Source organism: Saccopteryx leptura, chromosome 1 (genome assembly GCF_036850995.1).
Source record: "Saccopteryx leptura isolate mSacLep1 chromosome 1, mSacLep1_pri_phased_curated, whole genome shotgun sequence".
Taxonomy (NCBI): Eukaryota; Metazoa; Chordata; class Mammalia; order Chiroptera; family Emballonuridae; genus Saccopteryx; species Saccopteryx leptura.
The window spans coordinates 321,127,721-321,199,809 of NC_089503.1; the positions used below are offsets into that span (position 1 = coordinate 321,127,721).

General features: G+C 37.6%; 1 pseudogene; it reads right to left on the bottom strand.

Annotated features, from left to right (window-relative positions):
• Positions 1-32,424: 32,424 nt before the first annotated feature.
• LOC136388414 (urotensin-2 receptor-like) lies at positions 32,425-33,593 on the bottom strand (annotated as a pseudogene).
• Between the last annotated feature and the right edge of the window lie 38,496 nt (positions 33,594-72,089).

The window sequence follows — 72,089 nt, forward strand, 5'->3', positions numbered from 1 at the left end:
AAGTTTGCCAAATTGGGGGACATGAGTGACATCTATTTGCCACACAGCATTAGGCTGTAAGCCTCGAGGGTTGACACCCTGTGGTTGTAGGGGGTCTAAGGCAGGGGTCCCCAAACTTTTTACACAGAGGCCAGTTCACTGTCCCTCAGACCATTGGAGGGCCGGACTATAAAAAAACTATGAACAAATCCCTATGCACATTGCACATATCTTATTTTAAAGTAAAAAAACAAAACGGGAACAAATACAATATTTAAAATAAAGAACAAGTAAATTTAAATCAACAAACTGACCAGTATTTCAATGGGAACTATTCTCCTCTCACCGACCACCAATGAAAGAGGTGCCCCTTCCAGAAGTGCAGCAGGGGCCAGATAAATGGCCTCAGGGGGCCGCATGAGACCCGTGGGCTGTAGTTTGGGGACCCCTGATCTAAGGGTAGTAAAGGCCCGCACTGTTTACATACATGAACAAGGTGTTTGCAGGTTGCATGAGTGAGATGAGGAAAGAGAGATTTGATAGAATCAGAAGACATATGAAACAGGGCATGAAGTTGTCTGGCTTGCTCAATAGGGGAGACTGTTAAAACTAGATGATCAACTTGTGTGTTGCCTGCCGCAAGGGGGCCAGGCAAGCCAGAATGGGAGCGAAGATGCTGAATATACCAAGGGTGTTGACGCTCCTCTAACAGTTCTTTAAGCTGGCTGAGAGCCCTATCTAGTAATGTCTGCTTGGACCAGAAGGTGGAATGGGCAAGGCCTTTGGCTGTTTGTACTACATAAGCACTATCTGAAAAAATGTTAAGGGGGCCCTAGTCCTAATGCTGCACGGGAAATGTCTCTTTGCTGACACAAGGGGATGTATAAGCTGGTCCATAGGTCTGCAGCAGGAACATGATTTGGAGTTAAAGTTGGGGTAGGAAATGGAGTTTGAGAGACTGGGGTGGGGGGGCATTGAGCCCAGGCAGGGAATGTAGAAGCAGCAACTTTCATTTCTTCAGGTGGCAGAGCTGATGGCACGATTTCTAACTTATCTAGTTTCGTTTCTGCATGCTCTGCTGAAAGTCCATCATACTTGGTGGCCCAACCCTTTTCTTTCTCTACAGGAAGAGGCGAATATGGAGGTAGGGGCTCCTCTAAAAGAGGAATAGCCTGTAGGACCTTAGGGACCAGCAGAGGGTCCTCAGCAGGAGCACTGGTCAAGCAGGCGTGTATTGCCAATAAGGCAGGAGTGAGGCTGAGAGAGAAGGTTTGCCACCCTTGCACCTCGGCCAAATGAATGCAGAGATCCTTTTCACAAACTTTAACTTGCCTACTCTGCCATAGGCCATAGAGGGATTGAGCCTACAGGGCTCGAGAGTGAGGGCAAAGGTTTCCCATTGCAGAGGGTCACTCACCTACCCTTTGAGTGCCGGCTGGGTCCATGTTTGAGGTGCCAGAATGTGGACAAGGCCCACAGGGGGTAAGGACTACGGAGATGCAGAGACCTGACTCCAGGGACCAGGTTCAGTGACACATTTCTGCTTTATTTAGGAAGTAAACTAGGTTATATACACAGGTTCAGCCTAGAGTGTTACAGCATGTTCTTCAAAGCTGATGGCTAAAAAGATCAGGGAGCTGCTTGGTTGGTGCTGAACCACCTCCCCACAGTGGGCGAGCTTCCTCCTGGGTGTGCCTAGTAGGGTTTCAGTTGCTGGAGTGTTCTCACAGCATTGCATCAGCCACAGCTGCTAGGAAAATGCTCTGCACTCTACCTACAAAGATGGTGACCTTCAAGGTGAAAAAGAAGAAAAAGAAGAAAGGAAAGTATCATGGGGGAATGATTGGAGGGGGTTGGCTGCTTCTAGTTGTCTGAGAAAAAACTGAGAGAGTTCATAATTAACTAATATGAGACTTACTTTTGAAAATGGAATAGCATGTGTAGTGGAATGAGAACCTGAGAAACATAAGCAGTTACAGTAGAGTGGACTATAATTTGGAGTTAATATTGCAGAGGTTCCTAAGGTGGATTAGATATACATTGAGACTGGGAATAACACAGACAGAGGTCAAGTAGTGCCAAGAATGTGAAGGTTGGTTGATGGATTGAAATCTCAAGAATATGGCAGGATGTTGAGAAAGGGAAAGAGGTGACATCTTCCAAAAATATAGGGTATGAATAAATAATTGAGAGGTTGGTTGACAGAAGAAGAGGTAAACAATGCAGCTGGATGAGAGGAATCAGAGGACAGAAGATGTATCAATATTTTGCATCAGAATGGTTTAATAGAGGGATAGAGAGCACAAGGGAGCTAGGAGAATATAAACTCACCCTTGTTACTCTGTTAGAATAAAGGGATAAATCAAAGAAGTGAAAAAAAAATAGAGAAAGACAGTTCTATATTTGATTAGATGAAAATTAGATGCAAAGTAAGTAGGTTACATCATCACACAACCCAAGATAGCTAGCTGTTAGTCATCAGATATTTTGGCTATGGGTTTTTTTTTTGGTTTTGCTTTTTTTTTTTTTTTTTTTTTTTTGGTATATGTGCTTATTTAAGATATAAAAATGATCATTCTTAGCAAAATTTCTCATTCTCCCCAAGGTTCTGTTTATGAGCAAGTTTGCAGTAATCTTATCACAATATCAATGCCTCTGACTGCATAGGAGGTCAATTTTCTTCTACACTGCCTGTCTTTATTAGATAAGAATGATCTAAGGTGTTTTGGCCCTTAGCATTCTCTTTGGAAACTGTTTTTAGGTTGGTATACAGCAGCTGGTTTTAATATCTGTGTATGCTTAAATCTTTTATTCTCATAATGCAACTACTATATAAAACATACAAAAATACCAACAGAATAGACAATATTTGGATCTACAGCTTCAGACAAATAAATAATCGCTTAACAAGTAGGACTTCTGTGATGATTAAAATATATAGTATAATGATAATAACCATAGAAAATGGATTAAAAATGTGATAAACACAATTTTTGATAAGAGGATGACCTATCATTTTCAAATATTTTCAAATCTTATATAAAGTTTTGGCTCCAAGTTTGTACAGAATTAGTTAAAATAGGAGCATTTCTTTTCACAGTAAGCCTATATAATTGTTCCAAGAGAATGTATACTCTTTAAAAAAAATCTTTTTTATTTGAAATTTAAGAAAATTATACATATTGCCAAAAGAAGCTTAGCTTTCTCAGAGCACCAAATAAAACACTGCATGCTAAAATGCTGTTTAAAGATACTATTGTTTTTAATAAACAGCTATTCTCAAAAAAAAGTACCATGGATCATATTTTAAACTCTGAACAACATTTACTGGGGAGCAAATTTAACTATAACTGAAAGATGTAGTTTATTTAGCAAGGTGCACCTTTTTGTTTAAAGTTACTCTCTTTTGGCAAATTTTGAGAACCGCTGGAGTCCAGGAAATAAAATACTATTTTACATCAAACAAAATTGATCAAAGGTAACTACTTAGAGCAGGGGTCCCCAAACTTTTTACACAGGGGGCCAGTTCACTGTCCCTCAGACTGTTGGAGGGCCAGACTATAAAAAAAATATGAACAAATCCCTGTGCACATTGCACATATCTTATTTTAAAGTAAAAAAACAAAACGGAAACAAATACAATATTTAAAATAAAGAATGAGTAAATTTAAATCAACAAACTGACCAGTATTTCAATGGGAACTATGCTCCTCTCACTGACCACCAATGAAAGAGGTGCCCCTTCTGGAAGTGCGGTGGGGGCCAGATAAATGGCCTCAGGGGGCCGCATATGGCCCGCGGGCCGTAGTTTGGGGACCTCTGACTTAGAGACATCTTCAAAACACCTTGACTCTCTGCTTTGAACCATGTATATATGGTTCTGTTTATATGCAGCCCTAATGTTTGTCATGCCAATGTTTTTAAAAAGTTTATAACAGGTTCTTAACTATTGTCTGAGCATCATTTCTGGCCTCTGTTTCCATCAATCTCTCCCCACAAGAGAGCAAGGATGATATTCACAAAATGCAATTCTAGTCCTGTTATTTTCCTGCTTAAATCTCTTCTGTGGCCAAAGACTTTCTTCTGGCCTTTCTCTCCAATTTCACCTCAAGTCACTCTGCCTATCTCTCCACTATGTCCATAGTCCATCCATCTACAGAAACTATGCACAAGCTATTCTTCCTTCATACAGAGTTCTCCCTCCTCTCCATCCCTACCTTCTTTACCTTTTAAACTGTTGCTATTTATTTTTTAGGACTCAGTTCAGAATTGATTGCCTCAGGGAAATTTTCCCTGACACCCCATGCTCCATCAAACTCACCTTGTTGAAAACAACAGATGAAATAAAATGTCATTATATCGAAGCTTTTATTTATCAATTCCTACTTTAAATTTATATAATTTTAATGTAGGAACTTAGAATATTTTTTAAATCATTGAAATTACTGCAAATAAAGGTGTTATTTTAGGAAAAATTGTGGAAGAATTTATAATGGACAAAAGATTACTGAGTGTCCTTTTAGTGCAACGATGGTTTTTATCCCCTTAGTAAACCCCTCAGGGTTATCCGATTATAAAGTTTTTGCTTTTGATTATTTTGACTAGGCTGAATTGGAGCTCTGTAAATTGTAGGGAAGGATTAGTAATGTAAATAACTCTTGTCCATAGAAATGTAAATAAGTTTTGTACCACTGGAGACACAATTAATTTCTGCCCTGTAAAAAAAAAATGATTCCAGCCTGACCTGTGGTGGCGCAGTGGATACAGTGTTGACCTGGAATGCTGAGGTCGTCGGTGTGAGACCTTGGGCTTGTCCAGTCAAGGCACATATGGGAGTTGGTGCTTCCCATTCCTTCCCCCTGTCCTTTCTCCCCCTCTTTCCTTTCTCTAAAATCAATAAATAAAATCTTTAAAAAAAAAAGATGCTATATATTATGGCTAATGCCCTATAAGAAATCAACACATTTTTCAAATTCCTAAGCATTCCTGATTGCCCATACTGTATGTCTGTCTATTCTTTAGATTCTCCTCCAAACCAGATGTAACACCTTATTATTGCTTATTTAATCAGTTAGTGAGTTAAATAATATCTTTGACACGTAAATATTCATTTGTATTATAGTCATTATTTTACCATTTTGAAAATTATCTTTTAACAGCTTTGCTATATTTAAAATAAAAGTACAAAACCAATTACCTCTCATTGTCACTCATTTATTGAAATATGTTAATAATTGTATATTGGTTCCTTTGTTAGAAGCAGATCTAACACATCTATAAGCAGGCTATATACCACACGGCCCCTTCATGTATACATCCATACTCCATATATACCACATACAGTATTTTGAATATATTTTGAAAAGTATTTATGTTTTAATGAAAATTAAGTATCTTGAGATGAACAGACTGTTAGGCTAGTCATACACCAATAATTTTAGTCATAGGGCTGAAACCTCTATGATTACATTTTTAAAACAAATTATTTTTTTTACAGGTGTGATTTAATTTTAGGATCTTAACTCTGAAATAAATATTTTTACATATCTGTATGTTTTATAGATCTAGATATAAAGAGCTATATATCTAGATCTATATATCTCAATCTAGCACTTTCTCTTTAATTCTGACATTCATGGTAGGCTGTTTACTAAACTCCACCTAAATGTTACAGATAATCTCAGCATTCACAACCTCCTTCCCTCCCCTAAAATCTGTCCTACCTCTTGTTTCCCTTAACTCCATAAATAGTAGCACAATCTACCCTGTTGTCCATCTATATAACTGGAGCACTTTTCTTAATCATTTCTAACTCATGGTTTATATTTTATCAGCCACCTTGACCTATTGATTCTATTTCCTGATTTCTTGAATCCCTCTGCAAATGATCTTCTTTATTTCTTTAATGTCATTCAGACCCTCAGTTTTCCAGCCTGGATTACAAAAATGGCTTCTCATATTTTTCTTCTCTGTTGAACAAACACCTCTTCATTGCAGTAGGAGACACAAGAGAAAGGAACATTATGGATGTAATTTATTTCTTACAATTGTACTACCCAATTTTTTTAATTTACTGCCATCCCTTTTGTTGAAGTGGGATAGGAATAAACAATATAACACTATATAAAATAATAGGTAAAAGTTATAAAAGAAAAGTCAAAAGACCTTTCTTTTCTTTTTTCATTTCTTTCCTTTTCTTCCCTTCTCTATACTTCTCTCCCATTCTCCTCTCTCCCCCCTTCCCTTCTCTCTTGCTCAAAATCCAAACATATATGCGAGTTTGTGTATTCATGTATAGTGATATATGTGTATGTATATATAGCTCTAAATATTTTTACTCAAAAATATATGATAGATGCTTTTCCATGTTTGTACTTTAGAATTGATCTCATTTTTAAAATGTTGAATAGTATTTTTTACATTATCTCATTATTTACTAACAAATCTCTTGATGAACATTACTAATTTATTTCTAATAAAGCACTATAAATAGCCTTGTACATTTGTTCTTACACAGCAAAATTCCAATGTACTACAAACTATCTGAAACCAAAGTGGCTATTTTTAGATATTGGACACTTTTTTCTAGAAGTCAGTGGCCTCATAGGACATTTAGAACATTTGGCCATGTACTAAGACATAAATAAAGTCTCAAAAATTTTTCAAAGATTTGCTTTAATATAGGCATAGTATTAATGTTAATAAAGTTAGAACTCAATTTTGAATAACTTTAAACAAGTGTCTTCTAAACAGCTCACCTATCAAAACAGTCATAATGAAGAAGGGAAATTATTTGGGACTGAATGAAGATTAAAAATTAGATGTCAGACTCATAGATACAGAGAACAAACTAATTGTTGCCATATGGGAGAGGGGTTGAAGGGCTGGATGAAAAAGATGCAGGGATTGGGTTCAAAACCCTGGGCTTGCCCAGTCAAATGCTTCCTGCCCCTGCCTCCTTCTCTCTCTCTCTCTCCTCTCTATAATAAATAAATAAAATCTTTAAAAAAAAAGATGAAGGGATTAAGAAATACAAATTGATAGTTGCGAATTAGTCACAGGGATATAATGTACAATATAGCAAATATAGTCAATAATATTGTAATTTTTTATGGTTTCTATATGACTGAATGTGTAAAAGAACATTTTAAAGAATAAATAAAATTTATTTTATAAATAAAAATAATAAAATAATAAAATTAAAATTTCTAAGATTTACCTAATAATCTCCCTGAGTCATAACTTACTCATTACTAATTTACCTACAGCAAATATTTTATTGAATTTTAAATTGTTATTTTCCAAATTAGTATTCTAAATATTTTTCTCTTTTGTCATGATTGTTTTTCAAAGAACATAAATTTTGTTTCTTAGGACCAACCTAGAAAACATATGAGAGGAAATGTTATAATTTTAATATGTGAATATCCTGTTTAATGTTTTAAAGTTGTCTTTACATTTAGTTTTAATCTTTTATCCTGTTTGTTTTTTCTTTATTTTTATTTTTTTGTATTTTTCTGAAGTGAGAAGCAGGAGGCAGACGGACTCCTACATGTGCCTGACTGGAATCCACTTGGCATTCCCACTAGAGGGCGATGCTCTGCACATCTGGATCATTGCTCCCATGCAACTAGAGCTATTCTAGCACCTGAGGCGAAAGCCATGGAACCATCTTCAGCACTGGGGCCAACTTAGCTCCAATAGAGCAGTTGGACGCTTCTCCTGTGTGCCCTGGCTGGGAATCGAGCCCTGGACTTCCACACGCCAGGTGGACGCTCTACTGCTGAGCCAACTGGCCAGGGCCTGTTTGTTTTTTCTTTATTGTGTCTGTGTTAGATTATTTCTGTTAACTATGAAAAAATAAAATATAGTTTTTTAAAGAGACTGATTTGTAATAACTGTAAAGATAAAATAAGCACAATTAAGTGCATATAATTGACATTAAATAATTGTATTAAATGGTTATATAAGATTCATTTTGCCAGACATATTGTATAATATTACATAAGCTATTTTTTTGTTTCCTTTCCCTTTTTCTGGACCTTAACTTTCAGTGAGTCATAGGCTTACATCGTATCTCCCACCATAATGGCAGAAATTAATGGGATAAAAGTACTTTATTCAAAGACATTATCATTTTACTGATCTACTTTAGTAAGTACAAATTCCCTCTGCATCCATTAAAAGGTTTAAAACATTAGAAAAATGACAGTTAACTAAAATGTGTTTCCTTTCTTAGACCATAAAACTTTCATTTATTTCATCTGTTAAACCCTTTTGTAAATATAGTGATTTTGAAGCCTTTCAGTACAGTGTGATACATTTTTTGGCATTGTAGCTATTCCTGATTTCTTCCATGGTACTTTAATTTTTTGGTTCACTGAGCAAAACTAAGAGTTGTCCAGGAGGACTTGTACTTAAAACAGTCAGGGGTGTGCTGCTGATGAGACAGTCAATCTTTTCCCTTGATAAGGGTGTCTGGTCAGAAAAGCCCTTTTGTTTTAGAGCTCCGGAAAGATTTTAAATAAAATTACTATCCAAACAGTAAAAAACAACGAAAAATTTCTCAGTGATATACAATGTCACAATCTAATACGTGTTTAGTAAATGATTTCATGGGCTGTTGCTAGTGATGATGAAATAGACATCTTTGTTCCTATCATTTACTCCTTCAAATTTAAACACTAGTTTTAGGAAATTCTGGGTCAGAGAGTAAGTTAATAGCAACATATTTTATATCATTAAATTCTCAAAACAACTGAATGAGGTAGGTGTTAGTAAATTTTATCTAGGGAGCAGACATTAGAATCTTAGGAAAGTTTGCTAATATCCCAAAATCCAAAACATAGTAGGTGATACAGCTGAGATTTAAACTCATGTCTTCCTGATTCACAGGCCTGAAATAAGCCAAGTATTCTAATAAAATAGGATAAAATTTATCATTCAGTTAATCAACCCTACTTATTAAGTGACTAATATTTGGGAGGCAGCATCCCTGGCACTGATAAATAAATAATAAATTCATTGTAATGGTGAGTTTTACTTCTGGTCATATGACTCTAGCTTCCAATTTTATTATAGTTCCTTAGCTGGGCTGTTAAAATAAACAAATTAGTCTGGATTTATAGTTAACTGTTCTCATGCCACTTTTTACTTCAAGAGTATTTATAAACTATATTAGAGAAAGACTTTTGTTCTATACAAAAATTAAACTTATATTAATTAATAAGTTCATATTACTAAAACACATAACAAAGACTAAACACCTATACCAGACCATGCAGTTATATTAAAAGTAATGTCACATAATAATTTATTTTTACATTTTGATTTTGAGTTTCAAATTTCAAATATCTATACATTATTGACTTGCATATTTTTATTATATCTTTTATACATAATTAAGAATGTGAGTGGCACTATCAACGTATAAGGTGGGGCAAATATAATTTTATAGTTCTGAATACACAAAATAGAGTTTTATTATTATTATTTATTTATTTAAAAATAATTATCTCATTATTTTTCATACAAACAACTAAAACCCTATTTTTGTCTCACCCAGCGTAAGTCATTTTCAAGTAATCATCTATGATTTTAGGTATTTCTTACAGTTACTTGCCAAGGGAGCTTGGAGAATGAATGTTATTTTTGTTTGACTCTTCTTCCTCCAGCCTGGAACCAGCTGCCTATTTTGTTGGATCAGTCTCTGGATAGTCAGACAAAGGAGAATGTTTTACAGCTCTGGTATACATGAGCTCTGATTCTCTCTTCCCTGTTTTATTGTGACTCTTTCAATTAAGGGGCTTCTCAAATCCTTTATCTCATCTTGAAAGATCTTTTCTTCCTACATATTTGGGAAACTTCATGTTGGGGCCTGCTGTCACTTAGACAAGACTCTGTCCCACCCTCCACATTTTGCCCTATATTTACCCCACAAAAATCCTAACCTGGTTTCACATCATTCTTTTCTCTTAGGTGAAACCAAATCAATTATAGCCGTTCACAGGGAATTATTTATTTTTTACCTGTTAAAAAGTGAATGTGTCGATCAAAAAACTAAAAAAAAAAAAAAGCTAAAGTATTCCTAAACTAAAGGAAGGGAAGACTTTATGATTTGTTCTATTTACTTAATTACCCCAAAACTTTCCTGATTGGCAATGAGAACAGCCGGAAGAAAATTAAGGGGAAAATGTTTGTTTAGTGATATCTGCAAAGTAAAGAGGAAACAATTTTCTGCTCATTCCAATTTGAGGACTAAACCCTAATTACCTAATTAACAGGTCCTATCCTAAAAAGATTAGGCATAGAATAAATAGAACTGCTTAACTGGACAGAAATATAGAGAAGCAAACTGAAAAGTCCTTTAAGACTTATAGGCATTTGTTTCTTCATTTATAATAAAAATGGGTTGAATAACATCACTTGTAAAATATTTTTTCTGGCCCTGGCTGGTGGCTCAATGGATAGAGCGTAGGCCCAGCATATGGACGTTCTGGGTTCAGTTTCTGATCAGGGCACACAGGAGAAGCCACTGTCTGCTTATCCCCTCCTCCTTCTCCCCCTTCTCTCCCTCTACCCTCCTGCAGCAGCTAGTGACTCGATTAGTTTGAGCATGGCCCTGGGCACTGAGGATAGTCAGATGGTCCAAGTGCATCTGCCTCAAGCACTAACAATAGCTTGGTATGTGAGCATCGGCCCTAGATGGGGTTGCTGTGTGGATCCCAGTTGTGGTGCATGCAAGAATCTGCCTCATTATTTCCTCTCCTCTCACCTAAATATATATATATATTCTACTTAATTTATCATTTATGCCCTGATTGTGGTATTTCTGACAGCTGAGTCCTCAGAGACAGATCCTTGTAAGGCCTTTTATTTATTTGAGAGAATGTTTTTATATAAATTAATATTAATTAACTGGAAATTTACATCTATTTTTATATCTATATGTATATCTATATCTCTATTACCTTTGAGCAGTAGAGTTTATCCCTATTTTTAACATTTATCATTGGAAAATATTTACTGAATGTCTACTTCAAAGAACACTAATAAATATGACTCATTCCTCCTCTAATCTTTTTACAGGTGTGTATGTTGAGGGGGCAGTATTTAATGTTGAATTCAGAGGTATTTTCTGAAGAGGTAGGCCAGCCACCAAAAGGATAATACACAGTATTAGTGTGTTCAGAAAAAAAGAGGTTTATATCTGGGTAGAGAGGAGAGTATGCTAAAATCAGAATGTTGTTGATTTTCCACAATTGGATGGATGAGAAAAAATTCCAGAAGAAGGAAGGCTAAAGCAAAGTCCCAGAATCTAAAAGGAAGGGGTATATACAAAGAAAGGTAAATGATTAATTTGGCTGGAGTAACAAAATAATAGCAGCAGAATACGAACCTGAAGGTCTGGTCCTATTGAAGAAATGATAAATTTTAGTTTATTTAGCTTGCCATTGGAAAGCAGTTGAAGGATTTTGAGGGAGGGATTTATGTAGTTTACAAACAATGACTAGGGATAGAGATGGATTGAAAACGGGTAATTATTAGGCCTGACCTGTGGTGGCGCAGTGGATAAAGCATTGACCTGGAAATGCTGAGGTCGCCTGTTTGAAACCCTGGGTTTGCCTGGTCAAGGTGCATATGGGAGTTGATGCTTCCAGCTCCTACCCCCGTCTCTCTCTCTCCTTTCTCTCTCTCTGTCTCTCTCTCTCCCTCTCTATCTCCTTTCTAAGAAAATGAATAAATAAAATAAAATTAAAAATTAAAAAAAAAGAAAACGGGTGATTAGAAGTATGGGGGAAAATCCTTTTGACACTATTGTTATATACAATAGTTTAGGCAAGAGTCAAATACGGTTGAGAGAAAGGGGAAATCACTTAAGACCTATTGACTAATGCATAATATAGAATAGAGAAAAACAAAACATAACAAAATAAAAACCCAAAACAATTCTAAAATGGCTGTAATAATAGTGGACCTTTGAATGAAATAGAAGAAAAATAAAATTCTGCAGCTTTGACAAGCAGTTTGTTGAACATACAGGGCTAGATTAAAAAGATTTTGCATAAAAATATTTTAGATTTCTTTGAAAAGATAACTTTTGAATTGGATATTCTTTCTTTTTGGAATTTAAAACATTCTGTGAGATAAGAATCATTTATTTTAAATGAGAAAATTGAAAGTCAGGATATATGGCCTATTCAAAGTCACACAGTCAGCAACTGCAGATATATACCCTGTTTCTTTTTTTTAGATTATTTTTCTTTATTTATTCATTTTAGAGGAGAGAGAAAGAGAGAGAGAAGGGGGGAGGAACAGGAAGCATCAACTCCCATATGTGCCTTGACCAGGCAAGCCCAGGGTTTCGAACCGGCGACCTCAGCATTTCCAGGTTGACGCTTTATCCACTGTGCCACCACAGGTCAGGCACCCTGTTTCAATGATAAAGGTAGTATCAACATTTTTTTCTGAGACTTTGGTGAGAACATAGAGAAATTGAGAGACTACTTTTTTTTTTTTTAATAATTTTGTTTGTTTCCATGTTTGTCTTGATATAAAAGAATGAAAGTATGATGTTAAGTGAGAGTGGTTTTATATGCCATAAGAGAAGGCTTGGAAAGATACCAATGAGAAATGGAACCAAAGTACAAGCTAACTTAGGGCAGGAGAGGAGCTGTTCTTTCTTGAGACAAGAGGAAAGTCAGAAAGATGAAGTCACCGGAGTATGAGTTAGCAAACTAGGGTGCTTTGGATTTGAGTAGGAAAAATGTAAAATTTTATGGGGTAATAAACTGAACATATAAATTTTGGGAAAAAAATAGAAAACCAGATGGGGATAAATAGCATGACTATATAGTGATATCAACCATTAAGTTCCATGACTTTGTAAACCAATGATTAAAATTCAAGAGGCCATACTTACTCAGTGAGTATCCCATAAGTAGTGTTTTGTTAGTGATAAATTAAAATTAGTATATTCAGGTCAAATTTAGTTTTACTTTGCAAAAAGTAATATGGTATTACCAGAGTACTAGTTAAGATTCTCATTTCTATCTGTAGCTTTGCTTATAGCCTGATTAGTAGCTTTGAAACTTACCAGATAGAGTTGGTTTCCAAATCAACTTACCTAAATGAGTTGTGCACATCTTGACTTCTCTTAGTTCACAGTATCAGACAATACAAAAAGTAGACAACGATGGCCAATTGAAACACCTATAATAAACTATACCTTTGATAAAATTTGAACTTTATTCATTATTAAGTGGTAATTGTATATACAAAACAATACAAAAACAAAGTATAGGTATAAGACCATTAAATTATAAGTCACAGAAGGAGTAAATCACATTAAGTTATGGTAGTCAGAAAAGGTTTGAAGGAGAATGTGAGTGAATAGACCTTTGAATTACCTTTTGAATGTAGAAATATGAAGCGTATGCAATAAAGAATTATAAGCAAAGTAAGGCTGTGAGTAATGTTTCTGGAATAATAAACTAATTTGACTGAAGAAGATTTACAGGATGGGCAAAAGTACATTTATAGTTGTTTGTGTGGAAAATAATATAACAATTTATTGATACAAGAATAAACTCTGTGGTTCATGTACTCACAACTGTAAATCTACTTTTTCTACACCCTGTATATAAGTAAAATGAATATTATTGGAAAAATAGGTTGGCATTAGATTCTAGGTGATAATATTAATAAAATAAAGAAAATAAATTTTAAGCATTTGATGTATTCCAAGTAAATGTTTGGACTATGTCTTCCCATTACTTTGGAATGGAAAGAAAATAAGAGAAAAAGAGAACAGATGGAAGATGTGATAATCCAAATATACCTTAAGTGCCACTGACCTGATGACCACAGAAAAAATTTTTTTAAAAAGCAAAATAAATAAATAAATAAAAAATATTTTTAAAAGGGAAAATAATTTATTTATAAAGAGTATTATAACTAAATATGTGGGACAATCAAAGTGATTTGTAAATTTAGACAAGGATTCTGATATAAACAGAGTGCATGGGTAGTGTGTAAAAATAAAGCTAAAATGTAAAGGGCCAGGAAAACAACTTGAGATTTATCTTGCATAAAATGGGAGCTCAGTAAAGTTGCTTTAGGCAGAAGACTAGGCAGAGATAAGATTAAGGGAAAGTTTTGTTTGATTGCTTCTTGTAAGGGAGCGGCAGGTAAAACTTGAGCTTGTCTGGATCAAGAAACAGTGGCAACCAGTAGAGCAGAAAACTAAAGTCACAAAACTCAATTAGTATTGGAGAGAGCATTCTGAAGAATGAAACAAGAGCACAGGAGGATAAGGAGGTTGTAGGATAAAAGGATATGATAAGAGAGTGAAAAATAAATGTTCAATTATCTAGAGGTTGAAGTCAAAATTGAGATTGTGGTCCTAGCAATGAAGAGAATTGAGAAGCCCCTGGTGGTGCAGAATGAGTTAAGGAATTATAAAATCCAACTGGTGAAGAAAGTGTCAATATAGCTATTTTTTGTTATCCACTATTATGGCAGGAATGACTGGGTATCAGTGGATTGTGAACAATTGGTTGAAAAAAGATGACATAAACAATTGGATCTGACAGACCAGAAGGTAGTACAGTATTAAAGGAAATTTATGAAAGAACGAACTGGAAATAGGCAACAGGGATCCAGGAGAATGCTGGGCTTGATGCATGAGCTGTAGGAAAATGAAGATCTTTCCTTTTAGTGGGCTGTGATGAAGGTGATATTATCAGAAATATGTTCGGAAGTGGGTAAATAAATCTTGCAAATGAGGGGAAGCAGAATATGCTACCCCAAATTATACCACTTTAGCACATTGATTACTTTAAATTAAAATTATTTAAGGAAAAGCTAGCATAAAGAGAACACTCTGATTGTCTTTGTTTTTCTGAAAGCAGGAAATAAATCTCTCATGTGAAAATACCTTCACTATACCAGGATAATATTACTAGGACACCAATGTTTATATCTGTTTGCCTACACACTCTGGCCCAATAAAATGCACAAGTGGGAGTTTAAAGTATAGGAAAAAAATAGTTTAATATTGAATTGGCCAATCTGGAGAACAGGGAGCTAATACTCATAAGATCTGACTCTCAGCCTTGGCCAGTTGGCTCGGTAGTAGAGCCTCGCCTATGGTAGATGTCCCAGGCTCGATTCCCAGTCAGGGCACACAGGAGAAGCCGCCATCTGCTTCTCCACTCCACCCCCTACTTTCTCTCTTTGTTCCCCTCCAGCAACCATGGCTCAGTTGGAGCATGGTGACCTTGGGCACTAAGGATGGCTCCATAGCCTTGCCTCAGGTGCTAAAATAGCTCAGTTGCTGGGCAACCAAGCAGCATCCCAGATGGCCAGAGTACACTGTCCATAGGGGGCTTGGCGAGTGGATACGGCCACGTGGGGGTGCACATGGGAGTCTATCTCTCTGTCTCCCCACTTCTCACTTAAAAAAAAACTGACTCCCTATGGCATGGAGGTTACTGATTATATAGGGTAAAATCACAAGACACCATGAAATAGGGGTTCAGGGTGGTGCTGGGAGCTGATTGGTCAGTGGTGTGGTAAGGATAATAAATCATTTCTTCAGGTCTTAAGGACAGTTCTGAGGTCTGCTTCAGCATCACTTTGTCTGGTTTCTTGGAAAAGTAGTCACATGGTCATTCACCTTAGAGTTCAGGAGCTGAAACATAACTTAGGTCAAGATGTTACCTTTATCCTGTCAGAGGTCCAGACCTTGTGATCACTAGTCCTATCCAGGCTATTGTCTTTCTGCTGCCTTTGGAGTTGTTGATTATTGGGGAGGAGGGGCAAAGGCTTAGTCTATGTATACATATATATGTATATATATATATATATTTCTTATATATGTCATATATGTATATACGGAGAGAGAGAGAAAAGATAATTTTTAGAGCTAGGATTTAAAGCTAAATTTAATCAAAGTCATAAGGACCCAGAGTTTCAAAAGGAAGGCACCCTTATTACCAAAGATAGGAAATTCAAGGCTGAGAAGGCTGTATAAGCAAACTTAGTTACTTCATTAATTTTCTATCCCAAGCTCAAACCCAAACCCTTGTGTTTTGCCATATCTTCACAAATGATTATTTCTTTAAACTTAGTACAAAAGCTGTAAAAACCACCTGCTTTGTTCACTCCTTTGAATCTCATATTTCTATAAGCTCCTATATCTACAAAATTAAATTTGGTTTTCTTCTGTTTATCCATTGTATGTCAGTTGAATTATTAGGCCAACCAAAGAATCTGGAAGGGAAGAAGGGAAAAATTTTCATTCCCTAAACAAATGACTAAACATTTAGAAGGATTTCTTAACAATACAAAATGAAAAAATACTTTACCCATTTTAAAAAAAGAAAAAGCACAAACAAAAATATTTTCAGGATGTTCATGGGTTTTCTGACTGCCATCTGTGGACTGCAGGTAACACCAACTACTACAGAAAATGGATCAACAGAGGGAGGCCTGGGCTAGTTCAGGTGGTGGCATGGGAAAAGTAAGGCTCCTAGAGGGTGTAAGGATAAATAAAAATGAAAAGAAGAGGTTTAACTTTTTTTCTGTTGAAATAAAAGAGATTTTCCTTTTCTCTTTTTTCTCAAAGAATTTCCTCTAGATAGGCCTTTAGTCAGGAATGTTTTGTTTTTTATTAGGAATGTTTTTATGTCCTTCTCAAGGACCTGAGAACCATTTTCTTACAATAGAAACATCAAAGAGATAGCCTCTATCTCCCAGTTACTGAGGGAGGGTGGGTAACTTGATGACCTTGCAAAACTCGCAGGTCATAAAGATGTCAGAGGTTGGTTTTTCCTCTGGATAAAGCTAGTTAGCTAACACAGATGGTCATACCAACTACCAGGTAAACTCAGAATGAACTATGAATGACAAATATTATTTTTAAGTGTAGGGGTGGAAAAACTTTTCCTTCTTCTCTTCTAGGTTCTTTGGCTGATCTAATGATAAAATTGACATAACACAGATTAACAAGATAAAAACAGAAGTTTAATAACATATATACCTCCTAGATACATGGAAGAAACCCAGGAAAAGTGAGTAACTGCTTGAAATGGCATAAGGCATCACCTTAAAAATCTTTTTCAGCTAAAGACAAAAGAAGATATTGGAGATGGGGAGTCAGTTATGAGAAGTTTTCAGGTTTCTACACATTTAGTCATCCTCCTCCTGTTACAGAGAGGGCAACACCCTTACAAATGGAAATTGTTGTTATAAATATTAATGGCTCTTATGAAAGTGTAACTTCTATTCAGTTTTCTGAGCTTCTCCTATGTCTAGTCTTTCTTAAAAATAATCAGCGTAACATAATGCTTATGCCAAAAAGGCATATTTGGGGGCAAATTTTGTGTCATTTTGATGCCAGTGGAATTGTGGCTCTTCCACTGAGTCATAAGAAAAGCATTCCAAAGACACATGTAGGGAGTATGAGGTTTTTGTGGTAGAATTTATTTGGGGTTGAAATAGGAAGTTGCCCACAGGTTCCTAGTGTCTCATCTCCATCTGTCTCACCATGTAAAAAGCCCAGCCTAGTCTTTGTTAGACCCGGAAAGAAGGCCGGTGTCTAGAAATTCTGTGACGTGATTCAATTCATATCAAAATTCAGTCCAGTCCAGTCTTTGTCTTTGTCCTTTAGCACAGACTATGTCCTCAGCTATGCTCTGTTGTATCCCGGACTGCACTTGGATCCTGTACTTGGGAACCCACATGGCTGCTGACTTGAAAGTGGCTTCCAGTCTTCACAGCTCCTAAGTCCTCATTGCCACTTGAAGAACTTACAAATGAATTGGCAAGCATTACCAATGAACGCAAAAAAGAGAGAGCTCCTTTGTTAGGCTTCCATTATATTTATATTAGCTGGGAAGGACTAGCTTTCTGTCAAATCAACTTTGGCTTTCCAGTCTTTCCTGAGAACTTGGTCCCTTCTTCTAACCAATCAGGTCATTTTCCCAGAATAGACTGATAGGCCTCTATATCAGCCATCTTGGCTTCTACTGCACATGCCTCAAAGTAGAAGCACCTTCTCTGAAGAGATAGAAAACCTGGCCCTTTCTCCCTACACAAGAGAGGAAGGGGTGTTAATCTCCTTAGCAAGGCAAGGTTGCAATTTCCTGGGGTATCTAAAACTAATTTCTTACTGAAGCAAGCAGGCTTTTTAAACTCGGATTGCCTTCACTCCTTCACTTATTAATATCTAGCTGTATAGGCTGATAACTTCAAGTTGTATCTGCTTGGCTATATAAAAGATTGAGTTTTCTTTGTTTTTGTAATCTCTTAGTTGATTGCCTATGATGCATATCACATTCTGGTTTAATGCTTACTCAATAATAAAGGTGGTTCCTCTCTCTACCACCTTTGTGGAGAGGATTTCTGGGTTGAGAAAGGATTTTATTTTTAATTATATTTTCCCTTCAAGAGTTGGGTAGGGATTACACATAAGGGATCTTAATATAACTAACAAAAATTAACTTTCTCATTACAATTTTGGGTAAAGCTGTTACAGGAATTCTATAAATCTTCTCATCTCAGGGTTTTGCCAGCAATCAGTCTGCAGTGTTAGCATGCGTAGCTAGGCAAGGTGACTCCAAAATTCCTTTTAGCCCAGAGAGTCTATGATTTCCTCATACTGATGTCCTTCATTGAGTAGAAAAACTTGATTCAATTAACTTCCTTCATTGCGTTAATTTTACACATTATATTAAAATTTATTTTTTCATTATTTTTTTGGGGGGGTTACTATAAATTACTGTTACCAAACTAAATGGGTTCATTGGCTTGAGTGCATCAAAGCCCAATAAAACACAAATAGGAGTTTGCAGCAAAGAAAGTAAAGGTTTATTTAAGGAAATGACACTAAGCTGGGAAACACAGGTGTGCAGGTGCTGTAATACCTGGCTCCCCTCCCCAGTGGCCTCTAGAGGATAAATAGGGAAAAAGCATTAGTCATGGTGACTAAGTAATGGGGTCCTGGCTCTACTGATTGTTCTGGACCAGGGTAGGAAGTAGTTAACCATTGTATCAGGTCCTGATGTCAGTCATAGCATCAGTCTGTCTGTTTTTGTGATGGTGTGGTTGGTAGGGTTGTTCTGTTTTATCGGCCTGTGGCTAAAACACAACTGAGGTCAAGATCTTATCTTTAGTCTGACCAAAACAATATTATTCCCTTGATCAACAGACTGGAGGCTTTATTCTTAAGGCAGTTTGACACTGACTAGAACCTGATATCCTAAAAACGTAACAACCAAGGGAGTAGAGGGAGTAGACATGCAGTGTATAAAAATGTGGAAGGGTCTGGTTGAAAGAAGGCAAGTGAGTCAGGTGCTATTGGACTGGAGAAAGCTTGAATTAAGGGAAACATCATATTAAAGAAATGAAGTTCTTGTGTGGTAATATTACCTTGATGTGCTAACAATTTTAGTCTCTAATTTATGTGAGGGATTCTGCAGGCCATGTTTTTCTGTGTGTGCACCAGACATCAAAAAATGGGAGGGATAGTTTTGAAATTTGGTTAATGATTGAATTCTCTCTCAACAGTTCTTCATTGCTTATTTTCTTTCCTTATTGTATTTTCCTTAGTTCTCCCTTTTTTTTCTCTTGGTGTCTTTGCATCCCCCACTAGTTTGTTACCTACCAAAAGACATTCTTATAAGTACAGTTCCTTAGAAGTTCACATTGATGTTTTCCCTTATTCTGATAAGGGTTTTGGCTTTTTCTAACCATCATACCCTTTTGGCTTTGTTCACTTTTCTTAGGAGTGTCTCAATATGCATGCCAAACTAATGGCAAATACTGTCTTGACCCCCATTAGCATACTTAAATGTTATTAGCTCTTCTCCAGAAGCATAATTTATGTCTATCAGGGCTTCCTGGGTGTGGTGGTATTCTCTGTAGCAATCCTTGACAAGCTGGTAACTGTGGAAGTCTGTGGATTATTAAAGAAAGAGTTTCAGATTTCACCACCCTCCTGCCCAGATGAACCACTGTTTAATCTTCATTTGTTATTAGGCTGACAGTGCTAAACAAAAGTCCCTGCTTCATTAGGTAGCTTTTAAAATTATCTTAATTGACTCCTTTTGATACTACACAGTAGCTACATCCCCACAAACTACTAAAGATGCAATGATTACAATTAGAAAGGAAATAGAAATACTTGCCACCAGAACAAGGAACATAATGAATGAGATATGGGGTGGGGACCTGAAAGGCTTTTGGGTTACCTCTTTTTTCTCTCAGAAAGATTTCTTGTTCATTTCAACCTCTGGTTTAAGAAGGCAAAGAAACAATGGCTTTTTAACAGTGTTTGTGAGATGACCTTTTCTGTCTCCAGTGTCTGAATAGAAAACTATAACTCCCTGGAGCTGGAATCAAAGAAATCTAGTGGAAAAAGCCACAAAACCCCCAGGCAGATCAGGCCTTGGACCATTATTTCCAGAAATAATATGTATAAACTGAAGTTCCAGAAATAACATAAAGTCAGACTTCATGAACTATTCATCACATCTGATTTAATGGGATCATTAAACTGGCATTTGGCATGTTCTAATAGCATCTAATACAGAGATACTTTTTTTTTTTCTTTTTTCACTGTTGAATGAATAATGATCTATGATTTAGGTTTTCTTCGTAGCTCCTTAATATCAACTCTTTGGGCAAGAAAAATAGGTAAAACGTGTGGCATTTATTTTATATTAGCAGCATGGAAAATGTGCATGTTTATAATCAAGGTAGATTTTTACATCGCAGCTCTAATGATATCTCAAGAAAAGTGGATGGTTACAAGGAATGCATCTCCAGCATGAATATCAAGTGGCAGCACATTAGCCAGAGATGGGAGAAAAAGTACAGATAGATGCTAGGACATTATTGCTGATTTATAAAGAAGCAAACTTTTGTACTTTTCAAAGAAATCATCATTTAATGAAAGCTTTCATAAGCTACAAATTGATGGACTAGGATTTTTCTTCGGTGTGTTAGAAATTATTTCCCTCCATAAAGAGCAGAGAGAAGACAGTCTTTTGTCCCACTTTCACCCATGATTCTCCATAATGTACATTCTCCATACTCTCTGGGGTGATACAGGAAGAGGACACTATTTCTTTTGGCATGTAGCCATAAGCAAATGTCCAGATGAGTGATAATGTTGTGTCCCATTCCCTAAAGTTTTTCTAAACCCCCGAATCTTCAACCAGATTAATTGGAACACTGGATTTGTGAGTGATGTCAAAGGAAACTTCATAAGCAGCAAGGCTTACAGGGAGATGATACCCTAGTGTTCTTATAGGCTGGAGTTAATATGACATTGTAAAATACAGAAATCTATGTAATTGGAAAGGAACATACTGTATTTAAACATTGTGATCCATTCCCCATCTCAGATTATAGCACTTGTTTTTTGAAAGTTTCAGTTAAATGCCTTGGACCTCCATATTGCCTCTGGTAAGAATGATTCCTATCATTATTGCTCTAATGATAATATTGAATCCTTCCAACTGTTCACAACTAAAATTCAATACACAAATTTGCATAATCTTCTTCCCCAGTACTTTCTCCTCCATGTTTCAATAGCTTTCAGAGAAAAAGAATACTGAATTAGCATTTCTCTGTTGACAGGAACCAGTTCTTTTTCTCCTTGTTCCCTTCTTCTCGAAAACCTCCGCATGTTTCTTGCTGGTTCCTTTTTTCAGCTCTCATTTTCATGAGCAGTGTGAAGGAGACATATATGCTGTAAAAATGAAACCCCTTCCCCAGCTCCGCAATAGAACTAATCCCATGTTTAATGAGACTTTTACATCCTGCCTACCTGCAATGACCATGCTAACATAGAAGTAGGGAGCTGGGCTTCTCTTCAGCATTGCAGGGATGGTGAGTAACATTATTTGTAATCTCTCTTGATTTATTTCTGTTGTCTCTGAGAAAATTTTATTAACAATTTTTTTTTAATTTATTGACTTTAGAGAGAGAAACATTGATTTGTTGTCTCACTTATTTATACATTCATTGGTTGAGTCTGGTATGTGCCCTGACAAGGGACTGAACCTGCAACCTTGGTGCATGCTTTAATCAACTGAGCTACCTGGTGGGGGTCATTGATGATTATTTTCTTGAGTACTTTACAAATGAGCAAATGGAAGGGAGAAAGGTTGGAATTTGCTCAATGATGCTTAAAATTAGGTGAATATTACAGTCGGCTGTGGAGCTATCTAGAAAGTACTCTGCTATCTCTTTTAATAGATGGGGCTCAGGAATTTGTGTTTTTAACAGGTGCTTCAGGTGGTTTAGGTATATTTGGGAACCTCTATCAGGTAATACAATTGGTTGTAACTATGGAGACTTATCCATATGTATTTTTGGGGGTCACTTTAATGATTACTCTGTTATAATTCAAAATTAGCTTTCAATCAAGAACAACAGTTTTATTTTCAGAAGTGTTAAAATTAGAAGATTTTTTTTTTTCTCAAAGCAATTTTCTTTCCTCTTAAAAAAGGGAGTAAATCAGCACTCTGGTAGTTATGTTCTATTTTTGTTTTCTTTTTAGACAGTTTTGTTTCTTCATGCCTGGGTTTTTTTTTCATATTTCAATTTTTTATATCATAGACCAGATATCATATTAATGCATGATTTTATCTATGACTGAATTAAATTTCTGTTTTAACTTCAAAGCAATCAGTCAATGTTATCTCTGAGCCTCAGCAGTAACACTAGTTCTCATCCAAATGAACATGCATACCAATTCTAGGGTGAGGAAGGTTCATTATGTTTACACAGTTCTATTAATATTTATTATACTTAAAAATGTAATCTAATTGAAAGTAACATTTTCTTGTTAATGATCATGTAAGCCTATTGATAAGAATATTAATTCAGTTGAACAATCACATCATGGCACATACTTCTTTGAAATAAAAGTACACATATCCAAGCCCTGGCCAGTTGGCTCAGTGGTAGAGCATCGTCCTGGCATGTGGAAGTCCTGGGTTCGATTCCTGGTCAGGGCACACAGGAGAAGTGCCCATCTGATTCTCCACCTTTCCCCTCTCCTTTCTCTCTATCTCTGTCTTCCTCTCCTGCAACCACAGCTCCATTGGAACAAAGCTGGCCTGGGCACTGAGGATGGCTCCATGGCCTCCATCTCAGGTGCTAGAATGGCTCCGGTTGCAATGGAGCAATGTCCCAGATGGGCAGAGCATCACCCCTTGGTGGGTTTGCTGAGTGGATCCCAGTCAGGCACATGTGGGAATCTGTCTCTCTGCCCCTCTGCTTCTCACTTCAGAAAAAAACAAACAAAAAAAAGTATACATATCTAGTCTATGAAGCAAACACAGAAAACATTTTAAAAAATATTTAAATATTTCTGAGACATTTAAAAAATATTTAAATATTTCTGAGATTAATAGGTAAATTATATGGAGATCTTTTCTCCTCTTTGTTTTCTTTTGTATCAAGTTGCTTCCCAGGAGGTAACACAAAATAACCCTTGTGTTTTCTGTTTTTCTGGATAAGTCATTAATAGAAACTGGACAAGTTATAAGAACATTTCTTTGTAAAATTGAGTATATCGCTCTGAAGAGATTACATGTTCAACAATGTGGAGATCATAAAGAGAATTGGGAATAAAACATAGCATTTCAAAAATTTTTATAGAGTAATCATATTTCATAAGAGAGAATGCTGAATTATGTACTTGAGAGTGAATATTAAGTTCAAGCAACATTACAACAAGGCCATTTATTTTGTTGATGTTAAATTGCATTATATTTTCCCAAGGCAAATCAACGAGTCTGTCGAATACCATTAGTATGTCCAAAATTTAAATGAGAGGCTATCCCATTAGCAGGGCATGAATAGTTCTGAGTAGCACTGGCTTTGATAAATGCCTTGAAGACATTAGCCAAAAGCATAAGGTTATAGAGGGGATTTTGCAAGTTTAGTTTTCTCTTTTCTAAAAGCAGAGATATTTGTGATAAAACTCTAATTAACTTATAAAAGTAAATTTGATTAGAAGTCTAAACTTCAATACAAGGCTGCCTAATGAGAGGTGTTGTTATCAGGAAAGTGAGAGCTAACCAGAGGGGTGTCTGTGTGTGTGTATGTGCACCCATGTGCTTGTAAAGTACTTAGTACAAGGGTTGATGAAAAGTTGAACTACCAAAAATTAGTGAGAACAGCTAGAATTACTAATTCTATTGCTGTACCCCAAGAGAAAAATGCCCCTAACATTTTCAAGATGGGAAACTGTTGAAGAAGATACCATATTTCCCCATGTATAAGACACACCTTTTTTCAAAAAATTTGGTGTATAAAAACTGGGTGCATCTTATATAGTGGTTGTAGTTTTTTTACTTGCATGTCCTATTTTTTTGCGCTAGTTTTTGTGTACATTGTTGAAGACAGTGATTTGTCATCAGACACAGAAGAGGACAAGCTAATGAATGGGAGTTTTGACAGTGGTGAGGAGTTGTATAAATTTTATGAATAAACCTTGAGTTCAATAACTTTATGCAATACATTCTTTTTCAAATTTCAGGCCCCCAAATTAAGGTGTATCTTACACATGGGGGAAATATGGTAAATGCTACACTAAAAGCAGTCATCTCTAGAAATAACTGGTTACCCAGAAACAGGCTCAGAATGGAAGACACTCTGAGGATTTACCATGTTTCAGAGCCTGTTCTCTGTCTTTGCATAGTAAAAACTTTATTTGTTGTTTAGTTCATTGACAATTGATTAAGGTATGGTGTATTTGTTCAAACCAACCAAACTCTTAATAGTTTATATTATACACAAATTACTATGGTCATTTAGTTATTTAAAATTAGAAAATGTTACTTAAGAAACAGCATGAATATTATCCACAACAAGGCTATTATATGGATTTTTGATGGTTAAGATGGTTAAACTCTGATAGTCTACTACATTTACCTCCAGAAGATACCTGTGAAGCTGCTAAGGAAACCTGGCTGGTTATGTCATCCCTTCCTGTCTAGACAATGTGTATGACCAACCAAAAAAGGAGTTACTCTGAAGTGTCTTCTTCTAATCTTCTTACCTGTCATTCTGTTTTTATTAAGAAGCTCTTTATTCAGACTGAATATAATGCAACTGACAAGTCTGTCAATTAAATATGTCATTATAATCATGTTCATCATGGTAAGGGTTTTATCATGTGTGTTTATATGACATATATTGAGTATGTGTCTTCTGAAAGGGCTAGAAGCAATGACCTAGTAGTACTAATGATCAAACCTAGCACTCAGATCTTGGTTCCTAAGTACCCAATCTCTTCTAAGGAAGGTCAGAGTTCCTTGAAGAAATGACAGCACTTTAGGCTCTGACTGGCTGGGGAAGAGGAAACATGTACAACTCATTGCTATATCCCTGGCACTTACCACAGTATCTGACACACCATATTACCTTAATAAATATTTAGTACTCTAAAAAATTATTCTTTTTGCTTTTCTTTTCACTTTTTTTTAAGACACAGACTCATCTGTGGTGGCACAGTGGATAAAACATCAATGACACTGGTTCAAAACCCTGGGCTTGCCTGGTTAAGGCACATACTAGACGCAACTACTATGAGTTGATGCTTCCTATTCCTACTCTATCCTTTTCTCTCTCTCTTCTCTCTAAAATAAATAAATAAAATCTTTAAATAAGTAAATATAATAAAAGCAACAAATTTCCATTTGTAGATTATTATATTATGGGTTAATTATTTAACTGCGTAGATTGAAATCAAATTGGGTTTGAATCCAGTTATTCCTAGTTGTTTAACCTTAACAAATTATTTCCCTAAGCCTCATTCTTATTATCTGTAAAACAATACTAATAATTATATCTACTTCATAGGATTGTTTATAAAGAGCTTTGCAAGATGGCTGGTCAGGAGAGGGTACTACTAATAGCATTTAACATTAATTAATTTACAGATGATGGATTTAATTTATTGCATATTCATTTTCTCCCATTTAATTAAATTTTCAAAGGATAAACTTGACTTCAAATTTTCTGGATAACTTTCCTCCCCTTCTCTACTCATGGTACCACAAAGAGCCACCTATAAGAAGCAAATTAAAAACCAACTAACTTCTTTGGAAATAGTGGTTACAATGAATTGGTTATAAACCTTCAACAAAAGCTATCTGAAATCAAGACAGATTAGTATTAAATGTTAAAATGCTGAGATACAATTCATCTGAACAAATACCTATTAAGAACCAACTAGATGCTACCTGGTGTGCTAAAAAAGAAGAAAATAATTACATTTATTGATTGCCTACTCGAAACCTCCTTGAGCTGGTTGAAAAATCCATCATATTATATAAGTTCTCACAGTCATGCTGTGGCATAGGTATTCCTATAAAAGTGACAATCACAGGTTAACACATGTTTTATTCAAAGCTACACCTCATTGTTAGGCACTGTGGGGAAGATTTAATGAATAAAGGGAGTACTTTAAACAAAGCTATCTAATAGCATAGAATGGTAGCGTAGGCCAATGGTTGCCAAACATTTAACTCTAGCAGAGGGGCTCTTTGATAAAATAAAAGTCCAATATACAGAAAAGACATGAGTGAGTGCTGTGTTGGTTAAAGTGGAGGTGGTAAACTTTAAAATAACCTGATGTTTATTTCTATATTTCACCATGGGAGAACCCCTTGTTTCCCTCCGTACAAACCCCCGGGGATTCAGAAACTGGTTGCAGAATAACCCTCCACAATTTATAGACTTAGAGTAAGCTGAGTCCAAGAGATATTAAGTAAGTGTGTGCCCTATTTCCTGATTAATTGTACTATTCTAGATAATTAGATGTTGTGGTTAAGGAATTTTAATTCTATTCTGTGTCTGGGGCACGTTTCAGAGAAGAAAGTAATTATATTGGTCAAAGTGTCTTGGATGAGGCATGCATATCATTTATATACTGGACATTTTTTTATTTGGATGGAGAATGATTTTGAAAATTTTAATTCATGAAATCTATAAAGTATTATATCATTATAACTATTAATATATTACTTGAAATGAGGGCAGGGCCTACAAAGCCTGTACAACCTCAATGAGATGACAGGATCAGAGGGGATTATTCTACACAAATTCTACAGTGTTTTGGACTTAGGTATTGGCCTTTCTGGTAAGGGTATTGGCTGTAGACAGGATATTAAGCAAATAAGTTGATATATTCAGTATAATGGGAGCCAGTGTTCACAGTATTAGAGAAAGAACCTGCAGGTATGGAAAAGGAAATGACTGAATAAATCCTGTGGAATTGGATTGCAATTTATGGTATAAATATAATCTCATATTTTATAGAGGTATATATTTTATATTACATTATTTGTGTATTTATTTATGTGTGGTTAAATGTAGAGAAAGATATTGAGTATGTATCTTTTGAAAGGGCCAAAAGCAATGACATAGCAGTACTGATGATAAAACCTAGCACTGAGATCTTGGTTCTTAAGTACCCATTCTCTACTTAAAAAAAATCAGAGCTCCTTGTAGAAATGACAGCACATTAGGCTATGACTGGCTGGGGAAAGTATAAGTCCAAAAAATTTTTGTCAAAACAAAAAGTTGCGAAGTACTCAGAGGATAATAGGGACGTGTCAAATAACACAGGTTTGAATATGCTTTTACTGGTCAAATGTGGGAAGATTTTATGGTAATATATTACAACATTGTGTAAAATAAGAAGATCTGAGTATATACTGACATAAATGAGAGAAAGAGAGAATGATGTGGACATAAGGTAAATATGGAATGTGTTAAAAATTTTGGAATCTGGATAAAGTGTTCATGTGAGTTCTTTATATATTAAACTCCAAGTTCTCCCTCAAGCTTCTAAAATCAGGTTAAGATTTTTAATATTCTATTTATAAATCTAATTTGAACAGCCATTGGTATTCGACTTTGGGCAATACTTAGTCCTATTTATAAATCATACCTTCAAATATTTTAAACTGTATTTACATATTTTCATGTTATCTCTTTTTAAACAAACCTGCTTTTGCCCACCCCTGCATATTGATTAAAAATGAAACACTTTATAAAGTTAATACAATTTATTTATATATTTATTCTTAATCTAATAAAGCAAATTAACTTAAGATTCTTATTTAAAATCACAAGTCTGTATCAACTAGTTAATTACACATTTTAATTGGAATCACAAGGATAACACACATTAATAAGCCAAAAATCACCTAAATATTAAAAATTGTTAAAATTTACATAATATAAAAATATGAATCACATGGTATCATTATTCATTTTAATAATTCTGCACTTAATTCCAAATCTTCCTATGTCTAAAAATGAGTGTCCACAAAGAAAATAATTATGTCTTCAAAAATAATTTTGGGGAATAAACATCTGTGGTAAATGGTCTCTGAGATTTATGGTCTCCTTTCACATTGTACTAGGGTTGGTCTTTGAGATCAATAAGATACCAAAGAAATGATGGCATGTCACTCCCAAGATAAGGTTATAAAACATATTGTGGGATCCTCCTTGATTGTTCTCTCCTTTATGGATTATTCACCATGAGGAAACCATCTGTTTGGTGAATAGGAAGTTTAGCCCTGTGGAGAGGCCTATATGATAGGAACCTAAGACCTTCAGCCAATAGCCAATAAAGAGCTGAGTTCTACTAGCCACCATGTGAGTGTGCAAACTGCTTTTCCAACACTAGTTGGGCCTCCAGATGACTAAATCCTAGTCAGTGTAAGGTATTTTTCCCTGCCGAGAAGGAAGGAAGGAGCCGGAGCCGCAAAGTGTGGAATAACAAAAGGTTTTATTGAGTACAGAGTACGCATCCTGCCCCGGCAAGGTTCCCTGGCCCTAAGGAAAGATGGAGGCCAAGGAAGTCGCAAGTGGTGACTCATGTAGGAGATATTTAAAGGGTCCCTAGGGTGGTTGAGCTAATATGACATGGTGAAATCTCACTGGATGGCAGATGGTCGCTGTTTTACAAAGGGCTCCAGGGAAGTTTCTTTTGGTGCATTTGGTTGTGGGTGGTCCTAGCCAAAGTTCACGGGTCTGGGTTCCCCAAGTAACCATCCCCCATTATCCACCGACCTTACAGTCAGCAATTTGGTTTCAACCTAATGAGAGAATCTGAACTACAGTCACTCTGCTAAGCTACTCATAGTTTCCTATCCCTCAGACACTGGGTGAAATAATAAAAATTATCTTAAACTGCTAAACTTTGGAGTAATACTTTATGCAACAATTAATAATTGATGATGATCTTCACGCAAATTTCCTGAGTTTGCCTTCTCAATCCCTGTGGTTTACTTAAATGACCAAAAGCTTCAGCTGATTTGTGATTGAATTTTTGTATTCTATGCTGATAAGATGCACTGAGCCCTATATACAGTTATCATTCCAGTGATCCCATAATTTAAGACCAACCACAAAGATGGAGGTGGTCACATAATTCACCTTCAATTCAAAATCTGCATTACCCAATTCTTCCTACTAATAACAAAAAATTGCAAATTTTACCGAGCCAGCTTCTATTCACTTGCTTGAATTTTGTATTTCTATGGCTCTGAAGAGATGATTGGTTCCCACCAAACTCTAAAGACCTTTGAATTTAACGATCTCACTTTTTCTTTGTCATATACTTTCTGTGTGATGGTGTCATGCAACTATTACCTATTTTAAATTATATTCAATGGAATTCTGAATATCTCTTATGGGTTTTTCCATTTAGTCACAACATTTACCATTATTGTAGTTACATTTCAGTATACAGTCTTTCTTGTCTTATCTCTATGCCTTTCTTAACTTTACTCATTCCATCTAAAATGGTTTTTCCCCTCCAGTTTTATCAAGTGATCACTTATCTATCTTTCAAGGACCACTTCTATCAAACATTCTTGTCAACCATACTCTCTAAATAAGAAGAGACTTGCACTCCATGCTTCTGTAATTTGTTGCTTATAAACGAGAGAAAAATAGCACAACATTCTGCAATTTACTTTTTTATTGCCTTGTATTCTTACAATGCATGCTATAAAGAGCAGCATCCCTGTGAGTTGACCTTTGCATTACCCATAGGATCTAACATTGGTTAGCTGGAAAAATATAGTCCACTTAAATCATTTTAATATAGTTTAAATTTGTCAAATAATGGTAGTAATTTATATTTTGTAAAATCAGTATTGTCTATTAAGCTTTAAAGAAACAGTACACAATTCTTTAACAGAACAGTTGGAGTCTAGACAACGTGAGTATGAAACTGTTCCACAGGCTAGTTTTGGTGGCATTTACTATACAAGACACCATAATGAACACTCTTTATTAAATATTCTATGTTTAGCACTAACTTTATTTGAGCATTCAGAAGTATATAATATATAGTAAATATTTGGTAAAAATATGTTGAATAGTTGACTTAATGGTAGCTCTGAGAAGTGCATAATGTTGAGAAATATACATGTATGGCCAGCAGTCACCACTGTCATGGCCATTCACATGCAGGTTCTCATTAAATTTGAGCAGACAGTAAAGAAACAGTGGAGCCAAAAAATGGTGGGCAATTCCTTTATTTTTAATAAAGGAATTATTAAATTGGCCTTGCACTGGCCAATGAGCAAACACACAGGGAAAACACTTCCCTTTCATTCAGGGCTCCCAAAGCCCTGACACATTCTCTGTTTCCACAACCAGGAGAATTTTCTCTGGTTTTTCCTAGAATCAAAGGCCTCACCAGTCTCAGTGGAACTCATAAAAGCCCCCTCACTGTTGTAAAGTAGCGTACCTTAATTCCATGGATTATGTAGAGACATCAAGGCAGGATACAGAAGAATTTTTAAGAGGAGATTTATTAATAAGCTGGCTGCATATGACTTACACAGGGTATAGCTAACCCAAATCGTGTAGCCTTGAATATAGCTCTGAGGCTAGTTATATACACTTGATCACATACAGGTTTAAGAAAAAGGAGAGGGCTTACATAATGTCAGAGGATAAGTGTTTGTAAATCGCCCATTAAGGAGAAAGAAAGGGGAGAGGAAAGGGCTACTTAAATCTTTCTTCCCTCTCCCACATTCTGGCTAGCTGTTTACCTTCTTCCTCACAGGTGTGAGGAAGAGAAGGGGTCCAAGTCTCCTTCCTCCTTCCATTCAAAACCTACTACAAAAATCTCCCTATTTACAATATTATAGCCCTTCCTAAGTATGAATGCGATTGGCCATCTTGAGCTGATGTAAATCACACACAAGTATAAAAATCATATTTACAAAATCTCTCTGAATGCTTGGCATAAATCATAAAATGCCTTTTAAGTCTCTTAGTAAAAGGAGGTTTCTTATCTCAGTACATAGTATGTCCTTGTAAGCCAGGAAGCTCCCACATTCTTTTCCCTTCATTTTTCACAGAAAGGAGGGGGCAGGAAACCTGACTCTTTATTCTAAAATATTAATATAAATTTTTGCAATTTTTTAGTACCTTACTGCATTCCCCACTGGTTTTATATTCTGAGTCAAACCTTTGACTCATTTTAATAAGGTGCATGAGGCTGTTGAGTAAACAGGGGCCTTGAAGTTAAGGTTAGGATCAGTGATTTGCAGATCCTATAAGTAGGAACATCAGCCTATAACATGTAACAGATATTTAACAGGTAGACTTGATGTTTTCATTAACAGTAATACAGTCTTTTGAAGAAACAAATGCTATTGTTTAATTTCTTACAACCTGTACAAACCTTCTGCAACTTACATAAAATTAACTGGCTTTTATAATAACTTATTTTTTTCTCTTTCAAAAGTATTTTTATTCTTTTACCTTTTATTATTAAAACTATACAATTCCCTTTCTAGTCAGAACTCTTAATTTAAAAAAATTTTAACCTTTAGTGACAACCAAACTGGCAATAAGTAATTTTTGTTTAAAGTATATTTCTTTTTGGAGGTATCCTCCCTCTAAGTAGCTAGTATTTGTAGGTTAAGTACAAGCACACATATATTTTTTATTTACCTTGTAGCTTCCCTTCTAGCAAGGGGACGTATACCTCCCTTCTGTATGACTCATAGTAATACATGCATCAAACCTTAAGGCAATTTGTTCTGGCTTTTTTTTACCTCAGTTTCCCTCCCTCCCCAAAGTCTAATTAAAAGTAAGTCCTCAGTGAGTTTCTTCAGGTATTAGCCATGCATAGACCAGCCAGTTTCCAGTTTGTGGCTGGAGCAGAACATGCTGTCTTTCTCAGGGTCAACTTACAAGGGTTGGCGGGGTCAGTCTCTGCTGTCGATGAGGGTGTCTCTGCTGAGACTGTAGGCTTCAACCGGCTATGGTGAACCTAGGTGGGTATGCCTTCTACCTTGGCAGCAGTAGGAGTGGTCAGTATCACGGTGTGTGGACTCATCTATGTGGGAGTCAGTCCTTGGGTGAAGTACTTCTTTACCCAGACTGAGTCCCCAGGCTGGAAAGGATGCACCGGGTCTCCTGGCAGTGTTGGAAGCACCTCTCAGACAGTCTTTTGAACAGCTTGCTGAGTAATTTGCAGACCCTGTAAGTACTGGAGGCTGGGACACTCAGGGATAGACCCCCCAGGGGCCTGCTGATGCGCTCAGTGACCTGCTGGCTGTTGGGTGACAGCAAGTGGCCAAAGGCATGCTGGGAGTTGGTGGGGCACTGCCAGAAATCTTGGGTGCCCACATGCCCACTCATGCTCCTGCTGTGGGGTGAGCTGTGAGGTGTGAGCGGCTGAGCGCCAAGGTACTGGGCCAGCAACTGCTATATTCAGAAGGGCATGAAGCATGCCCAGAAGAGTAGCACAATGCCGAGGATAAGGTGCACTACTCTGGGGATGGGCAGCCCCTGTGTCTATGGGAAGGAGGCTTGCTGTGACAGCCAGTAGGCCCAAGCCAGGTATGTGTAGAGAAGCCTGACGACCATGCCAGGCCCCACAATGCTGGTCCCAAAGAGCAGTGTCAGGTAGGCACGGTAGATGCTCTGGCCCCAGGCTGGCAGGCAGAGACTCTTGTGTTCCCTGTGGACCAGCCAGAAAACCAGCATCATGGACAGCACCAGCAGTAGCGCCAGCAGCCATGTGCCAAGCGCCAGGACCTGCGGTAGCCCTTGGAGCGCTGTGCGGTGTCCAGTGGCCTCAGCACTGTGGCATAATACTCACAGCTCATGACAGTCAGAGTGAAGATGCTGGCATCCATGGTCAGGAAGTCCAGGCTAAAGAGGACACAGCAACCCACGTCTCCAAAGTGCCACTCCTTGGTGATGTAGATGGTCACAATTAAAGGGATACTGAGCAGGTAGAGTAGGTCGGCCAGCGCCAGGTTGACAACATAGACATACATGGAGGCTGAGGTTTGCAGGAAGTGGCACATGATTACCAGCATGTACACATTGCCCACCACACTCACCAAGGCCATGACCAAGAGCCCTGCTCCAATGGCACCTGTGGCCACCAGGTCCTCCAGGGAACTGGATTCCGTCAGGCTGGCTCACAAGCTGTTGCAGGATGCGTTGGGGAGGCTGGATGCTTTGGACACAGAGTTGCCTGTCATAGCTAGCACAGGGAACCTGCTTATAGGCTCTGAGCTCAGAGCCATCTCTGCTGCCTCACACTTGACTTGAGGCTGGGATGTACTGTAACAGGGGCATCTGTGGGTGACAAGCTTGTCCTTGGTTACTGCGCAGCAGGTCGAGCTCCCGTGACTGCACTTCTGTAAAAGCCTTGCCTTGCTTTGTACTTAGCAAACAAAAGAGGGCCGAGCTCTGTATGACCCAGTCCTGGTCATCACCGCCCGCAGCAGCCCAGATTCCAGTTAGGAATGCACCAAGGCCCCACGCCTGCACTGGATTGAAGGGAAGACAGGATCCAAGGGAAGACAGTGCTGTTGGTGCTGGAGGGGGAAGAGGGGGTCCACCTCACCCTAAGGAGAACCACTTGCTCACTGGTTTCAAAAACAAATTTGGTTAATGTTTCAAAAACAAATTTGGTTAAAGTTATTTTACGATTTGATTCATGCGTCCTACCTGCCTTGAACTTTTGAATCCTGTAGGCACAATGTAATTTTCAATTAATTTCCAATTTATATTGAGTGCCTTTTCCACTAGCCGTGAAACCTTGGATACAAATGCATGTCCATCATTAGAATGTTGTAAAGTAGCGTACCTTAATTCCATGGGTTATGTAGAGACACCAAGGCAGGATACAGAAGAATTTTTAAGAGGAGATTTATTAATAAGCCGGCTGCATATGACTTACACGGGGTATAGCTAACCGAAATCATGTAGTGTTGAATATAGCTTTGAGGCTAGCTATATACACTTGATCACATACAGGTTGGGGGGAAATGAAGTAAGGTCATCTTGTGACTCCTTTTTCTAGAGGTACATACAGAAATCACACGATTTCAGGATGGGAGGGGACTTACATAAGTCAGAGGATAAGTGTTTGTAAATCGCCCACTAAGGAGAAAGAAAAGAGTATTTTCCTTCCGAAATACTTAGATCTTTCTTCCCTCTCCCACATTCTGGCTAGCTGTTTGCCTTCTTCCTCAAAGGTGTGGAGAAGAGAGGGGGTCCAAGTCTCCTTCCTCCTTCCATTCAAAACCTAGTACAAAAACCTATTTACAATATAACAGCCCTTCCTAAGCATGAATGTGATTGGCCATCTTGAGCTGGTGTAAATCATACACAAGAATAAAAATCATATTTACAAAATCTCTCTGAATGCTTGGCTTAAATCATAAAATGCCTTTTAGGCATCTTAGTAAAAGTTTTTTGTTTTTTTTTTTAATCTCAGTACATAGTACATTCTTGTAAACCAGAAAGCTCCCACATCCTTCTCCTCCATTTTCCACAGAAAGGAGGGGGCAAGAAACCTGACTTTTTTCTAAAATATTAATATTAATTTTTGCAATTTTTTGGCACCTTACCACAGAATGGGCAAACTAAATTTGGAAAAAATTTCATACAGCAATTTTTTAACTGTTATTGCAGTCTCATTTCTAGTAGGAAAAGAGGGTAGGTCTCATTTCTTCTACCTACTTGTCAATTACTTTAGTAAAATCTATTTTCAATGTTTACCTAGGAAAGTTTCTTTCTCCTTGGTTTTTGTTTTTTTTTTATAATTTCTTTATTATGCTTAGTATTTATTTGGGCACAGACTAAACACTTGAATATTATGCCTTCTGCAATAGATTTTAAGTCTGGTTTTTCTAATTATTTTTAATTTTTATTATTTATTTTCTGTTGGCATAATCTTTTTCTAATTGGTTGTGAATAATCCTTTGGCAACAAGGGTTCTAGTAAAGTTACTAAAATTTCCTAAAAACCCCACTGGTTTTAGGGCTACCTTATTAGTAGTATCATCAGCTGCTTGATTTTTCTTAAGTTTCTAGGGAATCCCCCTCTTTTGTTGCCCTGGACAGTGGATAAAAGCCACTGTTTCAGGGGATCAGCCTCCTTCATTGTTAGGGTGAGGGTTTGAGCCTCATCTTTGTTAGTTCTTAAGCTTTCTTCTGATGGTCCCTGTTCGACTGTGCCTGTCTTAGGTTGTTTCTGCCTTCAGGAATCTTACCTGTCTTTGACTAACCAGCCATCTTAGGGGCCAAACAGAGTTATATGAGTGAGGGAGGAGCAAGGCCTCTTCCAAAATGCTTAGTTTTACTTACTTACTTATTTTTTTAGCAGCTGATGATGCTACCTTTTTTAAACTTATAATACATTTTCTTTCTAATTTCTAGAGCTGATTGCTATATAAAGGCTAAGCCTTAGTATCTTCTAGCACCTCCAGGTCTAGAGGTGCATAAACTCTAAACTGTCCATAGTCTAAGAAAGCTGTGGGTGTCTTCTGTGGATTCTTTTATTTATTTATTTATTTATTTTTTTTGCATTTTTCTGAAGCTGGAAACAGGGAGAGACAGTCAGACAGACTCCCGCATGTGCCCTACCGGGATCCACCCGGCACGCCCACCGGGGGCGATGCTCTGCCCACCAGGGGGCGATGCTCTGCCCATCCTGGGCGTCGCCATGTTGCAACCAGAGCCACTCTAGCGCCTGAGGCAGAGGCCACAGAGCCATCCCCAGCGCCCGGGCCATCTTTGCTCCAATGGAGCCTTGGCTGCGGGCGGGGAAGAGAGAGACAGAGAGGAAGGCGCGGCGGAGGGGTGGAGAAGCAAATGGGCGCTTCTCCTGTGTGCCCTGGCTGGGAATCGAACCCGGGTCCTCCGCACGCTAGGCCGATGCTCTACCGCTGAGCCAACCGGCCAGGGCCTGTGGATTCTTAATAACTTCTGACACCTTAGACAAGTTTATGGTTCTTTTTCTTAGTATTTTCTCTGATCATGGCTAACAGGAACGGGTGGAAAATGTGTAAACCTTTCTCACTTGCTTGGTTGTTAGGATCCCACTTTAAGCCAGGCAACCAGAAACATTTTCTTGAGGTGGTCTTGGTTATCCTAAGTGGGCAGCATATGTACAGTACAGATTCTAACAGTCCTGTTAGGGCTCAAGGCTTCCCAAGAAAGGGGATCCTGAGCTTTCTAATTTTATAGGTCACTTGGGAAAAAAAATTTAAACTATTTCTTATTACATTTATGTCTCAAGTTCTAAAGATCTAGTCAAAGGCACCAACTAAAATGACCAATATTTCATAAAATAAATCTTATGTTTTACTTAATCACAAATTCCTTTTACATTCCAAGAAAACATACCTTACTTTTGCTGTAATTTTATGCACGCAAACAGATAATGTCTAAGAAGCTTAAGAGAAACAGAATTCTGTTCACATTCTTTAGCCCTTTTAATTTGGGCTCAAAACTTGTTTCCTACTACCACAATTAGTTATTTATTTTTTATTTTCTCCTTTCCACATATTATGTTGAAAATTCTACTATTAAGCCAATTAATAGTAATATTTGTCAATCTGGGTTTAGTGACCTAACATTGAACAATACTGCTTTAAAAATGATAATAAGCTAAACATTTGTACACCACATAAAAATATCATTAATAATCAATACATTAATAATTATTACATATCCTGTTGGGCAGATAAAATATATTATGCTCACTTTGTTAAAGATGCCACTGCCCACATGGAAGCCTGTCACCCAGGTGATAATATTAGTTGCTCTTCTTGCTTGGGATGGGTGTGATTATGTTAATATGTGTTAGGGGAGGGCTTTCACGCCAAAAGGTTTTAAAAGGAAGAGAGACCATGTTGTTCCAAGAGAAGAGTGATTACATTCTAGGAGGAGTCCATGCTATAGGAGAGCAGAGAAAGGCCATATGGAGGAGAGGAGAAGTAGCCAAGATGGTGGAGTGTTGAAGGAGAAGGCAGTTTGCGCAGAGAGAAGGAGACGGGGAACAAAGGTGAATAAGGCTAGTGAGTTAGAAACCTTTGATTCTAGGAAACTCAGATAAGTCAGAGGCTTTGGGAGCCCTGAATAGAAAGGGAAGTGTTTGCCCACTTTGTGTATTTCTTGCCCGCTGGGTGCAAGCTAGGATTAACGCTGTTGGGAAGATAAAATATATTATGCTCACTTTGTTAAAGTGGTGCTGCCCACGTGGAGGCTGTTGCCCAGGTGATATTAATGTGTGTTGGGGGGCAGGCAGGATCGTTGTAGCCTGGGGCTTGGTTTTGGGATTAAGCCTTTCCCACCCTTTTTTGATGTGGGGTGGTACAATCCAATCATGCCTCAGAGAAGTGACTTTGTATTAGAGACTTTCCTATTTTGTATATTGGATTAAGAGTTTGGATTTCTACACTATAAAATGGAAACGGAGCAGGAGCTTGCTCTCTTGGTTCCTGAGATTATCATTAGAGGAAAGAGCAGAGCAGAGAGCCAAAGGAGGCCACTTGGAGTAGGCCAGGACAAGCAGCCAAGATGGTGGAGTGCTGAGTGAGAGGCCAGTTTGTGTAGAGAGAAGGAAGGAGATGGGGAACTGAGGAGAATAAGGCTGGTGAGCTAGAAACCTTTGATTCTAGGAAACTCGGATAAGTCAGTGGCTTTGTGAGCACTGAATGTGAGTGGGTTTTGGAGCCCAGTGTGTATTTTTACTTGCCCGCTGGGTGCAAGCTAGGATTAAAGAAAATGGCCTATCAGTTTTTGGCTCCATTGTTTCTTTACCGACTGTCCGAATCCTATGCGAACCTGCATAGGCCAGAAGGCTGCTGTGATAGTGGCCCTGGCCCTGGCTGCTGGCTTTACATTTGGCGTAGTCTGTGGCAGGATTCGATACAGATCAGCAAGGAGCCTTTGAGTAGTGGAGTAGAGGATTGGCTAGTGTTAGGGTTCCCCATGGCTGTCCTTTTGGGGATTGTAGGCTGGCTGACTTTTACAGCCATGCGTGAGGAAACTGAGAGCTCTGTGGAAGAGGCTGCCCGGGACCTGCAAACCGAGCAGTGGAAGGAGCTGGAGCAAACGCGGGAGAAAGAGATGCTGACCCTGGAGCTGGAGGCAGTGCTGGAGGAGGAGGTCGACCAGGCTTGAGAGATTCACCTGGAAATGGAGCAGCTGCTGGAGGAGGAATCACAGGTTCGTGAGTTGCAGCTTGCCCTGGATGTTGCGGAGAGCCAGCAGCGGCAGGAGGCGAGGGCTGAGGCTGAGGCCGGGTCCGGAGCTGCAAGGTCTGCGGAGCAGAAGGCAGTGGAAGCCCGGGGCTTGAGCCTGGCAGCGGGAGCTGGTATTTTCAGTTCCTCTTTGGAGGATGAGGAGAATCGGACTGGAGTTGTGATCCGCAGTCTCCAGAAGGTGAGAGCCCAGAAGCAAGGAGTTCTTACTATGCTCCTGGTGGGTCTGCGATTTTGGGGACATAGGATGGACGTTATCATGCTCTTCAGAGCCAAGATGGAAATGCTGACTGCCATTTCCATGTGCTCTTCTTTGGGACAGTGTAAGACCTGCGAGGATGGCAGGGATGAGGGGGGTGGCTGATGCCCCATATGCATGGACTGATTTCCTGGACTACGACTGGAGTGGGCATTGGATCCTTTGTTGGATGGACTTTACGGATTATGGATTTTGGACAATGTAAAATACCCTGATGGGGGTGGGGGGTGGCTTTGCTGGAAGCACTCCCCTGCCCCGGGAAGCTTTTCCCATGGCTAGAAAGAATGCCGAGGACATTTTGCGCTTTGGGCAAAGTGCTCAAGAGACTGGTGAAGTGTACCTTTGTGATTATTGAAACTGTATGATTTGTCATGTTGTAATTTGTGTAATGTGTCTAATTTCCTTGCATAGGGATGCTGGTGATGTAAATAGGTGGGTAGTAAAGTGAGCATAGGGGTGGATTGTTAGGTAGATAAAATATATTATGCTCACTTTGTTAAAGTGGCGCTGCCCACGTGGAGGCCGTTGCCCAGGTGATATTAATTTGTGTTGGGGGGCAGGCAGGATCGTTGTAGCCTGGGGCTTGGTTTTGGGATTAAGCCTTTCCCATCCTTTTTTGATGTGGGGTGGTACAATCCAATCATGCCTCAGAGAAGTGACTTTGTATTAGAGACTTTCCTATTTTGTATATTGGATTAAGAGTTTGGATTTCTACACTATAAAATGGAAACGGAGCAGGAGCTTGCTCTCTTGGTTCCTGAGATTATCATTAGAGGAGAGAGCAGAGCAGAGAGCCGAAGGAGACCACATGGAGTAGGCCAGGACAAGCAGCCAAGATGGCGGAGTGCTGAGTGAGAGGCCAGTTTGTGTAGAGAGAAGGAAGGAGATGGGGAACTGAGGAGAATAAGGCTGGTGAGCTAGAAACCTTTGATTCTAGGAAACTCGGATAAGTCAGTGGCTTTGTGAGCACTGAATGTGAGTGGGTTTTGGAGCCCAGTGTGTATTTTTACTTGCCCGCCGGGTGCAAGCTAGGATTAAAGAAAATGGCCTATCAGTTTTTGGCTCCATTGTTTCTTTACCGACTGTCCGAATCCAATGCAAACCTGCATAGGCCATGTTGGGCAGATAAAATGTATTATGCTCACTTTGTTAAAGTGGCACTGCCCACGTGGAGGCCGTTGCCCAGGTGATATTAATGTGTGTCTCTCTGGGCAGGCAGAATCCTTGTAGCCTGGGGCTTGGTTTTGGGATTATGCCTTTCCCACCCTTTTTGATGTGGGGTGGTACAAGCCAATCATGCCTCAGAGAAGTGACTTTGTAGTAGAGACTTCCCTGTTTTGTATATTGGATTAGAGATTGTGAAGCTACAATATAAAGTGGGGGCAGAACGGGAGTTGGCCCTCTTGGTTCCTGAGGTTATCATTAGAAGAGAGATCAGAGGAGAGCAGAGAAAGGCCACGTGGAGGAGGCCAGGAGAAGCAGCCAAGATGGCGGAGTGCTGAGTGAGATGCCAGTTTGTGTAGAGTTTGTATTTGGGATAAGGAAGGAGATGGGGAACAGAGGTGAATAAGTCTGGTGAGCTAGAAACCTTTGATTCTAGGAAACTCGGATAAGTCAGTGGCTTTGTGAGCACTGAATGTGACTGGGTTTTGGAGCCCAGTGTGTATTTTTACTTGCCCGCTGGGTGCAAGCTAGGATTAAAGACTATGGTCCACCAGTTTGTGTCTCCGTTGTTTCTTTACCGACTGTCCGAATCCAATGCGAACCTGCAAGGGCCGGGCTGCTCTGATGGTGGCACTGGCCCTGGCTGCTGGCTTTACAAATGCTAATGGTCCACAAGTTCTTGGCTTCATTGTTTCATTACCATCTGTCCGAATCTAATACAAACCTGCATGGGCCAAGCGGCTGTGATGGTCACCGTGGCTACTGGCTTTACATATCCCCTAATATTTAAACTAAGATTTTAATATCACAGGGTTATGAAATAGCAAGTAAAAAGGAAAATTAACAAAAGACTTAAAATAACATATTTTTAACATAGAAAATATTTTTCTTTTTACAAACATGGCTTTTTCTCTGCAAAACTGACTTCTCCCTCAGCACTTTGCATTCTCTCTGCTCTCCCTGCAAAACATTAGCAAGATAATAGCCCTTCCCCCATAATCCTATCACTCATTCTCCTTTGTGGAGCTGTAATTCATTTTAAGAAACTGATAATTAACAAGGTCCACACCCGTGATTTGTTATTTCCCAAACATTTCCATCTGGCCTGTTTCCTTTTCTTTCTCTAAGATTCTTCTAAAGAAAAGTTCTAATTTTTTAATACTATTCCTACCCCATATTTTCCAAATGGGTAAGACTTCTTTGGGTCAGTAGGTGGATATTGGAATATTTGTAACTAGTTTCTAATCTATACTTGCTCCAGTCACTCTACCCTTAGTTGTCCCCATCGCCTTATTGCAGCACCCTCCCCTGCTGCTCCAAACTCAGCACGTCCTGGCCCTGACTCCCACTCTTTTCTCACCCAAACTGCTTACTTGCCATCCCTTTGCCCCCACAGGCTCAAGAAACACTTTCTGGAGTGCATTCCTCAGTCCTTTCCTCTTTGTAATATGTGCATTAATTTTTTTCTAGCAGAGTCCTAGTCCTTTATCTCAAATCTGCTTTTTGGCCTAGATGTGAATCTGGCTGGACTAGGAAGACATAGCGCCCTTTCTATATTGAGCATGCTTTTAGCCATTGTGATGGGTTCATTGTTAAGTTTAGCCATTAATCAATGCAGGGGAACTGGTCAGGGTAGCCTGGATTCCTGGTCATGGTATTTCAGACTGCCCTTACCACCCGGGGATTAAAAGTCCTGGTCCGTGGCCATCCTACCCCAAAGGTGGGCTATTCTATTTCACAGAAAGTGCAAAGTCTTTCTTTTGACCATTTAATTTCATACCCATGGTTGTCTCCATAGGCTTCTTGAAAGTGCTTTAGGAGTGTTGGCCGGATAAAATATATTATGCTCACTTTGTTAAAGATGGCTCTGCCCATGTGGAGGCCATCGCCCAGGTGATACTAATATGTGATGGGGGCGGGCTGTGGGCAGGCAGGATAGTTGTAGCCTGGGACTTGGTTTTGGGATTAAGCCTTTCCCCCCCTTTTTGATGTGGGGTGGTTCGAAGAAGTGACTTTGTATTAGAGACTTTCCTATTTTGTATATTGGATTAAAGGTTTTGATTTCTACACTATAAAATGGGGGCAGAACAGGAGCTTGCGCTCTTGGTTCCTGAGATTATCATGAGAGAAGAGAGCAGAGGGGAGCAGAGAAAGGCCACGTGGAGGAGGCCAGGTGAGGCAGCCAAGATGGCAGAGTGTTAAGTGAGAAGCCAGTTTGTGCAGAGTTTGTGCAGGGAGAAGGAAGGAGATGGAGAACAGAGGTGAATAAGTCTGGTGAGCTAGAAACCTTTGATTCTAGGAAACTCGAATAAGTCAGTAGCTTTGTGAGCACTGAATGTGAGTGGGTTTTGGAGCCCAGTGTGTATTTTTACTTGCCCACCGGGTGCAAGCTAGAATTAAAGATGATGGCCCACCAGTTTTTGGCTCCGTTGTTTCTTTACCGACTGTCCGAATCCAATGCGAACCTGCATGGGCCAGGCAGCTGTGATAGTGGCTGTGGCTTCTGGCTTTAGAAGGAGATAACCTAATGAGGTCTTTTGTGTACTGGGCCCTCCTCCCATATTTAATGTCTGGGGCACTGATCTACAAAATTGAAACTGTCTGGGAGAATGCAGGAATCAGCATACCAATAAAAAGGCAAAAAAGATAAGAGATAACAATTAACACTCAGACTAAAGAATGTTAGACTATTGAAGTGTCAGTTATTACACAAGAACAGAGGCAGGAGACAACAGAAGAGAAAATTTCTTCAGGGGAGAAGTCACACAGAATGCCTTGAAGCCAGAAGTCTTGGATCCAAGAAAAGAGATTTAGTGTGTCCAGAGAAAGAGGCGCATACCACAAAATGTCAAGAGAAATTTCTTGAACAAAGAGAATCTACAGTACGGACAATTCACTATTGAAGAATTTTTAATACTTCTATGAATTTTGCTAGTTTTATAATTTTCGAGCTCTGGTGGACAGCCACTATACCATATGAAGTTTACATTTTTTCTTCACTTTTGCCCTCTGGTTTTAAGCCAGAAATTTCCAATTTTTGCATGCAGGAACTTAATTCAGGCCTTAGAAACAGACACATTAAGACATTAAACAAAGATTTCACATACAATCAGACAAATCAAGAAATTTAAATGAGTTTGCTCTACTTATTCCAATTAAAATTAACAATTGTTAGGGATGATATCATTTTGTTTTTTTAATATTAAAGTCGGCATTTCCAATTAAAATTATACCAGAGATTTCCCTGAAAAACAAAGAGAACTTACAAAACAGACCATTTACTATTTACATTTACACTTTTAGGCACAAAGTTCAACAGAAAAAGGAAGGAGTTCCCCGTCAGGGGCCTCTCAGGTGCTCACCTAGCCATGTCCCTTGAGTGGGCTTAGGCACCAGAGATCCTCATTCATACACTAATCACTCAGGAGTTTTAGACAGAAATATTAAAAGCAAAGAATTAGATCTCAGACAGTACAAAAGTGTCCCTGGAAGTCTGAGACAGGACTGATTAACTCAGTCCCCACTAATTGTCTTCCTAGAGCACCATCAAATGTCCCCACTAATTGTGTTTTCCTGAGAGCACAAACAAATGTGTCCCAGAAAAGTCCGAGGCAGGACCCAAATCTCTCCACCAACATCTCAGTCTTGGAGAGCCAATTGCGTGAGTTAGATCATGTTTGATCCCCACGCAATAGTTCCAAATTGACTAGTCACAAACAAAAAAGCTAGAATTTAGAAAAAACAAAGAGCAAGAATTCAATAAAGCAAATGAGTTTCTTTCTTACCCCCAGAGGTCAGACTTTTACACTTGTTGATCTCTCTGCCGAATTGTTGAATTTGGGGAACAGAGGTGTCTGTTGAGGAATTGTCCAAACCCCACAGAAAAATGGGAGCCCTGGACGTCTCAAGCGGCACCTCTCCTTGAGATCCCAGCAGGGTCAGGCAACCCTCCAAAGAGGTCAGCCAATCCGGGTGTCTTTACCAGATGACGCAGAACACCGGCATCCTGGACAAGCCCACAAATGTTATAAACTAACATATCTTAATTCCACAGGATATGTAGAGACATCAAGGCAGGATACAGAAGAATTTTTAAGAGAAGATTTATTAATAAGCTGGCTGCCTATGACTTACACAGGGTATAGCTAACCCAAATCGTGTAGCCTCGAATATAGCTCTGAGGCTAGTTATATACACTTGATCACATACAGGTTGGGGGAAAAGGAGGAGGATTACATAATGTCAGAGCATAAGCATTTGTAAATTGCCCATTAAGGAGAAAGAAAGGGGAGAGGAAAGGGCTACTTAAATCTTTCTTCCCTCTCCCACATTCTGGCTAACTGTTTACCTTCTTCCTCACAGGTGTGGAGAAGAGAGGGGGTCCAAGTCTCCTTCCTCCTTTCATTCAAAACCTAGTATAAAAACCTCTTTATTTACAATATTATAGCCCTTCTTAAGTATGAATGCAATCAGCCATCTTGAGGGGTTGTAAATCATACACAAGTATAAAAATTATATTTATAAAATCTCTCTGAATGCTTGGCATAAATCATAAAATGCCTTTTAAGTCTCTTAGTAAAAGGGTGTTGCTTATCTCAGTACATAGTATATCCTTGTAGGCCAGAAAGCTCCCACATTCTTTTTCTTTCATTTTCCACAGAAAGGAGGGGGCAAGAAACCTGACTCTTCCTTCTAAAATATTAATATTACTTTTTGCAATTTTTTTAGTACCTTACCACATCACCTCTGGTTCCCCATCTGTACACCTTCTGCTTTCTCTGTTCTCACTCTCCAAACAAAACTTCTTTATCTTCCCCTTCTTGAGAACTTTTTGGTGCGAATACCTCTCCTCCAGCAAACACTAGCAAAATAATAGCCCCTCCCAAGCAGGAATGCCATATTCAATTTGCAATTAACTGCCCTGCTCTGAGGGCAAGCACACACATGGCTTCCCAGCGTCATTTTGTAACAACAAAAGTGAACAAACTCAAAAAATACCAATTTTACAAACTCATTTGCTCAACATACACAGCGTACAAAAACATCCTCACCACACCAGAATTGCTCTGTGTCTTAACATGCGTTTAACATGTATCACTCATGAGACTGGTAAGAAAGTATCTATTAACTACTTTTCCAAAGTAGAGTTCAAAACCCTGAATTACAGAAATAATTTTTCTTCTCTGTTGGTCAAATAAGTTTGTAAATATGATATGTACAGTGTGTTTGTATAGTCATGGTACACTTTTGACTGGTCACAGGAAAGCAACAAAAGATGATAGAAATGTGAAATCTGCACCAAATAAAAGGAAAACTCTCCCAGTTTCTGTAAGATGATGTGGCAGCATGTGCGCATGCGCAGATGATGACATAACATCGTGTATACAGCAGAGCAGCCCACGGCCATGCCAGTTGAGATATGGACAGTACAGAGGAAAATTCAGTGTGTTCTGTGGCTCGCTAAATTAGAATCCATAACCAAAGTGCAACGTGAATATCGGTGCATTTATAACGAAGCGCCACCACATAGGAATAACATTACTCAGTGGGATAAGCAGTTGAAGAAAACTGGCAGTTTGGTGAAAAAATCCCGTTCTGGTAGGCCATCAGTCAGTGATGAGTCTGTAGAGGCTATACGCGATAGCTACCTAAGGAGCCCTAAAAAATCTGCGTGAGTCCACATCGAACTGCCCTGAATAGGTATGAAACTGGGAGAGTTTTCCTTTTATTTGGTGCAGATTTCACATTTCTATCGTCTTTTGTTGCTTCCTGTGACTGGTCAAAAGTGCACCATGACTTTACGGACACACTGTATATATATTTGCTTATTTATAGTTTGCATTGGGTGTAGGGGACAGGCTGTAAGCTGGCAAAGTCATTATAGCCTAAGGCTTAGTTTTAAGATTAAGACTTTCTCACCCTTTTAATATTAAGATCTTTTCAAAACTAAGCTTTTCCCCACACCTTTGACTGTTGCATGATGTGGCATGGTCCACTCTTATGAGGAATCTCATTTATGCCTCAGATAAGTGACTTTGTATCAGAGACTTTCTTATTTGTATATTGGCTTAAAAGGTTTTGATTTCTACACTATAAAATTGGGCAGACCAGGAGCTCTCTCGCTTGGTTCCTGAAATTAGCATTATAGAGGAGAGGCAGCCATTATGGCAGAGTGCTGAAGGAGAAGCCGGTTTATGCAGAGCTTGTGCAGAGAGAAGGAGATGGGGAACAAAGGTGAATAAGGCTGGTGAGGTAGAAACCTTTGATTCTAGGAATACTCAGGTAAGTCAGTGGCTTTGGGAGCCCTGAATGGAAAGGAAAGTGTTTTCACATTGGTCTATTTCTCGCCTGCTGAGTGCAAGCTAGGATTAAAGATAATGGCCCACTAGTTCCTGGCTCTGTTGTTTCATTACCATCTATCTGTCTGAATCAAATGCAAACCTGCACGGGCCAGGCAGCTGTGATGGTGGCTGTGGCTACTGGCTTTACACCCTCTCTTTAGCTGTAAATTTTCAGAATTGAAAATAGAAATACAGGGGTGAGGATATTCTTATTATCTAGCCTATAGTATGTAAACATAGTCTTTTAATTGCCACATGTACATGTAAAACACTTTTGCTTTTATAAAGACTGAAACTCTCTTGACCAGGCAGTGGTGGGGTAAATAGAGAATTGGCCTGTGTATGGCCAGTAGCCATGGCCACATCAAAGCCTCCTGGCCCATGCAGGTTCACATTTGATTTGGACAGATGGTAATGAAACAATGGAGCCAAGAACTGCTGGGCCATTACCTTTAATCCTAGTTTGCACCCGGCAGGTGAGAAATACACACAGTGGGAAAACACTTCCCTTTCCATTCAGGGCTTTCAAAGCCACTGACTTATCCAAGTATTCCTAGAATCAAAGGTTCCTACCTCACCAGCCTTATTCACCTCTGTTCCCCATCTCCTTCTCTCTGTACTAACTCTGCATAAACTGGCTTCTCCTTCATCACTTCATCATTTTGGCTGTCTCTCCTTTCCAATTCTAATTTCAGGAATGGAGCGAGAGAGCACCTGGACTGCCCCATTTTATAGTGTAGAAATCAAAATCTTTAAGCCAATATACAAATAAGTAAGTCTCTGATAAAAAGTCACTTATCTGAGGCATAAATGGGATTCCTCATGAGAGTGAACCACCCCACATCATGCAACAGTGTGGTGACTGTTTTCCCCACAACAGTCAAGGGTGTGGGGAAAAGCTTAGTTTTGAAAAGATCTTAGTATTAAAAGGGTGGGAAAGGCTTAGTCTTAAAACTAAGACTTAGGGTATAATGACTTTGCTGGTTTACAGCTTGTCCCCCACACCCAGTGCAAAGTATAAGCGAGCAAACGTATATATTATATTTACAAACTTATTTGACTGACAGCCCTGAAATGCTATAGACCCAGGTTCTAAACTCCAGGGTTGCCAGTTTGATCGTGAGATTATAAACATGACTGCATAGTCACTTGTTTGAACCCAAAGGTTGATGGCTTGAACCCTAGGTTGCTGGCTTTAGCAAGGGATCACTGGTTTGGCTGAAGCTCCCCAGTCAAGGCACATATGAAAAGCAATCAATGAACAACAAAGATGGCACAACTACAAATTGATGCTTCTCATCTCTCTCCTTTCCTGTTTGTCCATTTCTTTCCCTCCCTCTAAATAAAAAAAAAGAAAAGACTGAAACTTTATTTTATTCAGACATTTTTCTGAAATAGCTAAAAAGTAAAATTGTTAATTTTCTTCATAAATTCACATTATTCTATGATTTGTATCTTCATTTACAGAAAAAGAGAATTCAAACTTAACTTCATTTTTATTTCCTTTTTTCCAACAACTGAAAATTTGCTATTTACTCAGATTTTGCTATTGTGTAAATGAAACCTAAGTGTGTGATTTTGAAGCTATGTTGAAAAAAGTGTATTTCAGTTGGAATATATTACTGAACAGAAAAAAAGGAAATAAAAATTCATAGGTCACTGTGCGCAACAGAATAGTAAATCATTTGATTTACTGCATAAATAACTCTCTCTGGATTACTTTACACAATGGAAAATATAATGTAGTGTCTATTTAGCTCCCTTGATTATTTTATGCAATAAAAGTGGTACTTTTCTTTCAATAGTGAACTGACAAGTTATGGCTAAAACCTCAGCAAAGAAAATGAGGAGCTATTTTTTATTTATTCTTCAGAGGATAGTATTGAAAAATACTGTTTTAGTGGTGGAGGTGCTGTAACAGCCTAGATCTTAGTGGCTACTTACAATATCTTTTGGTGTTCAATAAAGGAGAAATGAAGAAATAAAATTGTCATTCTCTTGGAGTTCTATCTAAGCTTTTATTCCCATGGCCAATTTAAAGCATGTTTGTTCGGAACAGTCTTTGATTAGAATGAGATGCTTGATTTCATCATAGAAAGATGGATGGCCTAAAGAGTTCTTGCCTCACCAGCTCTCAGAAGAGTAACAGTAGCATGTGTGCCTGTTCGTTTTTTGTTAAAACTTCAAAAATATTTTCTTCTGGCAATGCATGCTATTTGCTATTGACAGACTTTTTTTTCTGTTTTGCTTATTTACTTGTTGTTGTTTTTTTTAAATTAATTGAGCCTGACTAGGCAGTAGCACAGTGGGTAGAGCATTGGACTGGGATGTGGAGGACCCAGGTTCAAGCCCGCGCTCGCCAGCTTGAGCGCGGGCTCATCTGGTTTGAGCAAGACTCACTAGCTTGAGGCCAAGGTTGCTGGCTCGAGCAAGGGGTCACTCAGTCTGCTGTAGTCCCCCGGTCAAGGCACTTATGAGAAATCAATCAATGAACAACTAAGGAGCCGCAACAAAGAATTGATATTTCTCATCTTTCTCCCTTCCTGTCTGTCTGTCCCTATCTGTCCCTCTCTCTGACTCTCTCTGTCTCTGCAAAAAAAAAAAAAAATTAATTGAATTTTTGGGGTGACATTGGTTAATAAAATTATATGGGTTTCAGGTGCACAACTCTGCAATACATCATGTATATATTGTATTGTGTGGTCACCACCCCAAGTCAAGTTACCCTCCATCACCATCTGTCCCCCCTTCATCACCTCCCCCTCCTTCTCCCCTTTGAGTTAAGTATGCATGAGGGTTTATGTCTAGGGTCCTTGAACCTTATGTTCATTTCTGGTTATGGAAAACAACACCAATGCAGAATACTAGAATGATCTGATAATTCTTATGACATAAAGAGAGGAGATGGTGGCTAAGTTTATTGTTATGTCTAGAATTTTGACACAACTCAGTCAAGTTTCTAGTAAGGAAAGTGAGAATACCTTCTCAATGTAATCTCTTTCATCATCATATTTGTTATGCCTCTTCCAGCTCTTCAATTTTAATTTCTCTCCTCACCTTTGACTTTTTCAAATTGACATTCTTTTTATAAAGCCTTCAATAGATTCCTGTTTTTCATCAGATTAAGACCAAACAACTATCTTTTCTGTTATGTGGCCTTTTGTGTTTCATAGTTCTTTATGCTTTAGTTTCAATCTCCTTTTTACCCTCACCTCATCCTAGGGTAGCTATAGTCAAGCCACAGCAAGATGCTTAGAAATGCCAGGAGAGACCCACTTTCTAACACTACTAGCGCTCACCCTGGTCTCTTTTTCACTGGACTGTCTATGTTAAATTTTATACATTCAGGAACTTTATTTATTTATTTATTTATTTATTTATTTATTTATTTTGTATTTCTCTGAAGCTGGAAACGGGGAGAGACAGTCAGACAGACTCCCGCATGCGCCCGACTGGGATCCACCTGGCACGCCCACCAGGAGGCAACGCTCTGCCCACCAGGGGGCGATGCTCTGACCCTCCAGGGCGTCACTCTGTCACGACCAGAGCCACTCTAGCGCCTGGGGAAGAGGCCAAGGAGCCATCCCCAGCGCCCGGGTCATCTTTGCTCCAATGGAGCCTTGGCTGCGGGAGGGGAAGAGAGAGACAGAGAGGAAGGAGGGGGGAAGGGGTGGAGAAGCAGATGGGCGCTTCTCCTGTGTGCCCTGGCCGGGAGTTGAGCCCGGGACTTCTGCACGCCAGGCCGACGCTCTACCACTGAGCCAACCAGCCAGGGCCACATTCAGGAAACTTTTATTCAGCCTTGAGCACACAGTTCTGATGCCATCCAGAACTGATTTCTTATGCATATATTTATTATTGTAATTATTGTATAATTCTTAAAAATAGAGATTATGTTTCATCTATTATTACATGTTATGCACAGTGCTGACATATAATACCTGGTATATACTAGATGCCTAGTAAATGTGATTGAATTGAAAAGCATTTCACCACATCTCCTTGGTGATGTGGTGATGTTTCTCCCAGTTAGCAAGCATTGCTAAGAATCTATTTATAGAATTTAATTTTCTTTCATTTCCAATCTTTTAATGCTCCATTTCCTTTCATTTTCTCCTAAATTATAAGAACTACATTACTTGCATAGCAATGTCTTACTAGTATAAACTCACTAGTATAAACTCAATGTCTCACTAGTATAAACTCAGATATTTTACAAGGTGCCCTATTGAAATGAACCTGAATATTAGGAATTAGTTTTAAAAGATCTCCAGTTACTACAATTGTTGCCCCAAAGTCCATTTGCAACCCCTATAAATACTAGAGGCAGAATAGTTAAGGAATTATATATCTGAGCTGTCACAGACAGTATCTTGTAATATCCATTTTCTACATATTATTTTCAGCTTTAATACAATTTCAACATTCTTTTATTTTTTCTAAAAATTAATACTAAAAAAACCTATCATTAGCACAGTAAGGGTTAGAACATTGAGACTACTGTCCAGAGAGCATAGGAGATTCAGAGTAGAATGGAAGAGAGCCAAGGGCCACCAAACTGTAAAGAGAATCATCTTCCTGGTAATAGGTAACCAGTGGCTTTTAGCATATGGCAGATTATAAAAACCTTCTCCTGAATGTAATTGATTTAAAAAAATGTTATTAAAGTAGACTTTATTTCAAACTCATGAGCCACAATTTAGTATTTCCTGAAATAATAATAAGGAACCAAGTATAAGAATTCAATGTTCTATCAAAGGAAAATACAGCATACATAAAAAAGATAATCAGGAAAAACAAAAAGGGGATAAGTCAGGATCACAATCAATAGAGTTAGTTCATGGATTTCACCAGTCTCAAATTTAGAATTAGAAATTTATATTAGAATTACCCTAAACAGACTGTACATTCTGCTGTATATATTTATGCCCAGGTTAACTTTATAGTATGAGTTCAAAGCATTCTCAAACTTATGTGTTAATTTTTTAAAATTTTATTTAGAAAATTTAACAAGATGACATTGATCAATAAGAGTACATAAGTCTCATCAGGTAAATGGTCTATGATGACGTATTGCCATTTATGTGTTAATTTTGTTGAAATAAGACTTCCTTTGGTAGGTCTTGTTTGTGGACTAATGCCTTTTGCACTTGGTTTACATGTTCACTGTAGATGAAATAGAACAAATCTTAATGTGAAATGCAAAAAATAAAAATAAAAAGCAGACCCCAAAACTAATTTTACGAAACAAACAAATATTCTGGTAATAGGTAACTAGTGTCTTCTAGCATAGAGCAAATTATTAAAAGCTTCTTCTCTTGAATGTAATTGATATAAAAAATGTATTTAAAATAGACATGCAGTTTATGGACTTTGAGTGAAGGGGCAGGTATGATAACGTATCTCAATGTGTCCTGAAAGTCTCACTGCCTACATGTGGTTTTTATTGATATGCATCCCACTGAACCTAAAATACTAGCAATGTATTGATGTGGTCAGCAAGCACAAACAAAACAATAATTTCAAAACAGAAAATTTTGAAACACTTATAAACACAGAAGTTAAAATAAAAGACCAGTTTGGTGGTAAATGAACAAACTACAGGTTATCTTTTTAAAACAATGGTCTAAATGTATTTTTTTGTAGAACGTTATCCCATGAGAATAGTTTGTCGGCCAAAAAGAGTCCAGTAATCAAATATTTGGGAAATGATGCTGGAACTGCTTGAAAATTGTTCTAGTTTTGCTTGTAGAATCTAAAAATCAATGTAACCCTTTGTTCAAAAAGTCACTCCATGAAGAGAGTCAGTGCTTTTCTACAAGTCATTTTTCCCCTTATAAAACAGTTCTACTTTCTTCAGTTCTCCCTTGCTGTGGTGTGAGAGCTTTCTTTTCTTTTTTTATTTATTCTAATTTATTGTGTTTACATAGATTCAAGTGTCCCACTGAGTACATCCCCCCACTCCCGTGTTTCCCTCAACATCCCCCTTACCGCCCTCCCCCCAATGTCCTCCCCCCTCCCCTCCAGGATTTGCTTTCTTGCTCTCTATAACGCTGTGTTATGTATATATAATTTCACCAATCTCTTTCTCATCTCTGATCCCATCCCTCATCCCCTTTCCCTCTGTCTGCTTTCCTTCTGGTCCCTTTGCTCTCACCTCTACCTCTATTCTGTTCCTCAGTTCACATTGTTCATTGGATTTCTAGAATGAGAGAGGTCATATGATTTTTTTCTTCCTCTGCCTGGATTGTTTCACTTAGCATAATAATTTCTAGGTCCATTCATGTTGTCACAAAAGGTAAGATTTCCTTCTTTTTCACAACCGCATAGTATTCCATTTTGTATATGTACCACTGCTTTTTAATCCACTCATCCACTGATGGACACTTGGGCTGTTTCTAGATCTTGGCTATTGTAAACAATGCTGCAATAAACATGGGGGTGCATTTCTTCTTTTGAATCAGTGATTTGGTACTCTTAAGGATATATTCGTAAATGTGGGATGGCTGGTTCAAAAGGCAGTTCCATTTTGAAATTTTTGAGGGATCTCCATACTGTATTCCAGTGTGGCTGCACCAGTCTGCATTCCCACCAGCAGTGCAGGACACATTGAGATACGTCATCATACCTGCCCCTTCACTCAAAGTCCATAAACTGCATGTCTATTTTAAATACATTTTTTAAATCAATTACATTCAAGAGAAGAAGCTTTTAATAATTTTCTGTTTTGAAATTATTGTTTTGTTTGTGCATGCTGACCACATCCTCGCCAGCACTTATTATGTGTTGTTTTCTTAATGAGCACCATTCTGACTGGTGTGAGGTGGTATCTCGTGGTTTAATTTTCATTTTTCTAATAATTAGTGATGTTGAGCATTGTTTCATCTACCTATTGGCCATCTGTATGTCCTCTTTGGAGAAGTCTCTTTTAATTTATTTTGCCCATTTTTTGATTGGATTGTTTATCTTACTGGTGTTGAGTTTTACAAGTTCTTTATAAATTTTGGTTATTAACCCTTTTTCAGACATATTGTCGACCCATTGTGTGGTTTGTCTTTTTATTTTGTTCATATTGTCTTTAGCTGTACAAAAGCTTTTTAGTTTGATATAGTCCCATTTGTTCATCCTGTCCTTTATTTCACTTCCCCATGGAGATAAATCGGCAAATATATTGCTGCGAGAGATGTCAGAGAGCTTACTGCCTCTGTTTTCTTCCAAGATGATTATGGTTTCATGACTTACATGTAAGTGTTTTATCCGTTTTGAGTTTATTTTTGTGAATGGTGTAAGTTGGTGGTCTAGTTTTATTTTATTTTATTTTTTGCAGGTAGCTGTCCATTTTTCCAACACCATTTGTTAAAGAGACTGTCTTTACTCCATTGTATGCTCTTACCTCTTTTGTCAAATATCAATTGTCCATATAGGTGTGGGCTTATTTCTGGGTTGTCTGTTCTGTTCCATGATCTATATGCCTGTTCTTATGCTAGTATCAAGCTGTTTTGAGTACAATGGCCTTGTAGTATAACTTGATATCAGAAAGTGTGACACCACCCACTTTATTCTTCTTTTTCCAGATTGCTGAGGCTATTTGTGTTCTCTTTTGGTTCCATATAAATTTTTGGAATATGTGTTCTATATCTTTGAAGTTTGTCATACGTATTTCAAAAGGAATTGCATTGAATTTATAAATTGCTTTTGGTAATATCAACATTTTAATTATGTTAAGTCTTCCTATCCATGAACATGGTATATGCTTCCACTTGTTTGTATCTTCCTTAATTTCTTTTATCAATGTTTTATAATTTTCCAAGTACAAGTCTTTAACCCCCTTTGCTAAATTTACTCCTAGGTACTTTATTTTATTTTTTTCTTGCAATAATGAAAGGGATTGTTTTCTTAATTTCTCTTTCAGAGAATTCATTGTTGGTGTATAAAAATGTCTCTGATTTCTGAATATTGATTTTATATCCTATCACCTTGCTGAATTCATTTATCAGGTCCAGTAGTTTCTTGACTGAGACTCTAGGGTTTTGTATGGTATCATACCATCAGCAAGTAATGATAGTTTTATTTTTTCTTTTCCAATTTGGATGCCTATTATTTCTTCTTCTTGTCTGATTGCTGTGGCTAGAACTTCCAGAACTATGTTGAATAAAAGTGGTAAAAGGAGGCACCCCTGCCTTGTTTCTGATCTTAAGGGGATTGCTTTTCATTTTTGCCCATTGAGTATGATGTTGGCTGTGGGTTTGTCATAGATGGCCTTTATCATGTTGAGATATGTTCCTTGTATTGCACTTTGCTGAGAGTTTGATTCATGAATGGGTGCTGGATTTTATCAAATGCTTTTTTTGCATCTATTGATATTATCATGTGATTTTTCTCCTTCCTTTTGTTTATATGATAGATCACATTGATTGATTTGTGAATATTGTACCAGCCTTGCCTCCCCAGAATAAATCCCACTTGATCATGATGTATGATTTTTTTCATGTATTGCTGGATCCAGTTTGCTAATATTTTGTTGAGAATTTTAGCATCTAAATTCATCAGGGATATTGGCCTATAGTTTTCTTTCTTTGTATTTTTTTTTTTTTTGCTTGGTTTTGGAATCAGAATTATGCTTGCCTCATAAAAGGAGCTTGGAAATTTTCCCTCCTTTTGAATTTTTTGAAATAACTTGAGGAGGATAGGAGTTAGTTCTTTGAATATTTGGTAGAATTTACCTGTGAAGCCCTGGTCCAGGGCTTTTGTTTGTTTGAAGTGTTTTGATAACTGTTTCAATCTCATTTGTGAATCGGGCTGTTTAGGTTTTTTGATTCTTACAGATTGATATTTGAAAGATTATATGTTTCAAGGAATTTGTCCATTTTGCCTAGGTTGTCTAATTTTATGGCATACAGTTATTCATAGTATTTTTTTAAACAATCCTTTGTATTTCTGCTGTGTGAGTTGTTACTTCTCCACTCTCATTTCTAATTTAATTTATTTGAGTCCTCTCTTTTTTTCTTGGTGAGTCTCGTTAAAGGTTCATCAATCTTGTTTACATTTTCATAGAACCAGCACTTGGTTTCATTGATCTTCTGTATTGTTTTTTTAGCCTCTATGTTGTTTATTTCCACTCTGATCTTTAATATTTCCTTCCTTCTACTACCTCTGGGCTTTACTTGCTGTTCTTTTTATAATTCTTTTAGATGCAGTGTTAAATTGTTTATTTGAGCTTTTTCTAGCTTCTTAAGGAATGCCTGTAGTGCTATGAACTTCCCTCTCAGGACTGCTTTTGCTGTGCCTCATAAAGTTTGAGTTGTTGTATGTTCATTTTTATTTGTTTGAAATATATTTTTTATTTCTTCCTTGATCTCATTGTTAACCCATTCATTATTTAATAACATGCAATTTAGTTTCCAAGTTTTTGAGTGTTTTTCAGTTTTTCTATTGTACTTGATTGCTAGTTTCATGACATTGTGATCAGAGAAAGTGCTCAATATGATTTCAATCTTCTTAAATTCATTGAGACCACTTTTGTGCTCTATCCTAGGGAATGCTCTATCCTAGTGAATGTACCATGAGCACTTAAAAAGAATGTATATTCTGCTGCTTCAGGGTAAAAGGTTCTGAAGATATCTATTAAATCCAGTTGATCTAGAGTGTAATTTAAGGCTGCTGTGTTTTTTTATTAATTTTCTTTCTTGAGGATCTATCTAGTGAAGTTAGTGGGGTATTGAAATCCCCTACTATTATAGTATTGCTGTTTATCTTGCTCTTTATGTCTCACAAAATCTGCTTTATATATTTAGGTGCTCATATACTAGGAGCATAGATATTTATAATGGTTATATCTTCCTGTTGGATTGCTCCCTTTATTATTATGTAGTGACCTTCTTCATCCCTTACTATAGCCTTTGTTTTAAAGTCTATTTTCAGATATAAGTATTGCTACCCCAACTTTTTTTATTTCCTTTTGCATGAAATATTTTTTTCTATCCCTTTCCTTTCAATCTATGTATATCTTTTGTTTTGAGGTGGGTCTCTTATAGACAGCATATGCACGGGTCCTATTTTTTTTATCCATGCAGCTACTCTATGTCTTTTGTTTGGGACATTTAATCCATTTACATTTAAGTTTATTATGATAAGTAGTTGTTTATTGCCATTTTATTCTTTAAGTCTACAATCCTCTATTACTAGATTTTTTTTCCCCTTAGTTCTGTTTACAACATTCCCCTGAACATTTCTTGTAGCATTAATTTGGTTGTAATGAATTTCTTGAGTTTTTGTTGTTGTTGTTGTTGTTTTTTGTCTGGGAAGCTTTTTATTTCTCCTTCAATTTTAAATGATTGCCTTGCTGGATAAAGAAGTCTTGGTGGTAGGCTTTTGTTTTACATTATTTTGAATATTTCTTGCTATTCCCTTCTGGCCTCAAGTGTTTCTCTAAAAAGTTGGATATCATCCTTATGGGGACTCCTTTGTAGGTGATTGACTGCTTTTCTCTTGCAGCTTTTAGTATTCTTTCTTTATCTCTTAGTTTTGGTATTTTGATTATGATGTGTCTTGGTGTAGGTCTCTTTGGGATTCTCTGTGCTTCTTGAACTTGTGCAACTTTTCCTGCATCAATTTAGGAAAGTTTTCAGTTATGATTTCTTCAATCAGGTTCTCTCTCCCTTGCTCTTTCTCTTCTCCTTCAGGAAGCCCTATTATATGGGTGTTGTTTTTCTTCATGTTGTTACAGAGCTCTTTTAGAGTTTCCTCTGACTTTTTAATCCTTTTTTTTTTTTTTTTTTTTTTTTTTTGCTGTTCTACTTCCTTGATTTTACTTATATTGTCCTCTAAATCACTGATTCAATTCTCTGCTTCATCCAGCCTACTTTTAATTCCTTCTAGTATGGTCATCATTTCTAATATTGTGTTTGTCATTTCTATCTGATTCTTTTTTATGATTTCAATGTCCTTTTTGATGCTTATTATCTCTTTGTTTAGGTGCTCATTGTGTCCATCTATTGTTGTACTAAAATTCTTGAGTATCCTAACAATCATTATTCTAAACTCTGCATCTGGTATCTTGCTTATTTCCATCTCATTCAGTTTTTTTTCTGGGGATTTCTCTTGTTGATTAATTTGAATTACATTACTCTGTCTTCCCATTTTGTCTCTTTATAGACTGCTTCTTTGGATGTGTTGTTTGTGTAGCTAGCTGAGTATAAGGTTGGTGTTTTCTGCCTCCAGCATTCAGTTGTGTTTTTTTCTAGATCTCTTTGAATTGGCCTCAGCTGTTGTTTGTAATCCACTGTGGGCTACTTGTCTGCTGCTACTGCTCTTTTTGCTATTTGTGTCAGTATTTTCTATGCCTTAACTGGGTCAGGTGTGAGGAGCCTTTTCTTAAGATACCACTCTAACTAGGGTTGTTAGGTCCTGAGCTGATGCTCTCCATATCTGGCCATTAAATGTACCAGCCCTGGACCTCCCTGAATGGAACCTGGCACAGACCATTGGGGGTCCCTGCTTATGACTGGCCCTTAGTAATCTTCTTGGAGCTACAGAAAATCCAGATCTTGTGGCTGCCTCTGCTGGGTCCTGTTGCCCCTGTAAATATTAGCTGCACTTCTAGGCTGGCTTTTATCTACTCTTGGCCAGTGTGTGTGGTCTCTCTTTTCCCAAGGTGTGGTTTTTCTGCTAGCCCCCCATTGCCGCTGCCTCCTTGTGTACTTGGGCACTGGCACAGCTTGTGGTGCCCTCCGGGCATATGGGAATCTTTGCCTTGCCAATCTCTCCCCCACATGGGTGCTCAGGATGCCTCTCCAGGCTCCACCCCATGTGGGTGTGCAGGACCCCTCACGAGGCTCCATCCCCTGCTGTCATATGGGCCAAGTGCCATGGCCATTGCCACAGCTGGGCCCTTTCTCCCTTTGGAGGGTACTCAGCAGTTTTGGGGGGGAAGTGTAGCCCAGATCTCAGCACTCAAAACCTGTGTCCCTGATGTGCCCCCTGCTTCTATGTGTCTCTTTGCACTGACTCAAAACCTGTGTCCCTGATGTGCCCCCTGCTTCTAAGCATCTCTTTGCACTGACTAGAGCAGGAGAGACTCTGGTGGATGGGGTAATTGCTTCCCTTTGCTGGCTTGGTTCTTCCAGGAAAAATGGTCACTGCAGGTTTGAAGAATGACCCAGTACAGGTGTCAGGGTGGCTGTCTCCCACAGTCTCTCCCTGTGTCCTGAAACTACACTCTCCTCTCACTAGTCCAGTCCTTGTGGCACTCCACACTCTGGATGCCCCACTACATGGCTGTGAATGAGGTTTTCTGCAGGGTCCCTTTAAGACAGAGGCTGAGTCTGAGAGTTCTGTCTCCCTCTTGCAAACTGTAACCCTGCTCCCTGCTCTTCTTTCAGCTAAATACTGTCTGTATACCTAATCTAGTCTCTGGGGCTCCAGGATGGAGTTCCAGTTCTGGGGATGAGGACCTACAACTTTCTAGGCAACCCACCCCATTGTGAGATACCCTCTGGACCACTTCTTGCTCCTGGGAATGGGACATCCTTTTCTGCATCTCTGCCTTTCCTACTAGCTCAGTGTGGTTCCTTCAGTGATGCTTCATTGTAGATTCCTCTTAGTTTAGTCCAAAGTTGGTTTTTCAAGATGTTTGTTCCTAAGTTAAGCTGTAATCCACTTTGGTTCTGGGAGGTGGGAGTTGTAATGCCCGCCTTATCTGTCATCCTTTTCCCTCCTCTGAGACTTGTTTGTTTTAATAAAACACCTGAAAATACAGTTAGTCAATTTTCCTGTTAAGTATGTTGATTATATAGGGTGACCTTAATTATCACATTTGCGTAAAAATAAAAATTAAAAGAATTTTCTAAAATGTTAATGCTGTCAATGTATTTCAGAAATAAATGGAGGCCCTGGCTGGTTGGCTCAGTGTTAGAGCATCAGCCCGAAGTGTGGAAGTTCCAAATTTGATTCCCGGCCAGAGCACACAGGAGAAGCACCCATCTGCTTCTCCACCCTTCCATCTCTCCTTCCACTCTATCTCTTTCTTCTTATCCCACTGCTTATTCCAAGGCTTCACTGGAGCAAACGTTGGTGGGGCACTAAGGATGGCCCCATGGCCTCCACCTCAGGCACTAGAATGGCTCTGTCTACAATAGAGCAATGCCCAGATGGGCAGAGCATCGCCCCCTCATGGGCATGCCAAGTGGGTCCTAGTCAGGTACATGCATGAGTCTGTCTGACTGCCTCCTCACTTCTAACTTCAGAGAAATAAAAAATAATAATAAATGGAGCAATAGGCAATCTCTAACATCTCTATCAATGCCCTAATTCACTTCTACTGTTTTCTTATCCTTCGCATTCCTTGATTGTTTTACTGTCTGAGCAGAGATACAAGTAGAGAAGCATTTGGATGACACATGGTAAGAAATAAGTTGAAATACATGAGCAGCTTGACCCTAAGAAACCCCTATGAAACTCTGGTGTATAACCTTTTGGAAAACTCTAATAACCTTGTGAATTGACCAGAAACATCAAAATATGAGATTATATTGTGTACATCCAGAATTCAAAAGTTAAATCCATCTTCTATTGTGAAACAATGGCCTTTGTTCATCAGTATCTGTGTTGTGGTGGGTTTTGAGTTTGATGAGGTGAGACTCTTTAATTTAATTCAGAATACAGCCATTGGATCCTAATGAGCCGGGTTTTCCCTATTGACTAATTCACTTTGTCTATAGTTAGATGCTTAAGGAGGCCACTAAAAGTCCATTAGATTGGAATACAAAAAAAAGGGTCCCATGTGACCTAAGAGAGATAATATACCTCACTTGTGGAGTTCCTGGGATTTACTAAAAGTTAAAATAATAAATAAGTAATAAGTATTTATTTACTTTTTTTTTTTTACAGAGACAGAGAGTCAGAGAAAGGGATAGACAGGGACAGACAAACAGGAACAGAGAGAGATGAGAAGCATCAATCATCAGTTTTTCATTGCGAGACCTTAGTTGTTCATTGATTGCTTTCTCATATGTGCCTTGACCATGGGCCTTCAGCAAACCGAGTAACCCCTTGCTCGAGCCAGCGACCTTGAGTCCAAGCTGGTGAGTTTTTGCTCAAACCAGATGAGCTCATGCTGAAGCTGGCGACCTCGGAGTCTCGAACCTGGATCTTCTGCATCCCAGTCTGATGCTCTATCCACTGGGCCACCACCTGGTCAGGCTATTTACTATTTTTAAACTTACCTTGAGGTTTCAAAAGATCTAAAATAATATCCACATGAATAGCCATATAGTTCTGTCCATTTGTTTATTGTTGCATCAAAATAATATGTTTAAATGGATTTTCACCCAATTCAGAAGTTATTTTTAGAGTTGTCTAACTTATACTCTATACTGCATGACATAATCAGTATTTCCATGGGAATGGCAGAATAGTACATTTTGCACAGGGCTGGCATATAGTAAGCACTCAGTTTCTACTCCGTAACTGCTAGCTGTTTCATTATTTCCTTCATTTTCATCATCCACATTGTACTTACAGGTTACAAAACCAAGGGATAATTTACTATTTTGCTAACCTCATATCCCACCCCCATCGTTTTCTGAAGTTTTTCTAATAAAAAAAAATGTAGCCTGACCATTTTCTTTATTAGAAATGGTGGTGCAGTGGATAGAACTTTGGACTGGGATGCAGAGGACCCAGGTTTGAAACCCCAAGGTTACCAGTTTGAGTGTGGGCTCATCTGGTTTAGGCAAGGCTTGCCAGCTTGAGCCCAAGATCACTGGCTTGAGCAAGGGGTCACTTGGTCTTCTGAAGCCCCCCAGTCAAGGCACATATGAGAAAGCAATCAATGAACAACTGAGGTGCTGCAATGAAGATTTGATGCTTTCATCTTTCTCCCTTCCTGTCTGTCTGTCCCTAGCTGTCCCTCTCTCTGTTTCTCTCTGTCTCTGTCACACACACAAAAAAGAAAGAAAATGTATGAGTAGAATTTTACTTAAATTTTATGAAATGATTTTTACCTTATTATTTTCTGGGAAAGGAGGGGGTCTCAGAGCTGGGTTAGTTTAAAAGGAAGTGGAACAATCAGCATTCTTTCAAGTCTTACTGCCCTCATTTCTAGTATCTTCATAGCCCTGTATGCATGCATCATGCACCTTATTTGTTAGAAAACAAGAAATTCTGATTTTAGTTTATTTTTGCCATGATGAAAAAAAAGAAATCAATTGCCCAGATTTGTAGCATGTTATTATTGTATAGTTTTTAGGTATAAGTGTTAACTTCCAGCTCATAGTGAATTTATGTCTCAGGGGCACGAGGCAACAATGTGCTGCTGGAAAATAGTTCATAACCTCTATTAACATCTTTATTTCTGTTTAACCAAAGAATAACAAGTCTGCCTAAGCCATCAGGCTTTTGTAGGACCTCTCCTTCAATACGTGAGTTAGAGTTGCTTACTCAATGATAGAACATATGAAAAATTAGCAGATTTCTCTAACCTGGTCCTCTAAGCCCCATTTATATTTCAGAAATGTTTCCTATCACCTAATAGTAGTTTCATCTTTCTTTCCATCATAATTTCCTTAATACTTACAGCATCTGTTTTTTGTTTGGTTTCTGGCATAAGAATTTTATTTAGAAAGTTACAGAGGTAGAAGTAAGCCAACTGGACTGCATGGGCTCAGGAAACAAGTTACAGAGGCAAAATAAATGGCCTTGGCACTTAAAAGAAAGACAGAAAGGAAAGAAAGAAAGAAAAAGAAAGAAAGAAAGAAAGAAAGAAAGAAAGAAAGAAAGAAAGAAAGAAAGAAAGAAAGAAAGAAAGAAAGAAAGAAAGAAGAAAGAAAGAGATAATTCACCTAGGGGCAGAAGAAGGGTGATGGGGTGGCAAACTCCAGAGAGAGTGCGCCTGAGGAAAAAAGGGCTTGCTAGAAAGCAAGCAAGAGAGAGAGAGAAGGAAGGATCGATGACATCTGTTTTCTGATCTCCATACTCCTTTGTGATGTTTGATTATATACTGCTCACAAAAATTAGGGGATATTTTATTGTTTCATATTCATTTTGAAATATCCCCTAATTTTTGTGAGCAGTGTATATAGTAAATAAACACTTTTCCATCTCCCCTTGGCTTTAGAAATTAAGCCACATACTCTGTACCTTAAAATTGGCTAGTACTTTCATTGTAGTGATAATTTTTTTCATAATAAATTTATAATAATAATAATTAAAACTTTAATAATTTCATAATTCCAATGGCTTATCACCTAGGAAATGTAATGCTGCCAGTTCTAAAAACATTATGGGGTCAGTATCATAAAAATGATAAGTTAATAAAGTCTATAGAACATATATAAGGCACAATTGAGAAAAGGGAAACTGATAGAATGGAAATGACATGCAAGAACCAGTTGCAATTAAGAGCTATTTAAAAATCAGTCTATTAGGTAAGAGATCTTTTCATCTGAGAATAGAAGCCAAAGCATTTATACACTTTCTCATCAACTAAAAGTAGAAAGGCTGTATAGCAATGAGGAAGAAACACATTTATGGAAATGATTAAGGATCAGTACATAGAAGACAGAAATGGTTAAGGTTAACTGCACTAATATGTAATATCAAACAATAGGCCCCCCAATTTTTAATCCTAAAAATGCTACTTTGAACTGTTCGTAGTTGCAGTAACCCATAAATGAATTTGATGAATGCAGTTATGCTTTATTTAGTTTATATTTTTATGATTTTGCTTGTTTGACAATAAACAAACCCTTTTGAATACTTTTACTCTTTGGGCACTTCATATTTTATTTCTGCAATTTCTTTTTAGATATAACTTTCAGGCATCCTTACAAAAAAATAAAGAACAACAATTCATGCCATACTTGGCACCTAAGAGCTATTCTTATCCATCTGTTTGCTTTAAAGTTGTAACTAAAATTAACTTAAAAGTTCAGTAACTTTTAAGATACTGACACTAATTTCTAACTTTTTGAAAATGCAATCTTCTAATTATACTAGTTACATTAGTATACTGCATATGTTTGTATAGTGTTTTAGCAAAGTTTTCAAATTCATTTTCTTACATGTCCTTATAAGATCCCTTTGGGTAAGGAGAACAGGTGTTCTTTTTTTATCATTGTTTGGCACAAAAATAAAGTACAAAGAGGGAAAGTGTTTTTGCCTGAAAATTCATAACAAATTATTTATTGGGAAGAATTAGGATCTATGTCTTCTTTGTTTGAATCAGTCTCCTTAACACACAATGGTTCTGTCATATTTTTATGCTTTCTTTTAGTTTCAATCATTTATTTTATTCAAAATAATTTACAGAAAATTGAGCATGTAGACACATAATCCACCATCAAAGATCCATAATAAACTCCTGCAGATCACTTCACTTTTGAAATTTATTTTCTTAAAATATTCCAGAACATCAGCATTTATGAATTTGGGACATGGTACTATGTTTACTTCTTATAAAGTGATCTTTTTAATGTTTGAACTTCAAAGAACAGTTTTATGCCCTCTTATAATACCTTGTACAGATATTTATGACTTCTCAGAGATTATTTTCTACTATAGTTTATTTTATATTTATTTTACTTTGAACTCATATAATGCTTGAAAAATCCACAATAATAAAAACATAAAATATAAGCAGTAAAATCCAAATCCAAATGAAAACCACGAGTTCCAGGAAGAAAAGAATAATAACAATACTCAGCATTTACTATGTCAGGCACTTGTCTAAGTAGTTTATTTGAGACACTGCATAGTTACTGTGTTAAGTGCTTAATTTCCTTATAGCCCAATTAAAAAAGGAAGAGACAAATAAAGAGAAATGGAGGAAAGGGCAGAGGTGAAAGAAGGGAGAGGGAGAGAGGAAGAGAATTAAATGATGCTAGCACCAATTAACGTACCAGGCTTACCATATACCAGTTAACCATGTTCAAAGATTTACATGCATTAATTCATCTTACTGTCATAATAGCCATGTTAGGTTAAGTTATATTGTTGGTATTTTAAATAGAAGGAAAGAGACACAGAATGGTAAATTAACTTTGTCTAGATAGAATACACAGTCATAAGTGTTGACATGGGGAATTCTGATCCATAAATCCAAGTCCAGAAACTGCAGGATTAACTATTTATTTAGGCCTGCTGTCTCTGTATTAGAAAATTCTCCTTATCTTAAAGTAGAATACGAACCAATTCCTCAAGTGACAGTATTTCCTGGCACTCAGCCATTTATAAGTGGGTCCTCAGATGACCAAATAAGCAAAGTTCTCAGTAACAGTTTGTTTATAGTGCAGAAAGAATATTTCAAGACTGTTCATTAAAGTCATTTAAAGTTATTAAAATTTGAGAAAGTAAAAATAATATTTTTAAGATTCAATATTTTTAATGTTCCTGCATTGATCCACTGATTTAGGTAAACAAAATGTATGTTGATGGTGGATGTACGACTAGAGTCATCACACAGTCTTGGTTTCCTGACTCTAAACTCTAAACAGTGTCATCATCCATTATTGGTATTTTGTTTGGACTTAGGTTAAATTTGACTCCTGACTTTGTTTCTTAGCAAATGTAGAGAAGCTTTCAGAAGGAGTTAAACATCACTGTACCACACCAGCACATATCACCTCAAGGCTTGCCTATAACCTACTGGATAAATTTCTCCACCTCATTGAATTGGTGAGCAAGGGTAGTTCACATAAGGCAGTTCAAAAACACCTTAACATTCTCCTCAGCTTGACTAAACTTTAGACAGATTTCTTCCTGACTATAGGCCTTTGCCCTCCTTTTTCTTAGAGAATTCACTTTAGAAAACTTGCAATTTTTAAATTCTTTCTCTGCTGTTTTGAGTTGTCAATCTTCTTTTTTAATTTTTAAATTTTACTTAGAAAAATTAACTTTAACAGGGTGACATGGATCAATAAGAGTACATAGGTTTTAAGTGAACATTTCTATTATCATTTAAACTGTTTATTATGTTGTATACCCATCACCCAAAGTCAAATCTTTTTCTGTCACCTTATATTTGTCCCTCTTTAACACTTCCCTCATCTCTTCCCTCTCCCCATTCCCCCATGTTCCCTTCTCCCTGGTAACCACCTCAGTTTTATCTATGTTCATAAGTCTCAATTTTATATCCCAGCTATGTGTGAAATCATACAGTTCTTTGCTTTTTCTGATTTACTTATTTCACTAAGTATAATGTTTTCAAGGTCCATCCGGGTTGTTGTAAAAGTCACTATGTCATCATTTCTTATGGCTGAGTAGTATTCCATTGTGTGTATGTACCACATCTTTTTTATCCAATCCTCTATTGAGGGATGCTGGTTGTTTCCACATCTTGGCCACTCTAAATAATGCTGTGATGAACATGGGGGTACATGTGTTTTTACCAATCTTTTTGAGTTTGGGGAGTAGATAACTAGTAAGGTTTTGCTGGGTCATATGGTAGTTCTATTTTTAATTTTTTGAGGAACTACCATACTGTCTTCCATAATGGTTGTACTATTTTACATTACCACCAACAGTGAATGATGGTTTGTTTTTCTCCGCAGCCTCTCCAACACTTGTTGTTACTTGTCTTGTTGATAATAGCCAATCTAACAGGTGTGAGGTGGTATCTCATTGTAGTTTTGATTTGCATTTCTCAAATATCTAGTGAAGATGAGCATCTTTTCATATATCTGTTGGCCATTTGTATGTCCTCTTAGGAGAAGTGTCTGTTCAGGTCCTCTCCCCATTTTTTAATTGGATTGTTTGCTTGTTTGTGGCTGAGCTTTGTGAGTTCTTTCTATATTTTGGATATTAACCCCTTATCAGAGCTGTTCTTTGAAAATATCATTTCCCATTTAGTTGGATGCATATTTGTTTTGTCAGTTTCTTTTGATGTGCAGAAACTTTTTAGTTTGATGTAGTCCCATTCATTTATTTTTACCTTTACTTCCTTTGCCTTTGAGGTCAAATTCACAAATTGTTCTCTATGGCCAAGGTCCATGATTTCAGTACCTAAGTTTTTTTTAATGTAATTTATAGTTTTAGGTCTTATATTTAGTTCTTTGATATTCTACAACCTAGGAATGTCTTTCTCAAGATCCTGGATGTCATCCCTATATAGTACAATCATTAAAAAAGTAGTCTCTCTGACTCTCTGTCTCTATGGGAGGGTAGGAATTCAACTCCAATAGTATGAATTAACAAACATAGGTGGCTTAATCACATTCACCAGCTTTGCCCCTGAAGTCCTCCATTACTTTCCACCACCTCACCCAGTGCTTAAAAGTGCTCCTGCCTGGCAGTGGATAAAGTGTCGACCTGGAAGGCTGAGGTCACATGTTCAGAACCCCAGGCTTGCCTGGTCAAGGCACATGTGGGAGTTGATGCTTCCTGCTCCTTCCTCCTTCTCTCTCTCTCTCTCTCTCTCTCTCTCTGATTTTCTCTCTCTTTCTTCTCTCTAAAATGAATAAAGTCTGAAAAAATTTTAAAAGATGTTCCTGCCTGTTTTTTCAGAGAGTTGAGTTTGATTTCTCTTCTTTATTGCAATAGTCTTGAATAAACTGTTCCTTGCCCATTCCGTTCCATCTGGTGCATTTTTCTGACATAGCTCAGTTTTACTTGAAATTATTGAGACCCTTTGCTTCCTCTTCTGAGAGGAAAGACTAAATAGAAGTTGTAGCTGAGCAGAGAAGGGTCTTTTAAGTCCATGCCGTGAGGGCAGGGCCACCAGAGGGTATGTTTGGCAGTTCCTCATGAAACCTTGGAGAAAACTGGTTCCTGTTTCCATAGGTAATGTTACAAGTGAGCTGGACTTGAAGAATATTTTATAAGCATTTTGAAAATTTTTCACATTTGAGTCTTAAAAAGATACATATTTTTCCTTAACTCCATTTTTTTTCTTTCTAACATTATATTATACCTATATTATTCTGTGGCTTGTATTTGTTTTCAAGGGCAATCCATAATATTATCAGAAGAAAGTGTTTTCTTACATGAGTGCAATTCTACTATATCTTTTATTGCGAATCAGGCAAGGAACAATAAAAAATAATGTTAGGATTGTTTTCTAATCTTCAAACTATCCTACCCTAAGTAGAAAATCATAATAATTAATTGCCAAGACTCTCAGTATGTTAAATAACCTCATCCCCTTAACTGATTACAAATTTTGTTTTATCACTATTTTTTATCACCACTTCTACTATTATTATACTTTACTACTGACCAATGTTCCATGTCTATTTTTTAAAACACAAAGATTCAAATGTTTAAAAATTACTCAACTTGAAGGGCAAATAAAACTTTTGAAGCTACTATATCTTCCTATGGCTGGCACAGAAAGACAATATTGAATAATGTAAAATATTTCTAGATAATGTTCTCAAGTAAAATAATATATTAAAATATAGCAAACTATAAATATATTCATATGGCCAAAGAACATTTGGATAAACTTCCATTGACTGCAAGGTGGTTTCTGCTTGGTTCCTATACCAAAGATTTCTCTTTATTGACTCCATCTTGAACTCATCTCAGGCTAAGAGACCCCTACTTCTCATCTCAGCCACAACCTTCACTATCCCTGAGCTACCTTGTGGTCGGTCCTTCTGAACAATTTTCCTCAATCCAGGATTATTGATTTCATCATAACCACATATCCTTCATATCACAGATTCTCCCTTTGTCTTCAGCACTGTAGTGATGAAATTGCTCTGCTACGTGATCCCTAGAACTAGATGGAGTTGACTACCTTGTTTTACCAGCTTCTATCTTTTGTTATCTCTGAACCAATAGGAGCAATATTAGTAAGATAGTATCCCACAAGGTGGAGTAAGATGGTGTTAGAGCAGGAGTAACTATAGAAAGGAGGGAAGAATTTTTGAGGAGTAGAAAAAAAGGAGACATTTTTTTTCTGCCCTTCCAGCATCTCTTTGTGGTCTAATATAATCAGTTTTTTTCCCACTGATTTTGTTGGTTACATAGACTTCTACTATAAAGATTGTCTATCACTTATCTGATCATTATATTATTGGTTATTATAATATTTTAGACTTTTCCAATGTCTCATTTTTAAACATGGTATGTATAGAATTATTGTTAATAAATCTTAAGCTTTTTCTTAAAATATATACAACATGAAATAAACAAGACTGAGTGTACATTATATCTGAAGTTCTTATTCTCATACATCCTTAGAGAAATTTTGACTTGCCTCCCACATGAGTGTATTAGTATCAACCATATGAAATTCTTGATCATCAAATATACTTGACCTTTAAAAATTGCAGTTTTATATGGTTTCATCTATATCATTGTACACAAAGTGGCACTGAGTAATATGCTTTACTTTGTCCTTTTTTGACTAAGTGATTTATCTTTTTGTATTTATTTGTAAAATATCTACAGAAAGTTCATTCTTACACTAAATTGAATAACTATTTGCTCATTTAAAAAAACATAATTTATAATTCATACATGTAAATGTAATTCTTAGATTTTACAAATGCATTTTGAAGTATAGGACATTATAATTATTACTATTATGATTATAAATAATTACTCAATTACTCCAGTAGGTACTATTTATTTTCCCACTAATTTTTAAATGCCATGTTTACTTTATCTATACCTATTAAGATTTCTCTTCTGAATAGAGAGCTTAAAATTCTGAAGAAGAATGGTGAGGCCCCTCAATGTTAATTTCAAGCTTTTGCTGAAAGTAAGACATCCTTTGGTTAAAACAAGACACATAGGCCAATTACTTCTCTTTTTGAATTGATTTTGATTGATTTCTACCCAGAAAGTTCCCATTTTGCCCCCAAGGAATCTGATAAACAAGGAAAAGGCAAAGTAATACAGTAACTAGCAATAGCGAGAGACAGCTGGAAACTGTTCTCATTCAGCTTCTCTCTGTTTAAGCTTTTGTGTTTTTCAGTGTCTTTTTGACTTTCTGTCTTATATTGTCTTCTAACACCAGTTAAGCTCTCTTACTTCTTGAAGCAGAAAACTGAAATGAGTACATTTTCTATAAAAAAGTTAACATATTTTCAAAAATAGTTTCAAAATAAATTAGAGGTGGAATGAGGTCTCATTAACAAAACTGGCTCAACTAACCCATCAGTTGTTTTATATTTGACTGATGTTTGAGGGAGAAAGTGAGAAGCATCACATGATGGAAAAGAAAGGCCTAGTACTGATAAAAAATGTTTCCCTTTTCAATCATAATATTTGCAAAATTGGACTTTTGCTTGTCATAATTTAGAACAATGCAGTGCACCTAGAAGTCCACTGAAAATTCTTAATTTATCTTTGATTCATGAGGATATTAATTACATTTGTTGTTGATGATATGTCAGTGGTGGTTTCATAATTACATATCATTCTACTTGTCAAAAGCTATTAAATCAATTATGATATAACATTCTTAAGCACTTCACAGGCTGCTATTGGAATGATCATTAGTCTTGAAATAGGCCCCATCTTTGATGTAAAAAACCTGGCCACAAGAAAAAAAGTAATGTTTTCTGATAATTATTGTTTAGAAATATTTTTAAGTGCTAAATGCCAACATAAGAGAGTCATTGTAATTGCAGCAGTGTAACTTATCTTCTAATCTTGCTAAACACACCCCAAAAGACATCAACTTGTAAAACTACAACAACTAAAGGAGGGCATCAATAATCATGTTGTCTGAAAGGAAGTAGAGATAAATGCTCTACACTAGCAGTGGGCAAACCTTTTCCATAAGGGCTAAGCTATAAATATTTTAGGCTTTGTAAGTTATGTGGTCTCTGTCCCAGTTACTCAATTCTGTCATTGTAGTATGGAGGCTGCCACAGACGATATAGAAACAAATGACTGAAACTGTGCTAGCATTAAACTTTATGGAGACTAAAGTTTTAACTTCCTATGATTTTCATTTATCATATCCTTTGAATTTTTTGCCTCAACAATTTAAAAATATAAAAAAAACAGTGTTTGTTTGAGGGCCATGTAAGAATAGCTGCATATATTATTTTGAATTTAAGTTTCTGGGTTGTTTTGGATATATCACCAGAAGTTGGAATTGCTGAGTCATAAGAACAGTTCCAATTTTATTATTATTATTTTTTTTACTTTACAGTGACAGAGAGAGGGATAGACAGGAACAGAGAGAGATGAGAAGCATCAATCATTAGTTTTTTGTTGCAACACCTTACTTGTTCATTGATTGCTTTCTCGTATGTGCCTTGACTGCAGGCCTTCAGCAGACTGAGTAAACCCTTGCTCAAGCCAGCGACCTTGGGTCCAAGTTGATGAGCTTTGCTCAAACCAGATGAACCCATGCTCAAGCTGGCGACCTCGGGGTCTCGAACCTGGGTCCTCTGCATGCCAGCCCAAGGCTCTATCCACTGCACCACCGCCCAGTCAGGCCCAATTTTAAGTTTTTTAAGTAACTTTATACTGCTTTCCACAGTGGCTGCACCAATCTGCATTCTCACCAATAGTGCACAAAGGCTCCCTTTCCTTCACATCCTTGCCAACACTTTCTGTTTGTGAATTGATTGATAATAGCCATTCAGACAGGTGTGAGGTGATATCTCATTGTGATTTTAATTTGCATTCCTCTGATGATTGGTGACAGTGAACATTTTTTTCATGTGTCTATTGGCCATCTGAATAAATCCAATTAAAAAAATAGCTGCATCCAGACTTGGTGTGTGGGCAGTAAGTAATTTGCTGACCCATATTCTACAAAATAAAATTAAAGTTTCAGACAGAATGGGATTCTTTTTTTTTTTTTTTCATTTTTCCGAAGCTGGAAACAGGGAGGCAGTCAGACAGACTCCCGCATGCGCCCGACCGGGATCCACCCGGCATGCCCACCAGGGGGCGATGTTCTGTCCCTCTGGGGCGTCGCTCTGTTGCATCCAGAGCCATTCTAGCGCCTGAGGCAGAGGCCACAGAGCCATCCCCAGAGCCTGGGTCATCTTTGCTCCAATGGAGCCATGGCTGCGAGAGGGGAAGAGAGAGAGAGGAAGAAGAGGGGAAGGGGTGGAGAAGCAGATGGGCGCTTCTCCTGTGTGCCCTGGCTGGGAATCGAACCCGGGACTCCTGCACGCCAGGCTGATGCTCTACCACTGAGCCAACCAGCCAGGGCTCAGAATGGGATTCTTTAAGGTAGAATCATAACAACTGTTTTAGTCCACCATATTTAACTCTAGGGAATAATCTCAAATATTTAAATTCAGAATTTTAAGCATCAAATATCTGAAGTAGATGGTAATTGCAAAGAAGCAAAATCAGAGGAAAACCCCAAACATATGAATGCTTTGTTATAATTAAGAAATGACAAGAACAATTCTATTTCTATCTAGTGAGGCATATGTCCATAAATCTTAAATTATCTACATATATAAAGTCATGTGGTTAAATAAATTAATTATCTGGTTTACTTATGCAAATCTCACTTTATAGCATTGTTCTGGAGAATTAGGCCTGTGGAGTTTTTACCTTCTTTATTTCAATTTGCAGATACTGAAAATTAATGCCACTTTGCTTCTATACCTAGAAAACAAAGTAATGCTAGAATTTCATTGTAACTATCCTTCACAAAGAGAAAAAAAAACCCAGTTGTGATAGATTGATTCAATATATATTTATTGTCTACTTTGTGCTATGTGCTATTCTAAGCAGTGGGATTAGAATGATAAACAACATTGGTGGCAAGAATTCTTATTTGATCTGTGTTAGGACAAGCATTAAGAAAAGTGGCAATAACAAAATTGTTTTG